Source organism: Triticum urartu, chromosome 6A, assembly GCF_056163025.1.
Source record: "Triticum urartu cultivar PI428250 chromosome 6A, HENAU_Tu73, whole genome shotgun sequence".
Taxonomy (NCBI): Eukaryota; Viridiplantae; Streptophyta; class Magnoliopsida; order Poales; family Poaceae; genus Triticum; species Triticum urartu.
In genome coordinates, this window is record NC_141878.1 from 157,363,662 (window position 1) to 157,435,750 (window position 72,089).

Genomic DNA, 72,089 nt, shown 5'->3' on the forward strand with positions numbered 1-72,089 from the left:
AGCAGGATGTCAATTTTATTGGACTCGTAAAATGGAGCTTGATCCAAGAAAAATATGAGTGGGCATGATTGCAAGAATTTAATTCAAAGTCATTTGAATTTAATTCAAATGGTTTGAGAAAAAAATACTAGGAATTAGAAGTGTCCAAAAATGTTAAGATTTTTGGTAGAGCTTCGGAAAAAGATGATAGAATTTATGGGCGAAGTTTGAGGAGCAAACTCGAAGCAGAAAAGACTTGAGAGTATAAATTGCAAGTGTGTTTGCGGTGATTCCAAAACAATGGAATATTTACTATAGCTCTCTAAATATCGAGAGGATATGCTGTAAAGATAAGTCACCCTTCCCTCGATTTAAATAGATCAGAGATCTATGCAATTTATTTAGTTGAGTTGCAAAAGATTTATGAGATGATGGCATGATGACATGATGCAATGCACATGATGCAAAGATGAAATGCAACGGACCAAACAAATCACACGACGAAACCCGGAAACCCTGGAAGGCATCTGAAGCTCCGGTCTTGGGGCGTTACAACACTCCACCACTATGAGAGGATCTCGACCCAAGATCTAGAATGGCACCGGAGGGACAACGGAAAAGAAAGAGAAGAGGTAAAACTCAGTTGCTTCTTTAACAAACAAGTGAAACCAAGGAACCTTGAGATGTTGAACAATTGAAAGAAACAAAGCAACAAAGAAGAACAAAGTTGCAAGCACTCTGGTAGGGAAGAGTAATAAGGAAGAACAAATTCGGGAGCACTCCGATTGAAAAGTGATACAAGACTTGATAAGATGAAAAGAACTTGAACAGAGGGCACAACACTCTGGTTAAATGGATAAGCTAAAAAAAGAATATGATCTTTATCCAAAGTGAGTTAATGGAACGAAGAGAGTAACATCACAGTGCCTTCGGTAGGAAGAATAGAAGATAGATAATTGAAGTAGGAGATTGGAGAAGAAAATGCCAACTTCTGCCACAAAAGAGGTTGAGAAGGCATCCTTAGGAGAAAGGTCGAACGGAGTTGTTGGAAAACCAACAACGAAAAGAACAAGGTTGATATGGTCTTATGGAATACACCTCAAATTATGAGGTGACAACCTGCCACTCACGGGAAAAGAATTGGATTGATATGAACAAATTGACGAGAAAGTATGTCACACCGGAAAGGATAAATGAAGAAATTGGATCATTTATAAGCACCATAGATAGCAATAATCCTTAGGGAAAGCTTTAGGTGAAATATAACCCAAGGTAACTCCAATGACGATATTGATGGATTTAAAATACCTCATTCTTAATAACATGTGAATCATGAAACATGAACTCAAATTATCAAGAATGACATAATACCACCTCCAATGATTCGGAAGAAAGAATTGCACTCCGGATAGCAAGATGAAGAAAGCTTGAGCTCCTTTGAAAAGAATCTCAATGAACGCTAGGAGAAGGAATTATTTCTTTGATGAACCATCATGTATAGCCTCCATGAAGAAACTCCGGTAACAAAAGAATAAAAAGAAGGAGAAATTGAAAACACAAGGTGAATCCTTGCAATGATTTAGATGGATCTTCGTGATGATATAATGCGGAAAACGTGGAACTCCGGAAAAGAAAAGATGAACACCGAAGAACCTTGAGATTATCCAACATGAACAATCTCCGAAGAAAAGAATTTCTCAACTTGATGAAAGAAGAATAAGAATTATGTTATGCTTATCCTCATCAATTTTATTGATGACAAGCAACGGATTTGGCATACTACTTATTCTCGTAGCAAGGATTAAGATAGATATAGTGCAAACTTGGGAAGGTCTTCGACAAATCCACCGGTAGGATTGAAAACAACAAATGAATTGATATGATAACAAGGTAAGAAGAATCTTGAACGAACCACCGTAAGAATTGAAAAAGAACGAATAAAAGATAACGAATCACCGGGAAGAATTTGCAAATGAACGAAGATGCTCGAGAGAATCTAGATACATGAGAACGAAGAGATCACGAGCCGATTAAAGATGACTTGAACGAAGCACCGGTAAAATTGGAGAATGATAGCTGAAAGCTGAGAATGAATAATCCCGAAATGATGGCCTTCGGAGAATCAAACTGAAAAGACTCCTGAATTACTCCGGATGGGTGAGAAAGAATTCTGACAATCGAAAACAATTATAAGAGGATGGCGACAATCTCGAATGACGAATCTTGAAGTGAATGGAGCAAGGTTCAAAGAAGAATCTTCTTCGGTCTTCCAAACTGAGAATGACGATGAGAAATACCATCATGACTTATTTAGGCACTCCGGAAGAATCAAAACGAAGAGGTTGAGCCAACGATGAAAAGAATTTGAAAGATCTTGGAGAAACCCTCTGACTGATGAAAATTCATTCTTACGTCACACTTCAAAAAGAAATTTGGATACCTCCGGGAAAATAAGAAGAGTCAGGTAAGATCCTGGGAAAAGACCTGTGGGTTAGGGCCCACTCAAAAAATACACCGTAGAACAATTTAAAAGAGAGAATGCACCGGTTGAATTAAATTGCTAGAATGAGATAACAACCTCGAAATAGGTTGAACGGATCTTGAATGACAAGACGGGCCTTCTGAGGTATCTTCAGGGCACCGGAACAATAGAATAGCAAGCGGGGAAGATTAAGAGGTGCACCGGCATAAGAACACATTTGAAACGAGGAAAAGGATGTGATCAACACAGCTTGACTTGAAACCACCCAAGAAAAAAAAGAATGAAGAATGACAAACTAGTAGAACATCTTCTTGAGAACCACCGGGTAAGAATATTGACGGAAAAGAATGGAGAGACTTCACATGAATAAAAGGATACTTGATTAAGAAATCTGAGTCCTTGAAGAAACAAGGGTGGGAGGGTGGGAAAACAAAGACAACTTGGAACGGATGAAGCAAACACCGTTGAGAAGAACTAATACTTGATCTTGCGGATGTTACAATGATCGGATCCACTTGAAGAGAAGTACACCGGTTAAAAAGGATTGACATGACAGACTCGATGATCGAGAAGGATTAGTATTCACATTGGAGTATGAGAACACCGCTTAGAAAAGGTATGGAATCAACACTTGGCTTCGAAGCAACTCGATTACCACAACTCAAAACAAAACAAAGTATTGGCTTGCAGAATAAGCTGGAACAAACATATGATAGAGATTTCGTCCAAAGTTTTCATGGTGGGGCCTACACGGGCTCGATCGTACAGCACCATCATGTACAAGGCAGTGCACATGACATACGAAGCGTCCCCGAGTCGGCATAGCCAAGGACTCTTTAAGACACAACGAGACCACTGTAAAACCAACCGTGAATAGGCGGACCACTAGACGTCGAACCCCAATTTCATATCATACATCCGTCGGAAAGATAACCTAAGAGCTACTTGAATTCCCACTTATAAACTCCCGAAATTTTCCGGTTATGCAATCAGGTGTTGGGGATACAGGGGAAGCATAATATCTCACCCAAATCTAGCAAATCCTACATCCAGCTGTATCCATCCTTCAACACATAACCAAGAAACCTTCAGAAATCATCTACCTCAACCTTCGAAAAGCATCCGTTATACAAGTTATGGCAATACTCCCGAACTCCCGCCCCAGTACTGGGTGGCGTCGAGGTTATCTCACCAACAACTACATAAAAGAGATTTTCGATGTCGGCGAAACTAAACTCAGGTATTCCAGAACTACAATGATAAAATTGTGACGACAACACCTCGGAGCTCAACTCCCTGGGACACTGCCACAACCCCTAAATGACAGGAGGCACCAAGAACAATGTTCTCGTCACAAAACCATCAGAACGATTCCAAGATATCCGCGTGATCCAAAAAAATTAGTGAAATTTGAGAAGAGAAGAGTTAAAACTCTATGTCAGGATGCCTTACCAGAGCGATGAAGGGACTGGGGAGTAAAAAGAATTCCTAAACTCTCCGATATATAATTCCTAAATGACTCAAAACATTTTTCTAGAATCAACAACGGCTGCTAAAAACGATCAAGCAGTGGGGGCTCCTAAGGTCGGGGAAGGCTCTGATTACAAACTTGTAACGCCCTCGATGCCGCTATATCTCCCACGTGTCGAAGCACGACTTAGAGGCATAACCGCATTGAAAGCAATGTCGCAAGTGAGGTAATCTTCGCAAACAACCCATGTAATACAATAGGGGAAAAGATACATAGTTGGCTTACAATCGCCACTTCACACAATTACATGAATAAAGCATTACATCAGCCAAATACAATCAAGGTCCGACAATGGAACCAAAATAAAAGAAGAACCCCAAAAGCGACAAGGTCCCCGATCGACCCCAACTGGGCTCCACTACTGATCAACTAGAACAAAACAACACAAAGGACAAGATCTTCATCGAGCTCCTCCTGAGCTTGGTTGCGTCATCTGCACGGACTCATCGGCACCTGCAAGCTGGTTTTGGAAGTATCTGTGAGCCACAGGGACTCAGCAATCTCGCACCCTCGCGATCAAGACTATTTAAGCTTATGGGTAAGGTAAAAGGTATGAGGTGGAGCTGCAGCAAGCGACTAGCATGTATGGTGGCTAACATACGCAAATGAGAGCGAGAAGAGAAGGCAAAGCACGATCCAGAAACTACGATCAAGAAGTAATCCTAGAACAACCTACGTCAAGCATAACTCCAACACCGTGTTCACTTCCCGGACTCCGCCGGAAAGAGACCATCACGGTAACACACGCGATTGGTGCATTTTAATTAAGATAAACTTTAAGTTTTCTACAACCGGACATTAACAAATTCCCATCTTCCCATAACCGCAGGCACGACTTTCGAAAGTTCAAATACCTGCAGGGGTGTCCCAACTTAGCCCATCACAAGCTCTCACGGTCAACGAAGGATATTCCTTCTAGCGGGAAGACCCGATCAGGCTCGGAATCCCGGTTACAAGACATCCTCGACAATGGTAAAACAAGTCCAACAAGACCGCCCGATGCGCCGACATCCTGATAGGAGCTGCACATATCTCGTTCTCAGGGCAACACCGGATGAACACTACATACAGCTAAAACCAGCCCTCAAGTTTCCCCGAGGTGGCACCGCAAGTGGCTCTAGTTTGGACCAACACTTAGACAAGCACTGGCCCGGGGGGGTTAACATAAAGATGACCCTCAGGATGCGCGACTCCCAAGGGAAAAAGGCTAGGTGGCGAATGGTAAAACCAAGGTTGGGCCTTGCTGGAGGAGTTTTATTCAAAGCGAACTGTCAAGGGGTTCCTATTATAGCCCAACCGCGTAAGGAACGCAAAATCCGGGAACATAACACCGATATGACGGAAACTAGGGCGGCAAGAGTGGAACAAAACACCAGGCACAAGGCCGAGCCTTCCACCCTTTACCAAGTATATAGATGCATTAATTAAATAAGAGATATTGTGATATCCCAACAAAATATATCCATGTTCCAAGACGGAACAAGCGCCAATCTTCACCTGCAACTAACAACGCTATAAGAGGGGCTGAGCGAAGCGGTAACATAGCCAAACAACGGTTTCCTAGGACAAGGTGGGTTAGAGTCTTGGCTCAACAATATGGGAGGCATGATAAGCAAGTGGTAGGTATCGCGGCATAGGCATAGCAAAAGAGCGAGCAACTAAGCAAGCAAAGATAGAAGTGATTTCGCGGGTATGGTCATCTTGCCTGAAATCCCGCAAGGAAGAAGAATGAGTCCATGAAGAAGACAAACGGACGAAGTCGAATGGATCCTCACAAACGCGACGTTACCGGAACCAACCCGAAGGAGCAAACACCGGAAAGAAGCACACCACATAGTGAACAACCAACACATGAACAAGGTATGATACGCAAACAAGTATGATGCATGTCCGGTTTAATGAAGCATGGCATGGCAAAGTGCACAAACAAAACTACAAAATAAGTGGAGCTCAATATGCAACTCGTTGCATATTGACGGAACACCACATCAATTATTTAGTTCTCTCTCGTTTAGGTACCCAACAATATTAAATGTTGTTAAACATGGCAAGAGATGAGGCATAACAAAACTACACCATCTAAACAATTTAAATGGGGCCGGATATAACAAATAACGAATCCGGTAAATCCCCATATGCATTAGTAATTTAAAAGCAAACAAAAATTTAAACATTTTAATTGTTGTTATTATGATGCGAAAGACATGGACAAGTTTATAAAATTTTTATTAAAATTTGACAAGAGCATTATGAAGCATTTGTCACCGTGATGGAAAGGAAAGGGGTGCCATGGCAACGATAACGAAAACGGTGCCACGGCAGCGTTCCGGTTCCGGTAACTCGATTGAGATACTGATGCAAAGCAGAAATGTGCGGATGCGTGCAAATGATGGTGGGGCGCTCCCGGATTCTGGGTGTCCCATGAGACGACGGTAACAAGGCAAAAGAGGGGCAACGTGCATCGACAATTCGAACACGGTTCAAACATGAGCATCTCAAACATCGCAAGCATTCGATCACGGATGTCATCTCGATGGGTATACCTTCGAAGCGTGCATTATCGGAACGGTTCGGGTCAAGCGGTGTAGTCGTTCACGATCGTCGTGGGAAGTAGTGGTACTCGGCGATGGTAGAGGAAGTAGTTGTTCACGGTTCGTTGTGGGAAGTACTCGTTCTCCTGGCGACGGTAGTCGTTCACGTTCTTAGTCTCACAAGTTTCCGTAGATGTTCAGGGGTACGGCGAGAAACTTGACGTCCACGGAGTCTTCGAGGGTGGACGGTAGTGGTACTTGGCGAAATGCACGTCGATGGTAGTTGTTCTCGTATCCTCGTGGTACTTGGCGATTTCGGAGACGGCGGAAGACGAACTTGGCGGTTCTCGTTGACCTAGTACTTGGCGTTATTTCCGGTTCGGTGATCGTTTTAGGCGTGGGCGTCGAGGTCTCCGGCCGTAGTGGTACTTGCTGTTACGGGTAGTCGAACTTGACGAAAAACGGGTCTCCTTGGGGACTTGATGCATCCAAATTCTTCGGGTTTGTAGTGGTGCTTGGCGTTCACAGGGTTGAGCGGGACGCAGACGAAGTCGGGAGGCGAAGGCAAGGCAACACGGCGAGGCTTGTGCTCACCGGTGAAGCAACAGCGGTAGCAGCAGCTTGGCATGGCGATGAGGAGGTCTGTAGGAGGCGGTACGGGCCGGATGACATGGATCCTGTCGAAGGCGCGGCTCCGGGCGGAGGCAAGCGAGGCAAGGGAGCTCGGGGCGGTTGCATGCCTTCAGGAGCAAAGCGTGGGTGCGGGCGCGCGTGGAGAGGCTCGAGGTCGAGCTCCTAATGCTCGACGAAGACGGCGCGAAGGAAGAGGAGGCCGGCAGGGGAACTGGTGAAGGAGGGGATGGAGGAGCTCGCTGAGGCGCGACATCCAGAGAAGCAGCAGGCGAAGCCGACGCTCCGGCGTTGTTGCTCCTCTCCTCGTGGAGCTCCTGGACGAGGGGGCTCAGGAGCACGGCGCGCGAGGCTGCAGGAAAGGTCCGGCGGAGGTCAAAAACGGAGCAGCAGGGCGGAGGCGCTGCGCTCTGGGTCGTTGAAGTCCAGCAGGGCCGCGGCGACGGCCCCTGGCGAGGAAGCCGGACGGAGTCGGGGCGAGGCGCAGGCAGATGGCGGCTCTGGCCAGTCGTCTGGGTCGCGGAGGACGAAGATTCAGCGGGGGGCAAGGGTACAGGAAGGAACAGGGAGATGGGGAATCGGGCGCAGGGGCTCTTGGCGGCGAGTGGAGGGAGACGAGGGAAGATGGGATCGGGCAGAGGGATTCTGTCGGGGCTAGGGTTAGGAGGATAGGTGGGTAGGCGCGGGAGTGGATGGGCCCAGCAGGCCGGCTCTTGTTGCCTCAAGATGGATGGCGCAAATGGTGGGCTGCGACTGGGCTGAGGCCCTACACTCTCTCTCTCTCTCTCTCTCTCTCTCTCTCTTTCTCCCCTAGACTAAACTCTCTGTTTAACAAATAAACAGTGAGTAAGGAAAAGTAGAGAGAGATAGGAGAAGAATTTGAGCAGGATGTCAATTTTATTGGACTCGTAAAATGGAGCTTGATCCAAGAAAAATAGGAGTGGGCATGATTGCAAGAATTTAATTCAAAGTCATTTGAATTTAATTCAAATGGTTTGAGAAAAAAAGACTAGGAATTAGAAGTGTCCAAAAATGTTAAGATTTTTGGTAGAGCTCCGGAAAAAGATGATAGAATTTATGGGCGAAGTTTGAGGAGCAAACTCGAAGAAGAAAAGACTTGAGAGTATAAATTGCAAGTGTGTTTGCGGTGATTCCAAAACAATGGAATATTTACTATAGCTCTCTAAATATCAAGAGGATATGTTGTAAAGAGAAGTCACCCTTCCCTCGATTTAAATAGATTAGAGATCTATGCAATTTATTTAGTTGAGTTGCAAAAGATTTATGAAATGATGGCATGATGACATGATGCAATGCACATGATGCAAAGATGAAATGCAATGGACCAAACAAATCACACGACGAAACCCGGAAACCCTGGAAGGCATCTGAAGCTCCAGTCTTGGGGTGTTACACAACTCATCTCCACCCCCAGGCCCCATGAGAGGGTTGTATTCCTCACCCATTTCTTCCGTGGACTGGGATTCCCTCTCCATCCCTTCGTCCGGGGGCTCATGTTCTATTACGACCTAGATTTCCACGACCTGGCCCCGAATTTCATCCTCAACATCTCGGCGTTTATCATCGTGTGCGAGGCCTTTCTCCGCATCAAGCCCCACTTCGGCCTATGGCTGAAGACCTTCAACGTCAAGCCTAAGGTGGTGGGCGGCCGCCAGGCGGAGTGCGGAGGCGCCATGGTGGGCAAGATGCCCCAACATAACATGGCTCGAGGCTCCTTTGTGGAAACCATAAAGGGGTGGAAATCAGGGTGGTTCTATATCACCGAGCCGCGCGACCCCGCATGGGTAGCGGCCCCCGAGTTCCGATCTGGCACCCCCATGCGGCTCACCTCCTGGAAGGAGAAGGGCCTGTCCTGGGGTAATTCAAAAGAGATGACCGGACTCCAGACATGTATTCAAAACATGGTGGACAAGAAGCTCAAGCTCGTCAACATAGTCTAGGTTATGCTCATCCGCCGGATACTCCCGTGCCAACAACGGGAGCACACCTTGTGGGAGTTTAATCCGGCGCAGCACCGAACTCTGAACAGGCTCTTCGACACGACTCATGAAGATGCCTAGAGGGTGCTGTTCAAGAGCGCCGAGGTCCCTCCCCCCATTACTAAGGATCGCGGATTCAGCGCGAAGCGCCAAGCCAGCGCGGTAAGTTGTTTTACCTTTCACAGGATACTTATTTTTATATAGATTGACTCTATGCTGGATCTAAACTCCCGTGCCGTTAACAGGATTGGCAGAAGATGGCCGGACAAATCGACTGTCCGGCTCCCTTGCCCGAAGGCCCTGCAGACGCCCTTCTGGCGAAGATGTTGACTCCGGCCCCTTATAAGGTGCCGGAGAAGACCAAGAAGGCCAAGGGAGCTCGAAAGAGTTCCCAACGCCAGGCGTCATCGGACTCACCGTCCGATGACTCTGCGACGCACTCTTCCCCCGAAGACGAGGAAGAGGAAGAAGAGGCTCCCCCACCGACTGGGGGAGACAAGAAAAGGAAGGCCGCCCCAACTGGGGAGGCCGGAGGGTCCAAGAAGGGAAGGACTCTCCTTCCGGACAGCTCCACCGCCGCCGACGAAAGTGAAGATGAGTGGTTGCCCAGGGCCAAGCCCCAGGGGAGATCGTAAGTATTCGGATACCAAAGTAACCCATAGGATTCCTTTGTCGCATTGCTTTCCCTAATCGCCGAACATAATTACGCAGGCTGCCACGAGCCAATATCGAGGTATCATCGGACGGCTCCCTGGGTTCATCGGACATGGATAGCGATCCAGTCCCAACTGCCACCTCCCCTCATCCTGCTGACGACGCCGAGGTGTTGTCTCAAGAGGCACCGGATCGAGGGGAGACAGCCCCGGAGGCGCCTCAAGGCGACCTTCCGGACTCCAGGAGCAGAGGGGACGGGGCCCCTGAGAGCTCCGAGTTCGGCCCTCAGCCGAACACCGCGCCGGAACTTCCAGCGGTTCTGGGCTCGGGTAGGCTGGCTCCTTCTAAGAGGGGTGAGACGCCTGTGCCGGTGACCTCTGTCCATCTAGAGACGTCGGACAATCTGTTGGAAGCGCTTCACAGCGCTTCCATCGAGGAGGAGCACCGCACCATCATGAGTGCGGTGATCCAGAAGGTTTAGTACGCCAAGAGCGGATTGACTGAAGCCTGTACTAGCCTTCTAACAGGCTTCGAGGTAAGTGTTTTAAAATGTAGTAGAAGTATTACCGCATAGACAGTAGCCCCTGATGCTTTGTTCGGTGTTCACAAAGAAAAGCCGAACAGAGGATCAAATAATATCGCAGGAGTCTAATATAAGTATGTCAATATGCATATGCAGGCTTCTCTGCTGGCGTCCGCCGCACTAACTGCGGAGGTTGCCGTACTAAAGCAGGACCTCAATGGGTCCAAGAAAGATCTCGGCCTTGTCAAGAGGCAGCTCGAGGATAACGAGGGTAAGTAATACCCCGTCTATAGATATATGTATATATAAGAAAGGACGCGGTTGCAGAATGATAGGATCATTGTATGTTTTGCCAGGGGCCACGGCCAAGGTGGCGACCCTGAAGCAAGCGCTGACCAAGGCCGAAGAGACAGCGGCCAAGGAGCGCACCGAGCGAGAGAGGCACGAGGCACGGGTGGGCGAGGTGCAGCAAGAGCTCCAGGCTCTCGTGACGAAGCACGAGGCGTTGGAGCTTGACTTGAAGATGTGAGAGTCTGAGCTTGCCGCGGCCCGTGAGAGCACGAAGAGTGCCAAGGCCGAGGCCCAGAAGGCCCTTCAAGAGATCGACGCGATGAAGAAGATAGCGGCGGGTAAGGCTTTCTATATGCAAAGCAAGCATGTAAAAGTAAATTACCGATTACTTACCCGGATCCGGAGCTCTTCAGGAGCATTCGTAGATTTGCCACGCAGTGTGTCCGATGCCACACAATTTTACCAAGCTGAGGACGGGAGCTCGACGGAGAAGCTGTTCTGGTCTCAGTATGCTAAGGCCGAACATCCGGTGCCAATGAGCGACCAGCTGAAGCAGATGGTCGAGCTACATAAGGCAGCCGATCAGGCCATGAAGGGCTTCATAGTCCGGTTGTGGCCTGGCGACGCCCTTCCGAACAGCTTCTTCGGCCTGGTGAGGCGGCTTGTGGATGCCTGCCCACGGCTGGAGGTAGTAAAGCGATCTGTCTGCATTGAAGGTGCACGCCGGGCTTTCGTCCATGTAAAAACGCAGTGGGTCAAGCTAGACGTCGTGAAGCTGATCAAGGAGGGGCCGCCGGAGGGCAAGGAGCACCGCCACCCCGAGATGTACTACGAGGGTGTTCTACCGGGCGCCCGTCTTATCGCGGATGAGTGTTCACAAAATGTAATATTTGAATGAGACTTGCTCGTTTTGTCCTGTATGTATGAAAACTTGTATCATATTCGCTATGCAACGCTTGTGTGAATTTAAAATATTACCTTTTGTTTGGCTGTTTATCCAATCTGAGAGATGGCTAGTCCTCTGCTTCTACCCCCATGCCACGAGTGCTGGGGTGTTCGGGATAAACCTGAGCACTCTTGCTCCCATGTTTGGGTCCTTCGAGGGAGGTGCTCAGCACAACGAACAAGGCAACCAGACTAATAATGCTTTATCACTCTCACTTAGCCATATAATTCTATAATTTTAAATTTTGGCGAAGCCCCTGGTATTCGGAAGGCCGAATTCGGGGCGCGATACACGCCTGTAAGCCGGACGGAGCCGGCCCCTCACCCTAAGAAGCATAAGTCTTTAAGGACTCGAAAAACCTCGCCGAACAACGACCAATCTCTCGCCTTATCATGACAGTCAGTTTTAGCTTTCTCTACTCAGGTGCTCAGCCCGGCAGAACCGGGGCACAATCGTAGTAGTTCTCCTAGCGCTACCTTAGCCAATAGAGCGGAACGTAAGGTACCAAAACATAGGAGCCGGGAAAACCCAACATTTGACCAAAGACATGATTCGGAGCTGATGCATATAATGCTATAAGTTCGGGGTGCCGCACTTGGGAAAGTGTTCAGACTTTTCACACCATATTGTGGGTACGTAAGCCCCTGGTGCATTGGCCGTACCAGATTGTACGGTTGCAAGGCGTCATTAATGAACACACACACACACACACACACACATATATATATAGATATAGGGCTGGACTATTCTGTTACTGGTAACAGAATATTATTCTGTTACCCTCGCCCCCTATAAGGCGCGACGCGTCCACAACCGACCCAGCCCCAATCCGACTCGCTTCCTACCGCCGGAGGCAGCCGTCGCGGGCGAGCGAGCGACGGCGGCAGCCGGAGAGAGGGAGCCCGCGGCGCCGTGATTGGCCGGTGACGGATCCGCCACCGCCTCCTCGTTCCTTCTGTCGCCGGATCCATCGTCGGGGTCGTCATCCCCGCCTCCTGCCTCCCTCCGTCGCCGGATCCATCGTCGGGGTCGTGATCCCCGCCTCCTATCTTGCTCCGCCGCAGGATCCATCGACAGGGCCGTGATCCCCGCAAGGTGCTTCCTCTACGAACCTCTTCGCCAGACGTCCACCACAAGCAGGTGCTGCGTCAATGGTGCCGCCTCACAAGAACATGCCAGTAAGACGCCCACGAGAGGTAGAAGAAGAAGGCAGTACACTGGAGGTAATGTCTGCTCCCCACGTTTGTGTCACTCCATAAGTTCGTCAGTCCTGCTATGAAGAAGAACCCGATGGTACATTGCAAATGCTAGCATCAGTTCATTGACACCCCTGCCACTTGATGCACGATTAGGATGTCGAAGTTACTGTCAGTGCATCTAATATGCTATTTTCAATTCAAGTTAAAAAAGTAACACATATGCGTCAGTTCAGGTATAGTGACAAGGTTCAGCTACCGCTGAGAGTTGTATGTTGTTATTCCTAAGAGTACAAGTCATGTAATCGCGTCAGTTCGAACGAGTAACAAAACTATTACCAAAAAAATATAAAATTGCTACACAATAAGTTCAGTGATACATAAGCTAGCAGTACTTGTAATGTATATGCATTGATGCACGATTAGGATGTCGAGGTTACTGTCAGTGCATCTAATATGCTATCTTCAGTTCAAGTTAAAAAAATAGCACATATGCGTCAGTCCAGGTAGATAGTGATGAGAGAGTGCCACAGTTACACAGTAAGTTCAATAATACATAAACTAGGAGTACTTCTAGTGTAGTTGCATAAGTTATAGAAGAACAAAGGAGAAGTCATGCATGAGTTCAATGTCCAGTTTACAAAACAGTACATCAGTACATCCGTGTTTGAACATGAACGTTCATCAGTTCGACTGAAAAAGAAACTAGATTAATCCCAAAAACTTTTGAATGTTGTTTGCAGAAGCATGCAAGGCGGCGCACGCAGCAAGCATTTCATGAGAAAAACAGATATGGGGCACCACCTGGTTGGGTAACACGAGAAATACCGCCTGGATATTTCAACAGTACAGGCAGATTTGAAGATACACCGCAATCATCAGAAGCACGGACAGGTCCTTCTATACAGCAAACAGCAATGTCTGGGAATGCAAGCTTTGCCGCTACTGGGTTGCAACTAGGCCAACAATATCACCAACAACAAATGTTTTCCTTCCCCAGCGCATGCAAAAAGCCAAGGACAAGAAGGCTTCCACCAGTCGCTCCGTCAACATCAATCATCCGTGCTGCAAAAGCAGTTGCGACGGGAAGACCAGGGCAAAAAGATAGAAATTTTGGCCACTCTAGCAGGTTCAAAAGTACAAGATATGAGCCATATAGACAGGAGCAACATCACAATGAATCTAAGGAGAGATGTCCGTACAACAAGAGACAAAGATCTTCGTCATCGTTGCTCCCTCCAAGAGATGCATTGCTGCATGTGCCAAGGGTGACACCACCGGCGCCCATAAACCAGGGAGAACAACAAACACCAGAGGCAGCGCAGAGCTATACAAATGTAAGTATCCATATAGAAAAAAATACAAGCACAGTCCATACCATGGTGTTGTGACCACCCCATCTAACATTTTTGTTTTGTCACTATTGTGTGCAGCCACCTGACATTGAAGCTTATGTTCTGCCAAGGCTAGAGATGAGGTTTGAAACTTTCGAAGAAACTAAGAACTTCTACAACGTATATGTGAAGCACGCCGGTTTTGCTGTCAGGGAAGGCCCCAAGTTTAAGACCAGAGCCTACCTTTATTGCACGTGCCATGGAGTTTATGAATCAAAGGTGTCTGAAGCAAATAGATAGCGTAACAAGACGACAGCCAGAACTAACTGTGGGGCTAAAATTGTTGGAAATATGCCCTAGAGGCAATAATAAATTAGTTATTATTATATTTCCTTGTTCATGATAATCGTTTATTATCCATGCTAGAATTGTATTGATAGGAAACTCAGATACATGTGTGGATACATAGAAAACACCATGTCCCTAGTAAGCCTCTAGTTGACTAGCTCGTTGATCAATAGATGGTTACGGTTTCCTGACCATGGACATTGGATGTCATTGATAACGGGATCACATCATTAGGAGAATGATGTGATGGACAAGACCCAATCCTAAGCCTAGCACAAGATCATGTAGTTCGTATGCTAAAGCTTTTCTAATGTCAAGTATCATTTCCTTAGACCATGAGATTGTGCAACTCCCGGATACCGTAGGAGTGCTTTGGGTGTGCCAAACGTCACAACGTAACTGGGTGGCTATAAAGGTACACTACAGGTATCTCCGAAAGTGTCTGTTGGGTTGGCACGAATCGAGACTGGGATTTGTCACTCCGTGTAAACGGAGAGGTATCTCTGGGCCCACTCGGTAGGACATCATCATAATGTGCACAATGTGATCAAGGAGTTGATCACGGGATGATGTGTTACGAAACGAGTAAAGAGACTTGCCGGCAACGAGATTGAACAAGGTATCGGGATACCGACGATCGAATCTCGGGCAAGTATCGTACCGCTAGACAAAGGGAATTGTATACGGGATTGACTAAGTCCTTGACATCGTGGTTCATCCGATGAGATCATCGTGGAACATGTGGGAGCCAACATGGGTATCCAGATCCCGCTGTTGGTTATTGATCGGAGAGTCATCTCGGTCATGTCTGCATGTCTCCCGAACCCGTAGGGTCTACACACTTAAGGTTCGGTGATGCTAGGGTTATAGAGATATTAGTATGCGGTAACCCGAAAGTTGTTCGGAGTCCCAGATGAGATCCCGGACGTCACGAGGAGTTCCGGAATGGTCCAGAGGTAAAGATTTATATATGGGAAGTCTTGTTTTGGTCGCTGGAAAAGTTTCGCGCATTATCGGTATTGTACCGGGAGTGCCGAAAGGGGTCCGGGGGTCCACCAAGGGGGTCCACCTGCCCCGGGGGGGCACATGGGCTGTAGGGGTGTGCGCCTTGGCCTATATGGGCCAAGCGCACCAGCCCCAAGAGGCCCATGCGCCAAGAGATAAGGGAAAGGAAGAGTCCTAAAGGGGGAAGGCACCTCTCGGGTGCCTTGGGGAGGATGGAATCCTCCCTGGCCGCACCCTTCCTTGGAGGAAGGGCCAAGGCTGCCCCCCCTCTCCCTTGGCCCTATATATAGTGGGGGAAGGGAGGGCAGCAACACCTAAGCCCTGGCGCCTCCCTCTCCCTCCCATGACACATCTCCCTCCTCCCGCAGCGCTTGGCGAAGCCCTGTTGGAATCCCGCTACTTCCACCACCACGCCGTCGTGCTGCTGGATCTCCATCAACCTCTCCTTCCCCTTGCTGGATCAAGAAGGAGGAGACGTCGCTGCTCCGTACGTGTGTTGAACGCGGAGGTGCCGTCCGTTCGGCGCTAGGATCATCGATGATTTGGATCACGACGAATATGACTCCATCAACCCCGTTCTCTTGAACGCTTCCGCGCGCGATCTACAAGGGTATGTAGATCCACTCCTCCCTCGTTGCTAGATGACTCCATAGATAGATCTTGGTGACACGTAGGAAAATTTTGAATTTATGCTACGTTCCCCAACAAAAATGAGGCTGAAGAAGGAAAAGGATGGAACATTTGTCGTAAAAGAGATAGTCTGGGAACACAACCACAGGCTACAGCTCACCGCAGAAATGCTTGTCTTCTTGCATTCCCACAAAAACTTTGACAAAACAATCTTGTAGTACGTCAAGTACCTGCAGTTCAAAGGCATTGAACACGTGCAAATCATGAGCATTCTGGGCGGTGATGACCCTGGTAGCTACTTCCTCGAAATGAATGCCAAAGACCTGATTAACCTGTAAGTACAAACTTGTTCTCCTCCCATAAACCGCCTACGTCTTTTTTCCTCTGTTAGTACAAACATATCAAGCAACGCATGACCTGACGCCAGTTCAACATGCATTTTTCAATGAACTTTTTATATGCAGGAAAGCAAAGAATTCAAGGATTGATGATGTGGACGATGTCCTAAAGACTGTCAACTTCTTTAGGGAGATGAAAGCTATAAACAGGGAATTCTTCTGTGGCATGCAACTCGATGAGTCCGACAGAGTTAAGAACATATTCTGGGCGAACGCAAGCTACCGAGGAGCGTATCAGGACTTCGGGGACTGCGTAACGTTTGACACAACATACAAGACCAACAAGTACCATATGCCACTTGGGGTGTTTGTCGGAACTAACAACCACTTACAGACTACATTCTTTGGTTTTGCCCTGATAAGAGATGAGGATGCAGATTCATTCAAGTGGTTGTTCAGGACATTTTAAGGTGCATGAGAAGGAAGGCTCCTACAAGCATTCTCACAGGTACACCCGCTAAAACCACCCCCAACCACCACCACCCTACCAAAAAACAAAAGGAAAATAACACCGTAAAAATGTTGTGTTAGTTGTATTGGTATATATGCACAACCATGCTGACCACTCCGAGTCTATTTTCTCATTACTAGACCAGTGCCAGGCAATGGCTTTGGCGATCGCAGATGTTTTCAAGAACACAGTACATAAGCTATGCCGCTGGCACATTATGAAGAAGTACAGGGAACACCTCGCATACCTGTATTTCCTGCACGAGGACCTTAAGGATGAATTCACATCAATTCTCAACTGGCCCCTCATGCCAACTGAGTTTGAGGATGCCTGGAAAAGACTCATGGATAAGTACAACCTCCACGATGATGCCACAATGGTGGGCATGTGGAACGAGCGTGAGAAATGGATATCAGCCTACTTCAAAGAAATTTTCTGCGCCAAAATGACATCCACACAGCGAAGTGAGAGCATGAACTATGTGCTCAAGAAGAACTACGTAAATGAGAGACATAACCTACACCGGTTTTTCAGCCAGGTAAACTCCTGCGTCAAAACCAGGAGGCAGGCAGAGAACCAGGAGACAATGGGTAACCGGGTATAGCTCTATCACTTGTCGTAAGACAAAAAATTACATGCTTACTAAAGTAAAAAACTTTATTAGAAGTTTTTCCTGCGAGAAAACTAACAATTTGGTAATCATTCTTGCATCTGCAGAAGGAACAAAACACGCTGACCTTCTATGGGTTTGACACCCAGATGGCAAAGCTGTACACGCGAGCTGTGTACAGCGAGATCAGAGATAGGCTAAAACTGAGCACTCTCTTCACGGCGACAGAGACGGAAGAGCCCACAAAGTACCTAGTGTGCTACAACCACCCGCAAAAACTGTCTGTGTGGGCTCAGCACGCGTTCCAGGTGGTTGCAGACCCCGTGGGAGAAACATATGAGTGCGAGTGCAGGCTATGGGACCACACAGGTGAGGACTACAAAAAAGATGTTACATACTGTACTACTTTTTTTGCAAAGTTTTTGTTCAAATGAAATGACAAAAAACATGCACCTCTTCCAAAAACAAATACAGGTCTTTTCTGCGTGCATGTCATGTGCATGATGCAGACAATTAAGGCTGAAAGCGTTCCAGAGAAATACATACTCAGGAGATACACCAAACGCCCGAACATCCAGCCAACATTTGACAGAAATGACTTGAGGACAGTAGCGTCAAACAAGGCATCCCAATACTGCATTGAAAGCTCACTGATGGCGCTGAACATGAGGGTGCACAGAAAAATCTTGAGAAGTCAAGAGCAAATGGCAAGGACGCGGGTCGTCATGGACAAACTTGAACAAGAACTCGACGCCATGCATTCTGCTAAAAATGGAGGTGTCGCGGACAATGAAGCCATTGAGCAGGATATTGCTACAATGTTGTCCGAGATGAACCATATGGGAGCTATTGACCCGTTTGAGAACGAGGAAGAGGAGCAGCAGCAACCGGAGCTTTCCCGTGTGAACACTCAAGAGCACCGACAAACTCACATGCGAGATCATGAGCTTGATGGTGCTGTAGGCGAACGACATGACAATAGCACATCCTACCAGCAGCAGCAGGAAAGGGTGATTAAACCCCCAATATTCTCAAACACAAAGGGGAGGAAGAGCAAGGAGCAAGCAGCAGCCAAAAAGCCACCACGCCCCATCAAGCGCGTGGAATTTGGCCCGGACGGCAAACCCCTCGGGGTAAGGGCATGCGGATTCTGCAACGTCGTGAGCAACCATAACTACCGCACATGCCCACTCCGCACAGATGCCACTTTCAACAAGAATAAGCAGATTGGAGCCACCCAGCTTTCTACCAATGGAGACAACACACGTAACAGCTACACTTGCCGCAAGTGTGGCGGAACTGACGGACATAATGCCCGCACGTGCAAAGTGGGCAAGGAGGTCAGTGGAGCTGAACATAAACAGGGCAAGGTACAGAGTTCCAAGCAATCAAATGAAGACCATGAAGAAGAAGAGTTTGATGAGAATGACGGCCAATCAGACGAAGACAATGAAGATGACAGTGTCGGGGGCGAGGAAGCTGAAACTGACGATGAAGCTGCCAAGGCTCAACCTGGAAAGAGCGCCGGCAAGGCACAACATTTGGGGACAGTTAGGAGAAGCTCAAGACTGAACAATACATAGTGGTTATCCTGCTGCGTCAACTAAAAAATAACCTTGTAGTCTCAGTTGAATCAGCACACAATGAGGAAGCATTTCACAAAACACTGTCGTTTACCAAAACTTATTTAGCTTTATCGTCAATTTCTCGATCAGAACTAAAGTTATTTTTTAGTTTCTGATTTGTGCCCGCTGGAGCAGTGACATTATTATGTAAACCATTTGATAATCATTTTGAATGCAGTCACAAAATACGTTTGAAAAAACTTATCTGGATATATCCGACGCAAAAGGCTACTGTGAACCAGTAACTCAGGAAAAAAATATGTCAAGCAAAATTTTAAACTCTTGTAGCATATCAGTACTGATAACTCTCAGTCGTCAGTACAAGGCAGAGTACACATCAGTACTGATATAATTTCTGATTTGTGCCCGCTGAAGCAGTGACATTATTATTTAAACCATTTGATAATCCTTTTGAATGCAGTCAAAAATAAAATTCAAAAAACTTATCTTGATATATCTGACGCAAAACGCTACTGTCAACTAGTAACTCAGCAAAAAAATGTCAAGGAAAAATTTAAACTCTTGTATTACATCAGTACTGATAACTCTCAGTCGGCAGTACAAAAGGCATAGTAATAACAAACACACCAGTGAACGACTGAAAAAAAATCATTTTGAAAAAACAAAGGTATGCCTGCTCCTACCAGTCCCAATTCAGAAAGACCATCAGTACATAAAAATAATTACCTCAAGCAAAATGCGAATATAATACATCCTGTACTGGTGAAAATCTAATTTATCTGTAAAAAATACTCACAGGTTATCTTGATATAAACAATCCTTTAAAAAATACGAAAATTGTTTTAAAAAAACATTAGCACCACACATAGTATCGCTGGTATTTGGTACGTTCAATTACACTTCAATCACCAGTCCGAGTATGACAGTAGAGGAGTTTAGACCTCCACCAACACCGACGCTGACACGTGCAAGTGGGATAAGCAGCTGATAAGTATAGCTTGACTATACGAATCGGTGCCATAGTAAAATGCCATCATCACCACCGCAGAGACGTGCAAAGTGGGGTTTTGCAGGTCATAATTACAGCTTGACAAGACTAGTCAGTTCAACGATAAAAACCATTTAACTTGGACGGTTAGTTCTTCCACGCCACCACCCACGCCACCCACTAGGCGGTTGCCATGACGAAGTGCAAACGGCGACCCCCACGACCACTACACACACGCCCCCGACGAACCGCCTCCCACACACCACCGTCGGCGCACTGCAAAAATACCCCATTGTCTTCCATCTCTCCCTCGTTCCCACAAACCACCATTACCGCTTCCATTTCCACTACACACAAACCTCCAGCGTCTCTCTCCAAAGCCCACAGTCGCCGGAGGAAGGCCATGGTGGAGGAACCGTTCGCCAAGCGTCATCATGCCGAGACGTCGGACAAGAGGAGCAACCTCGTCGACATTAACGTCCCCGGTGAGAAGCGCGAGTACACCAGAACGCTCAAAGGGGTTGAGCTCCACGGCAAGGAGACGCTGGAGATCGTCTGCACCAGCGAACCAGACAAGGCCGACGAGGTGATCTCCAAGCTCTGGAGGAAGCTTGGCTGCAGGATTCATAGGATCATCGGCGTTGGTGTGCACTACACCAACGAAGATGAACCTCCCTAGATGGCGACAGTCCTGCAGTTGTGCGTCGACGAACTTTGCTTGGTGTACCACATCGCAGCGGCCACAAAATGGTGAGCAATCCTACTCATTTGCCCTGCATATGGTTTATCTGTTTTATTAGTACTGTATCCTGAAAATTTAATCATACTTGTTTCCCAACTAGATGTACTAGTGTGGTTTGTGAAAAGTGGATGCACTACTGCATTTTCTCAAGTAGATATACTATAAATGTATTTTTGAACCTGATACACTGGATTACTATTTGGAAAATCTTGCGGAAGATTAAATTCTGAAGTTGATCGACTAGTGTAGTTTCTGGAGTTGATACAATAGAGTAGTCTATGTACTCGATGTATTAAAAAAGATATTTCTGAACTTGATGTAGTGAAGTATTTTCTGAATTTGATGTAATGTTATTTTCGTAAGAAAATAAACTAAGGACTTGGTGAAGCACTGGTTCTGTGTTATCCTATTTCAACAAAAGTAGACTAAACTAGTACCAATGCGGAACATACAACATTGACTGAAACTATGTATAATCCAAGAAGAAGAATAACATGATGTACTTAATTTAATTTCATAACTTTCTTTACTAGTTTTTGAAGTACATTCATGCATTGTTTATCCTACATAAACAACTACTTCATGGATTCATCACTTGTAAAACAAAACAAAAATGGATAATTCAAACATCAAAGTAATGCTAATATTCAAAATGTCTCTGCCCTTGCAGGCCCAAGCGCCTGACCGACATGTTGCAGCATGACAAGTTGTTCACATTTGTCGGTTTCAGCATTGAAAGCGACAAAGAGAAGCTGAAGTTGTCCAGTATGGAGATCAACCCCAACAAGTTCATCGACATTCAGCGCAAGTGGAGAGTTCCATGCACCGGAAAAGAGTATGACTCCTTGACTGATGTTGCAGCCAATGTCATCCACCCATTCTACAAAGGCATGAAGAACAAGATCAACACACAGGAAGACTACAAACTGTGGGGGACAAGCGAGCTGCCAGACAACCTCATCGAGTACGCAGGAGTAGATGCGTACGCCACGTATAAGTCATGGTTCATGATCGACTACATCACAGATGGTTCGGAATTTGCGAAAGAGCGGGAGGCTAACAACTTCTACGACCACCCCTATTGCCCCTTTACGGGATGAAGATACATCAGAGCCTGCCTTCGTTTTACTTCCACTTGTGCTTGCCTTTTATCTTGTTGTTTCAAATTAGTAGTTTGCTCTTGTTGGGTTGAACCAGTATGATTATGTTGTGCTTGTCATGTTTGAACAAGTTTAGTTATGTCATCAAGTACAATGTTTTGCTTATCTCATTATATAAGTTTGGTTCGGTAGCTTCGTATGTTGTTAATCCATCATTTCAAAATTGAAAAAGTAGCTTCTGAATGGAACGTTGTCGTTGCAACTAATCACACAATGTTGTTCCATGTCAGTACAACTCAGTACACTTGATCGGACATTACATACTTACTACAATAAAAAGTACAAAGAAGCATCAGTCCGTAAGCGCTACTATGAATGCACTATCAGTACAACTCAGTCTACACACAAGTACCATAGTTCTGAAAATGACACCAGAAGACACTTGAGAATAATCACAAAAACAAACACAAAAAAGAAGGCAAAAAACTCAAATGAAAAAGATTACACTCACACAAAACTGACAAGAACTAGAACAAAAAGTATGAGTCCAAGTTACTGGAGGAGTCAAGTACTAGATTCAAACAAAACAAAAAAAATTGACCGCCCAAGGTCAGGAGCAGGCCCTGACAATGCTAGATACTTGAACTCGAGCCCGTGGGCGAATCCCTAGTAATCCGCACAATGCAGGACCCGTCGACCAGGGCCCACAGGTCAAGAGAGAGAGCGAGCGCCATGTATAAGCACTCACGTAAGTGTTCAGAGGAGTTCGACTGGTGAGCGTCGGCTGCGCTTATAAACAGGTTTGGAGCCCCCTCGACTAGCGAGGTGGGACTAAACCCAGAGCGCACGCGCACGACGCACTGCACAGGCGTGCGGACGAGCTATCTGGGCCGGAAAACGGCCCAATAGCCTCTACATCGTCAACAAAACACCCCACCAAATAAGCCCAGCTATACAAACCAGAGGGCGGGACAAAGAAATATAAACCACAAGAAAAATGTTTGTCAATTAACCTCTACAAGAAAAAAGGAAAAAAATATGATACAAAAACAATGAACCTCTAAAAAGAACAAAACTTAATAGCCTTTCTGTTAAATGTACATAATTTAAAAACAGAATTAAATATTACTTTCAAGTTCAACTACTAAAACTAAAAAAGTTCAAAACATATAATGTTTGTCAATTATGCTAAAATTCTTATTTATATAAAAACTGACAAGTTCAACTACTAAAACTAAAAAAGTTCAAAACATATAATGTTTGTCAATTATGCTAAAAATATTATTTATATAAAAACTAACAAGTTCAACTACTAAAAATCTAAAAGTTCAAACATAATATGTTTGTCAATTATGCTAAATTTCTTATTTATATAAAAACTGACAAGTTCAACTACTAAAATTCAAAAAGTTCAAATAGAATTTATTTGTCAATTCTACTAAATTTATTATTTATATATAATCTGTCCACACCACAACGAACGATCTGCTCGTAAAATAATCTCAAACCCCCACCCCCAACCTAAGTTATAAAAAAATCAGTTCAAACATACATACAACATCAGTACTAAAACAGCAGGATCAGTCAGGCCACTCGCACCACTGTGACATCAAATTTCAAACCCATGCGCTGTTTGAAATTACAATTCAGTTCACACAGTACTAAAACATAAGTGCAGTAAAAATGAGAATACAAAAACTATAAAGGCCTAACTTAGGTTTGTACAGATGAAAATAAAATAAGTACAAGTTTTGAGCAACAACTCCCAGGGCACTGAAAAAATGTTTTGACATACACTAGTGTATAAAGGCTTCAATAGAAAAACAATACTTAAACATCCACACGGAAAAACATCACAGATCCATATGTCACCTAAACAGTGCAAAATGCCATCATCACAACCACAGAGACGTGCAAGTGGGATTTAGCAGATCGTAAGTACAGCTTGACAAGACTAATCAGTGCACCAGTAAAAAACATTTGTCTTGGACGGTTAGTTCTTCCAGGCCACCACCCGCGCCACCCACTGGGCGGTTCCCACGACGAAGTGCAAACGATGACCCCCACGACCACTACACACACGCCCCCGACGAACCGCCTCCCACACACCACCGTCGACGCACTGCAAAAAAACCCCATTGTCTTCCATCTCTCCCTCGTTCCCACATAGCACCATTGCCACTTCCATTTCCACTGCACACAAACCTCCAGCGGCTCTCTCCAAAGCCCACAGTCGCCGGAGGAAGGCCATGGCGGAGGAACCGTCCGCCAAGCGTCATCATGCCGAGACGTCGGACAAGAGGAGCAACCTCGTCGACATTAACGTCCCCGGCGAGAAGCGCGAGTACACCAGAACGCTCAAAGGGGTTGAGCTCCATGGCAAGGAGACGCTGGAGATCGTCTGCACCAGCGAACCAGACAAGGCCGACGAGATGATGAGCAGGCTCAGGATGAAGGGCGGTGGCTTGTATCCGAGCTTCATCGGAGTTGATGTGGAGTACACCGACGAGGAAAAAACTCCACAGATGGCGGCCGTCCTGCAGTTGTGCGTCGAGGAACTCTGCTTGGTGTACCACATCGCAGCAGCCACAAAATGGTAACCCATACTACTGTTCATTCATCTGTTGTACCAGTACTAGTCACTAAAAACTTAATTAAAAATTGTTTCCCAACTAGATGAAATACTATAGTATATGAAGTGGATACACGATTACATGTTTATCAAGTTAAATGCATTTCTGAAACTGTGAAGTGGATTGTTTCACCAGATTAGCATCTGAAAAAAAGTTTATAGCATTCTGAACTTTATGCACCAAATTAATTTCTGAACTTGATGAACTAGCATAGATTCTGATCTTGATGCACTAGTATAGTTTATAGAATTGATGTATTAAAAGATCTTTGGTGAAGTGGTATAGGTCCATATCTTGATGCACATGTTTCTCAAACTAATTTTTGAACTTGATATAGAATTAATGCACAAAGATGTATCAAGCACTGGTATAGGTCTTTTATTCAACAAAAAAGAAAACTAAACTTGAATCAAGCAGCGCATCTATCATTGACTCTGGTAAAATGATTCTCTAATTTGGTGAAGCATTTGGTAAAGCAAAGAAGATAGCAAAAAAGAAAAAATAACACGGTGTAGTTGAATTTAATTTCAGGACTTTGTGTACTAGTTTCTGAACTACATTCATGCATGACTCATAATATATAAGCATCTACCTCATGGATTATCACTTGTAAAACAAAAAAAGCAGAAGAATTAAATCCTCAAAAAAGAAGACTAATCTATAAATGTGTGTCTCCCCCCTTGCAGGCCCAAGCGCCTCAAAGACTTCCTGTGGGAGGAGAAATTGTACACATTTGTTGGTTTCAGCATTGGAGGTGACAAGCGGATGCTGCAGGAGTCTGGTTTGGAAATCAACCCCAACAACTTCATCGACATGCAGCGCAAGTGGAAAGATCCAAAGACCAGAAAATACTACGACTCCTTGGCCGATGTTGCAGGCGGCGTCATCCACCCATTCTATGAAGGCATGAAGAAGAAGATGAACAGGGCAGACCACAAACTGTGGGGGAACAGCCCGCTGCCAGACAACCTCATCACGTATGCAGGAATAGATGCGTACGCAACGTACAAGTCATGGAAGACAATCGACAACATCGTGACAGGTTGGGATATTTCAAAAGAGCAGGAGGCTGACCCCTACTACCACTGCAACTTCGCGGATGAAGATGCATGAAAGTCTGCATTTGTTATGTTGAACCAGCTACCTTATGTTGTGTGTGTCCTTAGTATTGTTGTTTCAGATTTGTAGTTTGCTTTCGTTATGTTGAACCAGCTACCTTATGCTATGTGTGTCAGGGTTTGAACAAGTTTGCCTATGTCTATCAAGCACATCATTTGCTTATGTCGTCCAACAAGTTTGCTAGCTTCCTATTTTGTTCATCCATCATTTGAAGTTGAAGTAGGTTGAAGTTGAAACTTGATGGCTGCCACGCAGCACTAGTCATGGAGAAAAAAAATAACACATGAATATTTTTGCAAAAACAAAAAAAAGTGGCAGACTAACTAAGGACAAAAGCAAATAGTAGCCTTCGACGCTCAGTACAGCTTAGACATGAACGGTAGTACTATCACGCTAAAAAATCAGCTTTTAGTTTCAGACGAACACTAAAAAGACTAAGTTTCAGCCGAGGACAACATTCAGTACTAAAAAGCATCATGGTAAAAAGTAGTTAGAAATTCACTAAGTACTGCATCAGGAAAAGCAAAGAAACACCAGTACGTATTTCCTAGTCACTAGCATCCTAGGACTGAAAAGTTCTGGTACAGTTGAACACACGGTACGTTCATTGTATAAATATATAAAAAGGAATGGGAAGCTTCGGTTCGCATTCCTTAAAACAGTGACATACTAAGAATTAACAGTGGCAATACAACTGAAATCTCAGTACAACTTAGTGTATACAGCAAGTGCTAGGATTATACCAAACATTGCCTGGAGAAGAACCACGGCCTAGAAAAAAAGAAGGCCAAAAACTAAATCAAAAAAATATAAGTTCGACAAAAGAGAAAAATCACAAGAAACACAACAGAAGACATACTAGCATCAAACAACACAAACAATAAATAATTAATCAAAAGTACTAGCACAATTGGAATCTCAGTACAACTAAGTTTATTCGGTAAGTGCTATGCTGATACCAATTAATTGAGAAAGAAATAGTTTTGAACTTAATAGGAATATCTCTTAAACGTAGCTAATTTAAACCAGTACTTTAACTCTTACTATGAAGTTCAACTACTAAAGTTCAAGAAGTTCAAAAAGAAATTTGGCACTAAAATTTTGAAGCCTTACGCTGAATGAGACTTCAAATCAGTACTAACAGAACTATATCATAAGTACAAGAAAACGAGAGTACAGAAACTATAAAGGTCCAAGTTAGGATGGAATCACATAAAAATAAAATAAATCTCACTTTTTGAGCAACAACTCGAAAATACACTTGGAAAAAAATTTGTTTTCAGTTCAACTACTGTATAAGTCTTCAGTACAAAAAAAACTTAACTAAAATGAATTCCCGATGAAACATTGTGCCACACTTAAAACACAACATAAAATATACTAGTTATTACATAGTACTCGACAAGACATCAAACACTAAAAAATAGAGCCTACAATGTTTTCAAGAGATATATCACACAACTATCCAATTCACTATGCAAATGATGACCATTTATCCTATGCATCAGGAACCAAAGCCTGAACCTCCTTGGGAAGCTCCGTCACCATAAGATGGTTATTACGGTTGAACACAACTCTATACAGATCCTCAGCGTTCCAATCAACAATGCGTGGCTGCAAAACAATAAAACAAATTATCAAAAATCATGACACATAAAAAAAGGATGCACAATAAGCCAAAAACAGAAAGTGAAAAGCTAAACAAGAAACCCACGTCATTATCTCGAATGTTCTCAATGATCTTTTCACCATCATAGCATCCCGCATACTTCAGAGTATAATGGCCACATTCATTCGGCCCTTGAAGTGGAACCTTGACAAACGTTGGTTTCTTTGCAAACAGCTCCCAATTGGGCTGCTTGCTCGCATTGTACTGAGCATCACCATACACAGCCTTCATTACTTTGACCAATCTAGAAATCTGTAAAAAAACAAAACAACCCGCACAGTTTTAGGTCTCAGAAACAGCAGAAACAAAGATGCAGAAATATTAATCCAGTACAGATAATAAATGTCGCTCACAATCTTCTCGCGGTCTTTGTGATAGGTGTTCTTCGAAGGACGGTGGTTCTTCGGATGTAAAGAGTCAAGGATGTCAACGCTACTTCGGTACCGATTCATGACATATAAGGAATAGTGGCTCACTTTCCTATCCTTTGATAAAACCATAGGCTTGAATAGAGGCATCATGATCTAAAAACAAATGACCAAAAAAGAGATGTTAAATATTCAAAGTAAAAACCAGCATCACAACAAACAAATAAAAACCAAAAATAAGCTAGTAGATCTCACAAGGTCGGCACTGAGCAAGTCTTCATTAGCTTTAACATAGCTCTTGAAATCTCTCGCTGCACTCTCCACATTAAACACTTTATTTTCATCCTCGTAAAACGAACAGTCAAGCACAACCTGCAAAAAAGCCAAAATAGAAAATAGACAGCGGAAAAAGAATCAACAAGCAAAGTATTATTAAAAATCGTAAAAACAATAGACAGTCTTGTTCAACATAAAGAAACCGATCTGATTGATTATCGTGATGAAATATGGACTCAGCAATATCGTTTTCCCAGATGCGAAATCAGCATTTCTATCAGGATCTTGCTTCCAATCATCAATGAGGAAGTCAATTACATCACCCTCCATCATTTTCCCAGGTGAAAAAACTTCCCAGATGCGATTCCCAGTGAAGTTAGTTACGTTTCCATCAGGCTGAGGTATCATTGAGAATGTATTCCTGCAGCACACACAAGAACAAAAAGAAAGGAGAAGCAAGATAAGGCATTCATAGCAGTTCGAGTTGTATAAAAAGGAACAGTTCAGGCCATGTTTATCTAGCAGTTACAAACAACAGAAGAAAAGGAAGAGGAAAAAATAATGAGAGATACTCACTCGCCATACTTCTCACGCCATTCATTACTAAGCAACAGATTATACAACCTGCGAGCCTTGTCCAGGTGAGGGAATTTATAAGGGTGAAGCTGCTGCACAGGGGAGCAAAACTTTATAGGAGCTCTGGGCGCACGCTTCGTGCTTACAACATTGCCAGAATCCAAAGCGGGATCTTTCCTAGCACTACCAGCTCTACGAGCCACTATTCCAACAAGGGGAGATAAACCTTTGGCAGCAGTGCTCCTCATGACTCTTCCAACGCCAGCAATCTTGTCAAACACATCATCATCACTGTCTATCAATTCCACAATGGGATTCTTGGGTGTAGTAGGGCTATCTGCACAAGCAGCTGTAAAACTTCTCAGAGCTCCCAACCGCCCCTTCATAACACCAGATCTTGTCTTTTCGGGAGAACGCCCCTGGCTAAGATCAATAGCTACGTGCTCGAGCTCCAAGAACTGGCTACCAAAGAACTTGTAGTCAGGCTCACCAAGATCCAGCCACTCACCTGAAAAAAAAGAAGACCGCACAAAGCGTAAGTTTAAATACATATTTCATGAAAGTACTAATAGAGAAGTACAAGCTGCAAAAAAATTACAAAAGTCCATGCACACGTACAGGGTTCGATGCCAAACAAACCCCGGAAGTCAACATCAAACACATCGCTAGTTGCGCAGGTATACAGCAAAGTCTTCCTAATGTCCAAAATGTCTTCATGGTTGTAATCGGCCATTTCAATTACACCATCCTCCCGGCAATAATAGGTCTTGCAGTTTTGTAGCATAAATAATCCACAATCATGCCTGTAAAACAAAGGAAAAATCAAAAAAAATGGTACAACACAAAATCCAAAAAATACAGGAACAACATCCTCCAGCAACAAAAACAACCAGCAAAAATCATTAAAAACGGATACTCACGTGTTTTCCTGCTGAGGCACCCGCACAAACTCGCAAGAGAAACCATCAATATGCGCCGGTGAGAACGGTTTGGCCCTGTCTACACTGGACTCCCTCCAAAGCTACTTTATATTATCTGTCATATTCCTTAAGAATCTAACTGCATCACCCCAGGTTTCATCATGGAGTGAATCAAGACACTCGAAACGACGGAACTTCAAATTCAGAACAACCAAGCACCAATGCCCAGATACTTCACTAGGCTTCATGGTAGCCACAAATGACGGCGGATCAAATGTAGGGAAAAGAAGCTGGAAAAAAATCACAGAAGAAAAATGAATTTACCAAACAATAAAATAAAAGAGGGAAATTGAAATTCATAAGTACAAACAAAAAATCAAATAATCATAAAGAAATTATATCCACCGCCCAAAATTGAGGAACAATCATATCAGTTCAATTCCTTTGCAACAATAAGTACATCTTTAATAAAAGAAGCATAGATCAAGTTCATTCCCCACACCTCCCAAAACTGCAAAGAAAACATGACAGTTCTAGTTAATGAGTACAAAAAGTCCAAGTTCACCTACTTGGTCAAAACCATCAGCACCTGATCTTGTGAACCAATTTAGCACATTGGAATCAATATTTCCATCACGGATCTTGGTCTGTTGTACAAAAAGAACAACAATAGTTAGAAAATTGGCAAAACAAGTTATCATCCTATTTAAAAGCAAAATACTGACCGTCACCCATCTGGGAACTATCAACTTGTCAGTGTCTCGGTACTTCTGACGTAGAGAATATAAAACAACATCAGCACTGTCTGAGTTGAGCATGCCAGTGTGGACAAACGCTTTAGCAATAGAACCAACACTGGCATCACATTCTTTATTTTGAAACATCGGCTTGTGACTAGAAAAACACAAAAGATTACATGAATTAAAACTACTGCAACAACAACAATAATCAAACTAGAGAAAGAAAAAGAGACAAAAAATGGTACGGGCAAAATCCCAAACTAACCATTTTGTACGGTTCGTGCGCAACCTTGTAACAGCAAAGAAAAACGTATCAACCTTAACAACATTACCACTTTCTGCTTGCAGAAAATGATGAAAAATAATAAGTTCAACAACTACAAGAGAACATGTCCAAAATGCCAAAATTGAGAAGTACACCCCATTTACAAGTCCTTACCTGGACTATCAGGGTTTGACGACAACGGTAGTTCCTGTGATGAGACCATTATGCCTCCAGTTTCAGGGTTTGACGATGGGACATATTGAGAGGACACCAATATTGATGCGCTTTCAGGGTCTGTAGAAAGAAAATCCTGGGACGACAAGAGCGCCTCCTGCGTCAAGGGGTCAGAAGAAATTGACAGAAGTAAATCATCATCCTCGGATGGCACCTCCTCCACGCTAGAAGCATATTGCAATGCGTCACCGTAATCAATACCTCCAGGCGGGAAATTCTCCTACGGAAAATCTTCACAACCAGAAACATTTTCATTCCCAGCAATACCAACACCAGGCGATTTGGCATCAAGTATGCTGGCAGCACCAGCATCCTCATCAGCAACTTTGGTACCAACATTGCACCCACTACTCAATGGAACATCACGAGCATCATCTCCACCACTAAGGACAACCTCATGCTCAACAATAGTAATCTGATGAAAATAAAAATTCAGAAAAAAGTGAATAATATGAACAAAACTAACAATAAAAAATAAGCTACCAATAGGTGCACAGAAAAATAAACCTTGGAAGCATTCATAGCAACATCATCGAACTTGTTGCTGCTAACATTCAAAGCGACATCACCAACAAGCAAACAAGGCTCATCGCCAACAATAGGAACCTGATTCAAATGTAATGAGACAAAAAAACAATGCTATTATGAGCAACAATAAACGTTGTGGGATAGAAAAATGAACAAGCAAGACACATCGGTGCACATGAAATTTTAAGAAAATATTAATAAACACAATGAAAATAAAAATAACCTTGCACTTATCAGTGGATAGATCATTAACTCCACCGTCAACAGCAGCCTCAACATTATGACTGGTCTCCTGCATGAAAAGAAAAATTAATAAACAGATGTAGATCAGGAATTTCAACTACAATACTGACAGCAGAACAACATAGTAAAAACATACAAACAATGAGGACTGACTCACATCAACAATAGGGTGCTGCGAGCCAACATCGTTCGTACGCTGATCAGAAACATTAGCCTCAGTACCATCATCAGCCCTGCTGTCGGTGCCAGCAGCCACATCGTGATCAATCTACATGAAAGAAAATTATTAATAAATAGATGAACATGAGGAAGTTCAACTACAACACTGACATCAGGACAACAACATAAAAATTGCAAAACACAAAGGACCGACTCACATCAACATCAGGACGCTCAAAGCCAACATCATTCATTTCGTGGTCAAAAACATTAGCCTCAGTACCATCACCAGCCCTGCTGTCGGTGGCAGCAGCCTCATCCTGCTCAAACTACTTGGTAACAACATTTGCACTTTCTTCATATGGCTTGCAGAGAGAGTTTTGCATAGTTCTGAAACGCTTCATGTTGTTCAACAGGCGAACCGAGCTCTGAACTAGATTAGCGGCACCGTCGTGCATATCACCGATTAAAATTCTCTCCATCTCAATGTAGTCAACAGATTCCTCAGCGTTAAATTGATGACCTTCAGGAAGGATACCATTGATACAGCTCAAACGCTCAACTGTCGTTGGGACCTTTTGCAGCTCAGAACACACATTACTTAAGATATGTGTAGCGACCCGACCCGAATGGATCAAGTCTCTGTGCTTAGGTGTCATCCCTGGATCAGTATGCTGACACACACAGTACTCGAAGGATTTATAACAGAGGTAAATCACATGTATAAAGCAACATAAATACTATTACCTCAATCCATATAGCGGAAGCAACAAGGTTGTGGATTCCCATCAACACCAACGGCAAAGTTGAGTGTAGAAATCGTAACCCTAACGTATCACTTACTCGTCGTAAGAAACCTGCAACATGAGACGTTGCAGCCCGAAAACGGTTCAGTACATTGAATGTACTGGCAAATTCACACCATAGAGAAAATGATGAACAATGGCTATCACTATATGCATATATGGCTGGTGGAAAAGCTCTATGGTTATAAGGTTTTTGCGTAAAGCCAATTTTTCCCTACTGCAAAGGAATAAATTTATTTAACTATGATGGTGGTTGTGAAACATTGAGAATGGTTGATAGCATTCTCAATCCCAATTAAAAGTAATTAAAACCCAACAACATTAATTAGAAGTAACATGTTGAGATTCACATGATATTCAAGTACTAGATACTCAAGTTGTCCGTAACCGGGGACACGGCTAATCATGATTAGTTTGTACACTCTGCAGAGGTTTGCGCACTTTTCCCCACATGACTCGATCGCCTCCGTTTGTTTTCTCGCACTACGTGGTGTTTGAGAAGACGGATGATCGAGACATAGTCTTTCAGAAGCACTAGCACCTTACATGTGGGGTAGACCGTACCACCTACAACCCCTACATCTGCTAGTCCACCCCGTAAGAGTTCGCACAACTTAGTCAACTATGCCAGAGCCCATAGTAGCATGTGGCTGCACACGGAAGTTTCTAGCATGAATTATCTTATGATCCCTTTGAGCCTGGGTGGCGGTCCGAAAAAAAACAGGCAAGTCCTGATAGACATCAGGTGCCTCAATCCACCCAGATGTGTGTTTAAGTTGCCACCTTAGATAAACCATTAAAATTAACAAACTCACATCTGTCATGGATATCACTCACCCAATCCACGTCTACTAGCATAGCATGGCATAATAAGCAAACGTAGAAGTAACTCCCAAGGGTTTCATAATAATACAGGTAATAGGTACTACCTCATCTACTTCCCATCCCACAATTTAATTAGATCCTAATCATGCAATGTGTGAGGATTGATCTAATGCAATAAAACTGGGTTGTAGAAAAAGTATGATCAAAGTGTGAACTTGCCTGCAATGTTGATGAAGATGATTCGCACTCAAAACTCGTGATAGATCTACTCGTCACACTCCGGTCAATCTATCGTAAGCAAGCAATAGTAACCACACAATAAGTACTCATCTAATGCACAAGTAAAACTCGAACAAGAGAACGAACCAGATAGTTCAACTTAAGAACTCCGGTTGCAAAGAAAGAACGAACCGAACAAAGAAACGGAAAACAAACGGCGGAAGAAAACAACTCGGTTCTAGCAAGTTGAATCTAGGTCAAATTTTACCGGGGCAAAAACTTGTTTAAGTTGATTAGACGGAACGGCGGTTTCGAAATGAAACTCCAGGCGCTTGAATCACCTGATTCCGATAAACGGGCGAGAAGATAAACTAGAACGAAGAATGGATCTGAGATCGCGATCGCGGAATAAATCCGACGAAAAGAAAACGAGGAACGGTTAAACGAACGGACGTTCGTTAGCCTAGAAGAATCCGGTGATCACGTTCGTTAGGACGAACGGTCCGGCGAACGGTCTAAAGGCAACTAGATCGGAAAAGAAAACGAATCCAATCTAGGGTTTCGGAGAAGAAAACCGAAAAAGAAACGGAAAACCGATCTAGGGTTTCGGAAAAGAAACCGAAACGAAGAATCGGAGAGAAAAACCGGAAAATAAAACCGGAACGGTTCTTTTAGGAAAAACCGGACCGAGGCGAGGAAAAGAAGAGAGGCGCGGCTACCTCAAAGAGGCTCCGGCAAGGGGCTCCGGCGGCGGCGGCGTAGGGCGGCGGCGGCGTGGGCAAGGTGCGGCGGCGGCGGCGCTAGGGCGGCGCGGGTGAGGGGCGCGGGGTGGGGCTGCGCGCTGCTGCTTGCTGCGGCTTTGATTTGATGAGTTTAGAGGGGGGGTGTTGAGGTATTTATATTGGGGAGGGGGGGTTCTTGGGGTAGGGGACAAGAAATAGACTAGGATTAGGAAAAGGAAAACGAAACAAGGAAAAAGGGCTAAGAAACCTACTAGGATTCGGCCTAGAAGGCAAGAGGCGGCGGCGGCTGGCCTGCGCCTGGCGCTGGCGCTGCGCACGCGCAGGGAGCTGGGGAGGCGGCTGGCTGGCTGGGCCTTAGGCCCGGCTGGCCTGGCGGGAGTTCCTCTTTTGTTTTTTTTATAAACTGGTTTCGCGCGCAGAAAAAAAACAAAAAGAGCACTAAACGAACTCCGAAAAATCTAAAGTAAATTTTTCCCAACTCCTAAAAATGAGCCGAACAAAATGAACTTTTCTCCGGACCTAAAATGCAATTTTTCTGAAAACGCGCATTTTTCCCTATCCGAATAAAAAGCAAATAAAACTCCGGCAAACAAAAATTTGATCTATTTATTAAATCTTCATTTTTCCTCAATTTTGGGAAAGTCATATTATTCCCTCTCTCATATTTTTGATATCGGAAAAATAATTGAAGTTAAATAAAATAAATCAAATGATCCTCTTTTCAAAATTCGAGAAAACTCTCAAATATGAAAATAACGAAATCTCCAACTCTCTCCGAAGGTCCTTGAGTTGCGTGAAATTTCTAGGATCGACCAAAATGCAAGAAAATAAGATATGCATGAAGATCTAATGTATAACATTCCAAATTGAAAATTTGGGATGTTACAATATGCTCAGCGCGCTCCAACGCTGAAACAGCAACATCAATACCAAAACCCTGCCTCTGTGAAGCACTAGCATTACTAGGGCCAGGGGGCATAACCAGCTCCCTCAACACCACGGCCATCCCTCAACTCATCGGGCAGAGATGAAAACTTCGGAACCTGAGACGACAGCATAGCATGGATATCACTCACCCAATCCACGTCTACTAGCATAGCATGGCATAATAAGCAAACGTAGAAGTAACTCCCAAGGGTTTCATAATAATACAGGTAATAGGTACTACCTCATCTACTTCCCATCCCACAATTTAATTAGATCCTAATCATGCAATGTGTGAGGATTGATCTAATGCAATAAAACTGGGTTGTAGAAAAGGTATGATCAAAGTGTGAACTTGCCTGCAATGTTGATGAAGATGATTCGCACTCAAAACTCATGATAGATCTACTCGTCACACTCCGGTCAATCTATCGTAAGCAAGCAATAGTAACCACACAATAAGTACTCATCTAATGCACAAGTAAAACTCGAACAAGAGAACGAACCAGATAGTTCAACTTAAGAACTCCGGTTGCAAAGAAAGAACGAACCAAACAAAGAAACGGAAAACAAATGGCGGAAGAAAACAACTCGGTTCTAGCAAGTTGAATCTAGGTCAAATTTTACCGGGGCAAAAACTTGTTTAAGTTGATTAGACGGAACGGCGGTTTCGAAACGAAACTCCAGGCGCTTGAATCACCTGATTCCGATAAACGGGCGAGAAGATAAACTAGAACGAAGATCGGATCTGAGATCGCGATCGCGGAATAAATCCGACGAAAAGAAAACGAGGAACAGTTAAATGAACGGACGTTCGTTAGCCTAGAAGAATCCGGTGATCACGTTCGTTAGGACGAACGGTCCGGCGAACGGTCTAAAGGCAACTAGATCGGAAAAGAAAACGAATCCGATCTAGGGTTTTGGAGAAGAAAACCGAAAAAGAAACGGAAAACCGATCTAGGGTTTCGGAAAAGAAACCGAAACGAAGAATCGGAGAGAAAAACCGGAAAAGAAAACCGGAACGGTTCTTTTAGGAAAAACCGGACCGAGGCGAGGAAAAGAAGAGAGGCGCGGCTACCTCGAAGAGGCTCCGGCGGCGGCGGCGTAGGGCGGCGGCGGCGCTAGGGCGGCGCGGGTGAGGGGCGCGGGGTGGGGCTGCGCGCTGCTGCTTGCTGCAGCTTTGATTTGATGAGTTTAGAGGGGGGGGTGTTGAGGTATTTATATTGGGGAGGGGGGGTTTCTTGGGGTAGGGGACAAGAAATAGACTAGGATTAGGAAAAGGAAAACGAAACAAGGAAAAAGGGCTAAGAAACCTACTAGGATTCGGCCTAGAAGGCAAGAGGCGGCGGCGGCTGGCCTGCGCCTGGCGCTGGCGCTGCGCACGCGCAGGGAGCTAGGGAGGCGGCCGGCTGGCTGGGCCTTAGGCCCGGCTGGCCTGGCGGGAGTTCCTCTTTTGTTTTTTTTATAAACTGGTTTCGCGCGCAGAAAAAAAAACAAAAAGAGCACTAAACGAACTCCGAAAAATCTAAAGTAAATTTTCCCCGACTCCTAAAAATGAGCCGAACAAAATGAACTTTTCTCCGGACCTAAAATGCAATTTTTTTGAAAACGCGCATTTTTCCCTATCCGAATAAAAAGCAAATAAAACTCCGGCAAACAAAAATTTGATCTATTTATTAAATCTTCATTTTTCCTCAATTTTGGGAAAGTCATATTATTCCCTCTCTCATATTTTTGATATCGGAAAAATAATTGAAGATAAAATAAAATAAATCAAATGATCCTCTTTTCAAAATTCGAGAAAACTCTCAAATATGAAAATAACGAAATCTCCAACTCTCTCCGAAGGTCCTTGAGTTGCGTGAAATTTCTAGGATCGACCAAAATGCAAGAAAATAAGATATGCATGATGATCTAATGTATAACATTCCAAATTGAAAATTTGGGATGTTACAATATGCTCAGCGCGCTCCAACGCTGAAACAGCAACATCAATACCAAAACCCTGCCTCTGTGAAGCACTAGCATTACTAGGGCCAGGGGGCATAACCAGCTCCCTCAACACCACGGCCATCCCTCAACTCATCGGGAAGAGATGAAAACTTCGGAACCTGAGACGACAGCATCTCCAGGACTGGCCGTTTATACACTCGGAAAAAAACAACCTCCTCTTGAGTTTTCCACTACAAACAAAAGGAAAAAATAGTTAATCAATCAACGCAACGCATAGGGAAAAATAAATCATGATATTAACAGATTTAAAATCAACACCACTAATAAAACTTTAACTGTCATTGCCAATTTGTTAGTATTTACCAACAGGCCAGTTGAACAAAGTTATTTAGTTCAACCAAACACGAAACAACAGTACTAAAAATCCATACCTAAACCATACAAAATATAAACAGACAACTCTACAGTACACATGTCCACTACAGCAAAAAATAGCTATACCTAAAAATAAAAAAAAGGTCTGCAAGAGACAAAACAAACAAAACTCACCGGAAGCTTCCCAAACACCCAAGTCTTTGGATCTGCATTGCCTTTTTTAATCAAATCTGCATCAACCAGATCAGAAAGCTTGGAAGGATCCATGTAACATATGCGGGGGACTCGCATGTTAGGCTCCACAGTTTTGCCACGAATAAGGCAGTCAAGGTACATTAGTACAGGCCCTATGGCACAACCTGTGATTGCCTTCCCCATGGTATGACCACTTTGGTACTTGGCAACAGCCCTTCTAAGCTCATCAACCATCAGCTGGCAATAATCCATATTAGCCATGTCCTCAAAGACGAGACCCTCAAACATTGCTGCCTCTCTGGAAACACATGGGGCAGATCCAGGCAACACAACCTTCATAAACACAATAATGAAGAACACTTTCAGAGCAAGGTCATCTTTGCTAGGATCCTTGACGAGCACCTTGAGCTTATTCCTCAAATCCTTTGTCTTGATATCTTTGTCCCTGCTAATGTCAAGCTCTGATCTTAACTTCATCAGAGCGTCATCATATCCGTCCTCTGACGGCCTTGGCGCAGAACGACCACCACGAGGGAAACCAAATAATTGTTGTATACCATCGCTAGTGATGCGAAGCTTCTTATTAGCCTCACCCATGTCAAGAGTCATTGTATCACAATCTATCCTCAGGTACAAAACTCCCATCAGAGGGCGGGAAATGTTAGACTTCACCCTCCACCTGAAGATAGAACCAAAACCAGATGCATGAACCCTAGCCACATGCCGACTCTCGAGCAATTTAGCACAATCTTCAACCTCTCTCAACGAACATCGCACAGTTAAGTTCAATTTCCGTTGGTCACCTTCATCCAAGGCAACTTTTCCGGCATTGCCTCCCACCGGCTTGACCGGACTCATGACGGTAACAGGCTGTAAATGAAAACAAAAAAGCCACACCTTAAAAAAATTAATATAGAAAACAACAAAAGCATATGAATGCAAGTAAAAAGAAAAAGAAAAGATTGCACAAGTTCAACTATTAAAACAACATCAGTACCACCCCTCAACTGAAGCAAACAATGATCAGCCTAACCTGGCCGCAATACCAGCTGAAACACAATTAAATCATTGCAAGTACAACTAGTAAGTCACATGCAGTACAAAACACAAACCACTGGAAACAATGAATATAGAAAACAAAACAAGCATACGAATGTAAGTAAAAAAAGATTGCACAAGTTCAACTATTAAAACAACATCAGTACCACCCTCAATTAATCAATACAATGACAAGCCTCACCTGGCCAGCATACCACCCCAAACACAAATTAAATCATTACAATTACAATTAGTAAGTCACATGCACAACAAAACACATACCACTGCAAACAATGAATATAGGAAACAAAACAAGCATATGAAGGCAAGTAAAACAAAGAAAAGTTTGCACAAGTTCAACTATTAAAACAACATAAGTACCACAATCAAAATAGATGCAAAACAATGACCAGCCTCACCTGGCCAGCATACCAGCCCAAACACAATTAAATCATTGCAAGTACAACTAGCAAGACACATGCAGTATAAAACACATACCACTGCAAATTCATCTTCTGAATCAACTTCAATATCATCTTCTTTAGATGTAGAATCTTCAGCTTCAACACGAGCACGCTTCTTCACACCTTTGTTCACTTTTGCAGGATGAACTTTACGCTTCTTATTTTCTTTCAACAAAGACCGCTCTTGAAGAGGAGACGAAGAAGGCTTCTTATTTGTCAAACCTCGTGGACTCCGACGAACAGAGGAGCCACCAAGTTTGCTTGGACCAATTTTCACAGCAAAACTATCCGCATCAGCTTTGCTATTACCAGGTTGGGAAACAGCTTTCACACGTGGGCTACGCCTCTGTGTGCCATCAGGATTTTGATCTGACATCTTCCTCTTTAAAACAGCTTTCTTCTCCTTAACTCCATCACGATCAAACACTTGCGTCAAACGAGTTTGCATCAAGTTTGTCTTCACAGGCATGTCACTTCCATGAGATCCGACATGAACAGTTGAAAAACCCGCGTCACCACCTTCGTCGCCTACACATTTAGGAGCTTGAGCAACATCAACATCACTTTCTGGCACACAGGCAGCCTTTTAACGTTGTTCCAATTCCTTTCTCTTCTGGAATTCATACTTCTTCTTTCTTATCCTTTCATCCTCGAGCTGTAACTGCATAGGAACATCCTCAGCTTGGGTAACAGGCTCAGTGCCATCAACACTTTGAGACTGAGTAACAGACAACTGCAAGCTGCCATCACCATCATCAACGTTAAGTGAATACATTCCATCATTAATATCTTTAACAACATCAGCAATGTCCTCTGGAACACCATGGCTGTCATTAACTGCATAAACCAATAACATAACCACGCACATAAAATAATTAAAACACAATTAACATTGCAGACACAAAAAGATAAATAAAGTGCATTGCATCAGACACAAAACAAAACGGAACAACTGATGTAACTAAGCATATATATGTATTAAAGGCTGATAAAAATAGAGCAAATATAAGAGAAACACCAGCAACATTCGCAAGTTCTTCTAGAGGATTTGGTGTCTCAAAAATAACATTCACAAGATCTTGAAAGTGTTCTGATTTGTCAGAATCAGGAGGCACCGGCACTCCAACATCTGCAACAACATCATAATTAGAAAAAAAAGTACAAGAACAATCAATCAGTTCAACTATGTGAACACTACAAGTTCACCGAATAAAACAAATATGAAACCACCACTTGCAGAACAAACTTCAGAAAACACAACTCTTTCAACACCATACTAGTTCTTCATTGACTACTACAACCTATTCAAATGCCAGGACAGCAGCTCAAAATACACATGGTGATAAGTACTACATCCTGTCTGCACGTTGCATCAACTGCCAAAACCATACACACCATACAATCCAAGACAAAATTAACACATATCAAAATACATACAACTTATAAAGTCGATAAGACAACAACTGTACAACATAAAAACTAGATCTATTAAAACATCATCCAAAATACAGGGAAAAACACCTGCATTCAATTTGTCCGGACTGGATGATGTACCCATTGAGATCTACAGTCCTAAAATCGGCAAAACCAGATCTACAAGACACATGAACAAAAATTAGGGATTTGAACTATTTCAGAAACGAAGCACGCCATACAAAAGCAAAACTCTTACCAGCAAACACAAAATCCGCCACGCAATCCAGTATCACTGCCGCCAAACGCTCGTTCAACAGCAAAGGAACCCTAGCGAGTGCAGCCTGGGACAGCAAAGAGAGCAAGAGATTAGAAATAGAGAGAAAATCTGAACATAAGAGGACGCAAGCAAAGTCAATGGCAGAGCAAAAAGAACAAAAAAGAGCACCCGGACCTCCACCCCTGGGGTTGAGCCCTCCGGCCGACGCTCCCGCGGCGAAACAGGAGTAACAACTCCCGCTCAGAGAAGAGAAGAAGAGGGAAACGAAGACGGAATCGATTTGGGGACGGGAGAGGAGCGGAACGGGGAAGATAGGAGGTTAAAAGGTGAGTGGGAGGGTTAAAAGATGACTGGGAGAAATTGGACGCCTAAAGCCCACAACCGTGGCGAAGCCCACTATCTCTAGCCAGTTACAAAAGATAATACCAAAAATCAAATACAAATAAAAAAATTAATATAGATGGTGAAAACAAACGGCTAAAGTATAAATAATAACTCACAACTGTACAAAAAAATTATCAAAAAAGTACAAATGATAAAACAATTCATAATGGTGATGTTTTTCCCCTAAAAAATAAAGATAAGATAATGGGGCAAGTCATGTTACGGCCCCGCCTCCGCATGCGACGCCGCGGCACGCCGCGTCGTTGCCTGCTACGGCTCATTCCTGGCTCGGCCTCGCCGGGATGGGGGAGGGGGGGTCCCGACCCCCTCCCCCCCCCGGGCTCGGCCTCGCGCTAACGCGGCAGTGCGCTCGTTTGACAGGCGCAGTGCGATTATTCTGTTTCCCCCCACCCCACCCCACGCACCCACACCCCTAAGATAGATAATGGGGCAAAGTCCATACAAGGAAGATGTGTCAGTACAACTATGCCCCCTCGGTACGGTTCGGTGCGGGGGCAAGTCATGCCACAGTACTATATTCAAACAAACAAAAAAACAAAAAAAGAAAAAATTGATAGCACAAGGACAAAAAAGTACCAGTCCAAGTTACTGGTGTAGTCAAGTACTAGATCCAAAAAAAAAGTGTCGCGTCGTCGCCTGCTACGGCTCGTTCCTGGCTCGGCCTCGCCGGGATGGGGGAGGGGGGTCCCGACCCCCCCTCCCCCCCCCCGGCTCGGCCTCGCACTAACGCGGCAGTGCGCTCGTTTGGCAGGCGCAGTGCGGTTATTCTGTTTCCCCCACCCCACCCCACACACCCACACCCCTAAGATAGATAAGGCGCAAAGTCCATACAAGGAAGATGTGTCAGTACAACTATGCCCCTCGGTACGGTTCGGTGCGGGGACAAGTCATGCCACAGTACTATATTCAAACAAACAAAAAAAAAAGAAAAAGAAAAAATTGACAGCACAAGGACAAAAAAGTACCAGTCCAAGTTACTGGTGTAGTCAAGTACTAGATCCAAAAAAACAAAAAAAATTGACCGCCCAAGGACAGGCGCAGGCCCTGACAATGCTAGATACTTGAACTCGAGCCCGTGGGCGAATCCCTAGTAATCCGCATACCCGCAGGGCCTGCCGTCCAGGGCCCACGGGTCAAGAGAGAGAGAGAGAGAGAGAGAGAGAGAGAGAGAGCGCCGTGTATAAGCGCTCAGGTAAGTGTTCAGAGGAGTTCGACTGGTGAGCATCGACTGTGCTTATAAACAAGTCTAGAGCCCCCTCGACTAGCGAGGTGGGACTAAACACATAGCTCACGCGCACGCCGTGCTGCACAGCCGCGCGAGAGAAGCTATCCGGCCCGAATACAACGACCCAGGCCGATGACCCAACAAAGTACTTCGCCCCATTACAAAAATCCAGTAGATCACGCATGACAAAAAATAAAAAATAAAAATAATTTAAAAAAAAATCACAAGAAAAAATCAGTTAATAAACAAAAATATTGTGAAAAAGTTCAAACACATCTTAATGGTAAGAAGTAAAAAAAAATATATATAAGACTGTAAATAAAAATTTCAGAAACGAATTTACAAAAAAGTTCAACTACTACAATTCATAAGGTTCAAGTACAAAAATAAAAAGAAAGTACTGTGCAGCGAAGATTAAATTTTTTTTATTTTATAAAATACCAAAACTATCATTATTCATCTATAAAAAGGAAAAAAAACGTGCTCCAAAATTCATGTAAAAAAGTAAGAAAAAATATTATACAACAAAGAAATTTGATTGGTAATTGACACCCTAAAATAGAGCAGTACTATCATTAACAGAATGTAAGTTCAGCAAACTCAATAACAAAAAAGGGGTCTAAAAAAATCATCAGCGTATAGCACCGTCTTCGAGTTATGAACATGAAAAATATACCAGCCAAAACAAAGAATGCCCATCAGTTCAACTATAGAAAATGTTCCGGTACTAATATAAAGAATGTATAAATAAAACACTTATAATTGAGCAGAACAATAGGAAAAACATTACATAACTAGTTCCATACCATTCTGATAAAACCATACAATTCAACCATCTCACATCCAATGTTTTAAAACAAAAAATACTGCAACATAATCAACCATACACAAATCTCAAAGCCGGCATCATTTGCCACATTTAAACCTACAGCACATAAATTCTGAACGTCAGAGAGTCGTCTTCTCTCAAGAACATAACCATAACCACATCACCATCCTCAAATCCAGACTCAGCCGCAAACTCCTTCCACCCAGTACTTAGGTTGATGCAGCCATCAAAGTCGATGTGGTAGGCAACATCCATCAACTGATACCCATTCTTGTCTGAAGTCTCCATCTTCAGAACACCGGAACTAGGAGCAACAATCCTGATCCTGGGTGACATTTTCTGCAAATGGACATGGGAGTACAAAACAAAATGAACACCTAACATAACTGAATTTTTACACAGATATAGGAACGATTTGCATAACAAGCTAAAATGGAAAAAATCTGAACCAAAACAATAACACAAAACTAACTAGACATGTGAACTGACTAAACTGAAAAATATACATATCAATACACCTACAGTAAAAACATCCATTCATAAACAGATCAGGGATTATACAAAAAATGGTTTAAATACTGTTAAGTAATGAACAAATACACACAGAAATCCCTACTGTTAAAATCCAACAAAACCAAATTAAAAAAATATAGACAAGCTATTCATAAGACAAAACTGCAGATCCAGTCCATGGGTTTCGAACAAAAACCAACAAGAAAGTAGAAAACAAAACGAATAGAAACACATACCCATGATTCCTTCAAGTCACCATCCGTCAGGCGACAAACATAGGGTGTACGAAACCCATGGTTGTCGTACAGCAAACAAGAAAGTTGCCCACGCCGCTAAGTCTGAGTGAGCTCCAAACCAGACTCATACACACAGCCGTTAGCTATGCGCGCCATCTTTACCAGGCATCCGCATGAACAATCCTCCATCGAACACACAGGAACAGAGAAAAAGGCAACGAAGAGAAGAGAGAGGAACCTAGATCTGATTCTGGAAGAATGAATAAAAGGGAGGGGGAAGACTTGGCCACACACCACACATAGATGGATAACGTTTATAGTCAGGGACACTCGCAGATTATAAAAATAATAAATAGGCAGATGGGCAGCCAGCTGGTAGGAAATAGTTATTACACAAGCCATCCAACATTTGACCGCAAATCAGTTCAACTTCAGAAAACCAAGCAGTTCAAAGGTGCACATGTCGAACATATGCAGACAAAACAACACATTCAGAGACAAAAACAAAGTTGAATTCATTTAGTCATTCGAACATCTGCTCCCTCACAACAAAAATCTTAAAAACATAATATTTACTACTTCAGTCATAATGATCAAAGAAACGACGCCATTTTGCCCTGGTGGATGGATGTGGAGCCGTGGCTGCTCTCGCCCTAGCCCAACTAATGATCTGAATATGGTTCCTTCCCCTGCCCTCTGGGAAAAGAAGCTCCAATTCATTGGAGTTGCAAGTATCCATCACCTCACGTGCAAGTCGTCTGTTGAACTCTGCCTCCAGTTCCTCCTCGGCAGCACGTCGCGCCATCTGCCTGCGCCTGCGCCTCCTCCTCCTCTGCTCCGCTACTACAGCCCTAACATCTATGGCGTCCCCCTCCTCCTCTGTAACCTCTCCCAGCTCAGGATCCATCTCCCTTTTCTTTGGATGCAGCTCGTAGAATGAACTGACAGAGGGCTCGGGCTTTATAATCAAAGTGCAGAGCCATCGGTGCGGCTCCCATGTCAACACACATTAACAAAACTTTGACACGGCAGCAGTCCAACTACACATACGGGCATCAATACAAAACAACACTGAAAAACACGCAACTTAATTACACAGTTTGACCAGATTACCCGAAATCGCAGCTTACAGTCAGCCGCCATACACAACCTCCGCCAACGACAAAACAACATGGGAATCCGGGGTAGAAACAACTCAAAAAAGCAAAATTGACAACGCAAATCTTTTCATACACTCCTTATATCTCTCCCTGCAACACCAATTCGAAAGTAAAACAACAGAAAAAGAAGAACAGATTTCCATGGCGGGCATGGAAAACGACCAAGAACACAAAAACTTGTAATCGTAAATTACAGATGAAAAAAATCTCAAAAAACTATAACATACCGATAATTCTCACATCAAAAACGACAAACACGACGTAAATTGAGGCCCACGAACACCACAGTAAACACTGACACCCAAAATCACGTCCGCCGCCAAAATGCCCACGCCGTCACCTCCGGTGACTACAAATCGCAAAACTCATCCACCTGAGCATGCGGACGTGCGGAACCCCTTACATGTCTCCTCTAGCAACGAATGGCCCGCAGCATCGCGTCGGGGAACGACCGGAAGCTCCATGTTGCATCCCCTGTTTCCGTCCGTCGTGCACGCAGGAAGATCAGTTCTTGTTGAAAAACACATCAGTCCAAACTATGAACCACGTCAGTTCAAAAAGGGTAACAGAATAATATTCTGTTACGCGTAACAGAATAGCCCAGATGTATATATATATAACAAAAATGCAATAATAGTCGTAATGTCATGCATTGTATATTAAAAAATTGCATTAAAGCAGAGTGATACAGATAGTGCAGTAAGCAAAAGAGTAGGACTATGTCCCTTCCAAGGGCGAGCTGAGGAATGATATGAAATCTGTAATCGACCTGGGAATTCCGTTGTATAACGTAGTTGTCTGCCTCCTTGGTTGCTGTATCATGTGTTCGGCAATAGAGCTGCTGGACAGTGTTTCCAGAGATTAAAGTCCTGAAAGAAAAAGAAAAATAACCAAACGGGAAGCCCCTAGTGTGGTTTAGGCCGCATTTTAGGGCGTGCTGCAGTTGTGCCCCCTCCCCACCTGTGCCCATGGTATTTTTAATGCATAATTATGTACGCGCGGCACGAATATCGCCATTGGGCTGGGATTGGGGTGGCCACCATATTGCTACGCGAGCTCAGATCACGCCAGGCGGTCTATTTGCCAATTGCCCCGAGCGCGCTTGAAGGTGTCCGGGCTTTGAAAAGCCGAACTGGTAGATTGCCTTGAGAGGCTGCTTTGCGCTTCTGCTGCAAGGGCCGCGGTGTGCTCCTCTATTCGGAGAGAGCGCTCTGTGTTTCCATTGAATGTAATAACTCCGCGAGGACCTGGCATCTTGAGCTTGAGGTATGCATAATGTGGTACCGCATTGAATCTAGCAAATGCAGTTCGTCCGAGCAGCGCATGATAACCACTGTGGAACGGGACTATATCGAAGATTAACTCTTCGCTTCGGAAGTTATTCGGGGATCCGAAGACCACTTCCAGTGTAATTGAGCTTGTGGAGTGGGCCTCTACGCCTGGAATGACACCCTTAAAGGTCATTTTTGTGGGTTTGATCCTTGAGGGGTGTATACCAATTTTGCGCACTGTGTCCGGATAAAGCAGGTTCAGGCTGCTGCCGCCGTCCATAAGGACTCGAGTGAGGTGAAATCCATCGATGATTGGGTCTAGGACTAGTGCGGCGAATCCACCATGATGGATACTAGTGGGGTGGTCCCTGCGATCGAAGGTGATCGGACAGGAGGACCAAGGGTTGAACTTTGGGGCGACTGGCTCCAACGCATATACGTCCCTGAGCGCACGCTTCCGCTCCCTCTTGGGGATGTGGGTTGGTATATCATGTTCACCGTCCGCATTTGCGGGTGAAACCTCTTCTGTCCTCCAGTGTGCGGCTGCCGGGGTTCTTCCTCGTCATCGCTATGCGGCCCCTTGTCCTTGTTTTTGGCAATTAACTTGCCGGCCTGCTTGAACACCCAACAATCCCTGTTGGTGTGATTGGCTGGCTTGTCTGGGGTGCCGTGTATTTGACACGAGCGATCGAGTATACGGTTCAAGCTGGACGGACCCGGCATACTTTGTTTGAATGGCTTTTTTCGCTGACCAGGTTTAGAGCCTTTGAATCCGGCATTGACTGCCGTATCCTCAGTACTTTCGCTGTTAATGCGGCGCTTATGCTTGTTGCGACATGACCTGCTATTTCCGTCCTTGGTATCTAAGGTACCATGGTTCTTTGATATGTTATTACTGTGAGCCAACCAGCTGTCTTCTCCCGTATAAAAGCGGGTCATGAGCGTCGTGAGAGCTGCCATAGATTTCGTCTTTTCCTGACCAAGGTGCCGGTCTAGCCACTCGTCTCGGATGTTGTGCTTGAAAGCCGCTAAGGCCTCCGCATCCGGACAGTCGACGATTTGATTTTTATTTGTAAGGAACCGAGTCCAGAATTGCCTGGTCGACTCTTCTCGCTGCTGAATTATGTGGCTCAAGTCATCAGCGTCTGGTGGTCGCACATAAGTGCCCTGAAAGTTATCGAGGAATGCGGCTTCCAGATCTTCCCAACAGCTAATGGAGTCCGCTGGCAAGCTATTAAGCCAATGCCGCGCTTGTCCTTTGAGTTTTAGTGGGAGGTACTTGATGGCATGTAAGTCATCACCGCGGGCCATGCGGATGTGGAGGAGTAAGTCCTCAATCCATACCGCGGGATCTCTTGTGCCGTCGTATGATTCAATGTTTACAAGTTTGAAACCTTCTGGGAATTGATGTTCCATTAATTCGTCTGTGAAGCATAAGGGGTGTGCGGCGCCTCTGTATTGAGCTATATCGCGACGCAGCTCGAATGGGTCCTACCCGCTGTGTTCGCTCCGGCCGGATTTGCTTTTACTGTATCCGGCGTGACGTTTACCGTCTCGTAGAGTGGTGCGCCCTCGTGATCTGTAGATCGATCTTGAATGCTTTGCTTTGTCCTGCAATATGTCTCACAGGTCTGGTGTATCTCCCCATGCCTTTTTATTTGGATGGCGTTGGGGTGGAGGCTGAGCTTTTGGCTGGAATGCCTCTCTATCGCGGCCACGAGGTGGCCGATCAGCCGTATCATATGCTTCTTCCTCCAGTCGGGGTAATAACCTGTGCCTTGGGTAACTCTTGGAGGGACGCTCGAGTTTATATTCCTCGGCCGCGAGGACTTCAGTCCATTTGTCAGCTAGCAGATCTTGATCAGCTTGAAGCTGCTGCTGCTTTTTCTTCAGGCTATTTGTCGTGGCCATAAGCCTATGCTTGAAGCGCTCTTGTTCGACAGGATCCTCTGGTACGGCGAATTCATCGTCGTCGAGGCTTGCCTCGTCTTCGGAGGGGGCATGTAATTGTCATCCTCCTCCTCTCCGCCAGCCGCTCTCTCAGGAGAGCTGGCGCCTTCATCCTCCTACTCTAAATCTTGCTGGAGGGAATTGTTGTTGTCTTCGGCGCTATACGGAGTGTTATTATATCATGTGCCGGTATCACCACTTTTGCTTTAGCGGGACTTAGAGTGGCGCCGCTGACGTCGGCACTTGGGTTGCTTCTTGGAGGGGTCATCCTCCGCTATCTCGTCGCCATTGCCTTCATTGGGTGTATCCACCATGTATATGTCATACGACGAGGTGGCTTTCCAGTGCCCTATAGGTGGTGGTTCATGTTCGTCTCCTACATCGTCGTCCATACCATCGATGTCTCCGGAGTCGAAGTCGAGAATGTCGGTTGAATCATCGACAGTGGCTACAAAGTGGGTGGTGGGTGGGCGTCGAATTTCTTCGTCGTCCGCATCCCAATCTTGTTGGCCATAATCTGGCCAGGGCTCTCCTAACAAAGAGAGAGATCTTACTGAATTCAGAATGTCGTTGAAGGGTGAGTGCTGAAAGATATCCGCGGCGGTGAATTCCATGATCGGCGCCCAATCGGATTCGATTGGCAGGGGCGCGGATGGTTCGGGGTCCGGAAGAGAGTCCGGCACCTTGGAGTCACGGGCTGCGCAGAGGATTATGTTGGTGTTTGGCTCGATCGACGTCGAGACTGCAGCCCCTGAGGCGGTGTCTAGCCACCCGTCCTTGATTGGCGCAGTTGGCTCCGAGCTAAGGGTCGGAGCTGATGCGGGCATGGCCTCTGGGGTACCGTCCGGTGGCAGAGCTAGGTCATACCCATCGCGATAGTGCGGCGCGCCCGGCTGTGGCTCGAATCTGTCGAAGATCAAGTCCCCATTGATGTTGGCCGTGTAATTCAAACTTCCAAATCTGACCTGATGGCCAGGGGCATAGCTTTCGATCTGCTCCAGATGGCCAAGCGAATTAGCCCGTAGTGCAAAGCCGCCGAATACAAAGATCTGTCCGGGGAGAAAAGTCTCACCCTGGACCGCATCGCTATCGATGATAGTAGGAGCCATCAAGCCTAATGGCGAAGACACAGAGGAACTCTCAATCGAAGCATCAATGTCGGTGTCAAAACCGGCGGATCTCGGGTAGGGGGTCCCGAACTGTGCGTCTAGGCCGGATGGTAACAGGAGGCAGGGGACACGATGTTTTACCCAGGTTCGGGACCTCTTGATGGAGGTAAAACCCTATGTCCTGCTTGATTAATATTGAAGATATGTGTAGTACAAGAGTAGATCTACCATGAGATCAGAGAGGCTAAACCCTAGAAGCTAGCCTATGGTATGATTGTATGTTGTGATTGTTGTCCTACGGACTAAAACCCTTCGGTTTATATAGACACCGGAGAAGGTTAGGGTTACACAAGGTCGGTTACAAAGGAGGAGATATCCATATACGTATTGCCTAGCTTGCCTTCCACGCCAAGTAGAGTCCCATCCGGACACGAGACGAAGTCTTCAATCTTGTATCTTCATAGTCTAACAGTCCGGCCAATGGAGATAGTCCGGCTGTCTGGAGACCCCCTAATCCAGGACTCCCTCTCCCGCCACGACCTTGAGCACCGTCCTCCGTGCCTCAAGCGGAAGCCCTGTCTCCTGAAGCCTCATGCGATCCAGGCCAACAGACAGGTCCCACATCAGTTGGGAATGGCGCTGGAGTGGGGAAATGCACCGTCGGAGGAACTCCTTCATCACCATGGGCGCAGTCAAGCCAAGGTCTTTCAGCCTCTGCAACCGGAGCCAGACGAAGGCAAGGCAGGGGGCTCACGAGCTTCTCGTGACCCCAGCCAGAGTTGGGGACAGCGGGCGCCGACGGAGGCAAGAGCAAAGGGCTAAGCACTTTGACATCCACGTACACCCACCACTTCCAGAACCCTCATGCAGACGGCGGGAGGTCGAACTCAATTTCTGAGCCGTCCGTCGCCGCCATGACCTGGAAGCTCAGACACCCGAGCATTGTCGGGGGTCGGACAAATGTAACGAGAAGAAATGCCGCAGAAGGGCCACGAAGGGGGCGATGCCCACCATGGCCTCACAGACAAAGGCGAAGACGACAAGAAGAGCAACGGATTGGGGATCCAGGTGCAGCATATGAATCTGGTAATGGGAAAGCACGACATTGAGAAACGTGAAGGAGGTAGGGACCAAGCCGGCCCATGGGGCGTCGATGAAGAATGGGACCTCGGTGGATGTCCCGTCAACAGAACCTCGGGACGCAGGATAGGCCACCGTCCCTCCCCATTGGTTGAAGCTGGTGGTGAGCGCAAGGCGGACCTTGTCCATGGCCACCCTATTGAGAACCCGTGAACGGCCAACGGCGGGCTCAGCGGCCGGAGGCGGGATGGCTGAGGACAGGGGCTTCTTCCCTTTCTCCGTTCGATTCAGTGCCATGGCGATGGAGATGACTGAGTTCAAGCCGGATTGGGAGAAGAATCTGAGGTTCGAAGAAGCGGAGGAGTCGGGGAGTGCGTTGCTAGCAATGGGAAATAATCGTGTAAGACGCTGCGGCCGCCTAGCCAGGCGGATATCAAGGATGTGTTGGGAAGCGGGGCCTGATACGTCTCCAACGTATCTATAATTTTTGATTGCTCCATGCTATATTATCTACTATTTTGGACTATATTGGGCTTCATTTTCCATTTTTATATTATTTTTGGGACTAACCTATTAACTGGAGGCCCAACCCAGAATTGCTGTTTTTGCCTATTTCATTGTTTCGGCGAAACAGAATATCAAACGGAGTCCAAACGGAATGAAATATTCGGAAATGTGATTTTCTCACTAGAAAAGATCCAGGAGACTTGCACCCTCCGTCAAGAAAGCCATGAGGTGGTCACGAGGGTGGAGGGCGCGCCCCCTCCCTAGGGCGCGCCCCCTGCCTCGTGGGCCCCTCGAAGCTCCACCGACGTACTCCTTCCTCCTATATATACCTACGTACCCCCAAACGATCGGGGACGGAGCCAAAAACCTAATCCACCACCGCAACTTTCTGTATCCATGAGATCCCATCTTGGGGCCTGTTCTGGAGCTCCGCCGGAGGGGGCATCGATCACGGAGGGCTTCTACATCATCATCCAAGCCCCTCCGATGAAGTGTGAGTAGTTTACTTCAGACCTACGGGTCCATAGTTAGTAGCTAGATGGCTTCTTCTCTCTTTTTGGATCTCAATACAATGTTCTCCCCCCCTCTCTCGTGGAGATCTATTTGATGTAATCTTCTTTTTGCGGTGTGTTTGTTGAGACCGATGAATTGTGGGTTTATGATCCAGTCTATCTATGAATAATATTTGAATCTTCTCTGAATTCTTTTATGTATGATTGGTTATCTTTGCAAGTCTCTTCGAATTATCAGTTTGGTTTGGCCTACTATATTGGTTTTTCTTGCCATGGGAGAAGTGCTTAGCTTTGGGTTCGATGTTGCGATGTCCTTTCCCAGTGACAGAAGGGGCGGCAAGGCATGTATTGTATTGTTGCCATCGAGGATAACAAGATGGGGTTTTTATCATATTGCATGAAACTATCCCTCTACATCATGTCATCTTGCTTAAGGCCTTACTCTATTTTTAACTTAATACTCTAGATGCATGCTGGATAGCGGTCGATGAGTGGAGTAATAGTAGTAGATGCAGGCATGAGTCGGTCTACTTGTCTCGAACGTGATGCCTATATACATGATCATACCTAGATATTCTCATAACTAAGCTCAATTCTGTCAATTGCTCAACAGTAATTTGTTCACCCACCGTAGAATACTTATGCTCTTGACAGAAGCCACTAGTGAAACCTATGGCCCCCGGGTCTCTTTCTCATTATATCAATCTCCATCACTTTATTATTGCTTTGATTTTTACTTTGCCTTTTACTTTTCACTTTGCATCTCTATACCAAAAATAACAAAAATATTATTTATCATCTCTATCAGATCTCACTTTCGTAAGTGGCCATGAGGGGATTGACAACCCCTAAGCACGTTGGTTGCGTTGAGCTATTGTTTTTGTGCAGGTATGGGGGACTCGCGCGTAGCCTCCTACTGGATTGATACCTTGGTTCTCAAAAATTGAGGGAAATACTTACGCTACTTTGCTGCATCATCCTCTCCTCTTCGGGGAAATCCAACGCAGTGCTCAAGAGGTAGTAGGGCCGCCCACGTCCAATCCATCCCCACGCGTCAAGAGGGGCCACAGGCTATTGGGGCCTGAGGCGCTCCGCACTTGCCCTTTGGCTTCGCCTCGAAGCCAAGCCCGAGCACGCCTTGGGCCCGGGGGCTACTGTTAGTGTTCTGGGAACGGGGGTCCCCAGACTTGCCAGCCTGCGGCCCGCGGCGTGGCTTCTCCGGCGGCCTGTAAGGCCCATCTTCACCAGCAAACACTCAAGACCCTCGCAAGGGGCCAAGCCTTGCGAGGCGGGCGATGCAAGACCTCCTCAGGGCCGGCCTCAGCAAGCTGGCTCGCGAGGGGCAAAGAGATCAAGGCAAGGGACACCTCACGAGGTTTCAATGACGCAAGCGATGGCGACTGGAGCCAGGCGGGCACCAGGTGGGTGCGAGCGCGCGCAACGTTCTCATTTCCTCTTTGGTGCTAAAGGGGCAAGCACACACGAGGAGTCCCGAGGCATCAGGCAAAGGTTTCCATATTGGTGCAACAAGACCAAGATTAGTAGGCCGGCAGGATGGAGGTCACCGTGGAGCCCGAGATGGCGTCACCACCAGAGCCTTTGGCACGCGAAGACTACTTTTATCAGGATAACTTGTACTACTTGTATCCCTTCGAATATGGCCGTTATGGGATCCCTTCCCGCTCAATATTTGGGAAGAGGACCAGGGCCTCTATAAATAGGGCTAGCCACCACCATAGCAGGGGGAAGGACCAACAGGAACGGACGGATCATCCAGATCATCCCCAACCACACAAGTTTGCCAAGCACAAGAACACCTCTCCTTAGGAGGTTGTTCTTCCCTTGTAACTGTTCATCCTCAGCCCAAGAGGCAATCCACCACACCACACTGGAGTACGTTATTACACCACAATGGTGGCCCGAACCAGTATAAATCTTGTGTCTCTCGTTCTTTGGATTCGTCGAGCTAGGCCGTGAGATCATACTGAGTGCGAGCTAGAGAGAGGGGGAGAGATCTTCGTGCGCACCCCAGTGTTCGAACCTCAAGGGTTTTGCCGGAACCTGAAATCCGACACTTACTACCTTACATTCGGCCCTATCGGCTAAGGTAGTAAAGGGAGAACTACTGTGATTGTGTTTCCGGTTCATCTAGTCAAGCACCTTAGTAGATAAAGCCAAAATGATTGTGGTGATGCGGCGAGAGCTGGTCAACCACTCGATGACTTATCAGAATCTTTCGTGATTCCTTCCGTATTACACGAAGGACAATTTTACTGGTCACCTATGTAACACACTGTATTCGGATAACCGCGTACATACCAGGGGCTATATCATAGACCCACCATCAAACTCCTATGGCTAAGTGAAGGTGTTAAAGCTCTATAGTCCAATTGCCTAGTTCTCCGCATTGACACCTCCTTCTGGACTAAGACGTTGGGAAAAGAGTGATCAAGTGCTTTTACGAACACCCACGTATTATATGCGAGGGGGCTGAAGCCGACGACTGGTAAACTTTCAGATTATGCAAAAAAACGGCCGCACAGGAGGAACCAAAACTTTCAGGCAAAAAGAATAGCCTATAAAATATCATAATATTGTTTTTACAATTTCGGTACAATCACTCGAATATCATATCCTTCGAGCACTGACCCTCTATCAAGCGGGCGCAATCAAGGACATCCTCAAAATAATGCTCCGGTGTGTGATGGTCCTTGCCCCCGGGTGGATTCTTTGCTGCAATATTGGTGGCCTTCATCTTCGCCCTGTACGTCTTGACGCGGGCAAGGGCCATCCGTGCACCTTCAATGCACATTGACCGCTTAACAGCATTGATACGCGGCACCGCATCAACAAGCCGTTGTACCAAAACGAAATAACTATTCGGAATTGGCTCCATCGGCCACAGCCGGACCACGACATCCTTCATGGCAGATCCAGATATTTTATGGAGCTTGGCCCACTGGGCCATCTGTTCGTTCAGCAACAGCGGATGCTTTGGCATGCTGAATTGCGACCAAAAAAGCTTCTCCGTTGCATGTCCTTCTTGTGCTTGGTAAAACTGCGTCACATCGGAGACACTCTTCGGCAAGTACAAGAATGCGTCTGGAGAACTCCAAATTTGATTAAGCGGGGCATACTTCGGATCACCGAATTTAGTCTGTAATAAGAATGGATTACCGGCTGCTATCCCCCCAGCTTGCCGGATCTCCTCCCGAGCCGCTCTGGACTCGGACCGTGCTTCTCTCGCCTCTTTTAAGGCCATGTCGAGATCAGCCATTTTGACTTTGTTATCCTTCTCGAGGAATTCACATCGGATAGTGGCATCGTTTAGCTCGCGCGCCATGGCAGATATTCTCTCCTCGCACTAGCGCCGAGCAGCCTGTTCGGCTTTTAACTCAGCAACTGCCTTCTTGGCAACCGCGTTACTCATCCTGGCTTGCTCCTTGGCCTGGACGAGCTCAACCCACATGGCCTCAACTGCGGCAGCACTATCTACAGTTATGCATATCTTAGTATATAATTCTCAACCTCGTGCTCATATTATACATATACGGACTACCCCAAAACATACCTTGTGCCTCGTCAAGCCGCCTGTTAATAAGCGTGATGTCGTCATCGGCCACATCAAGTTTCTGCTTCAGGCCCGCAACCTCTGTAGCATGGGCAGTCGCCATGGATGAAGCAGACTCTGCTCCAATTAATTAGATTATTTCCTAGGAATATCTTTTTTGATCCTCTGATCGCCTCCCTTTGGACACCAACCAAAGTCTCAGGGGCTACTACCCATACACAGGTGCATACTGTGAAGCCTCTTAGCAGGCCCATAAAGGCTTCATTCAATCTGCTTCTCGCAGACAGAATCTTCTCAACCACCGTACCCATTAAGGTATGATGTTCCTCTGAAATAGACGCATGTTGCAACATGTCCATGAATGTGTCCGGTGCCTCCCGATTCCTGGAGGCCGATGCTGGAGTACGGACTCCCTTCGAAGGGATATGTTTACACGACCCTAGAGTCGTCTCTGGCTGTAAACCAGATAGTTTGGGGGCCTTTATTGTTGGTCCCCGAAGGGGCCGCATACCCCGGACCCTAGACTACTGAAGTATCACCTTCGGGCGTGGTCTTCATTGTCCCTTGCACCCCTTGTTGATCGGGAGAGATCCTCCAGGACGCCACCTCGAAGTCGTCCGCCCTATTGGGCGAGAAGGTCTGTCGAGGCGTCTCGCTTTCCATCATCTCCGGAAGAAGATCCCCCGAGGAGGAGTACTGTTGAGGAAGACTGCGTGCCAGACTGCAAACATGTATTCTAAAAATGTTATCGTGGTGAGCGGAAAGGAACGGGATATGTTCAGGACACCCTTGTCACTTAAGATTCGGCTAAGGGTTTGTCCTTACGAAGGAAATGCGTGACGATGTCGTCTTCCGAACCCGAGCCGCCTGACAGGGAAATCTTCCCTCGCTTGGAAGCCTTTACCTCCAAATCTTCGGAGGCGGTCCTTTTCCTCCCATCAAGGGAAGGGTTGTCAGCCTCTCCCACTACAAGAAATATGTCAACTAGTGACCTTCTCTTAGTGACCCAAGCTGAAATGGTCGTAAATCCATGACTATTTCGCTTGGAATGGCTCAAACCCTGAATTGTCTTACACCAAATGGTCATAAAGCAGACAAGAGTGGTCCATGACCTTATTTCTACCTGATTAAGACCAATATAAATGGTCATGAGCTTGTGAACGTGGATGCATTAGTACTTATTGCTATGACTAGGCGCTACCTCATCAGTTTTGCCTATGTGTCATGTCCATGTGTCATTTTTTGCCCTAGGTTGTGAAGCAACCTATATTTCTGTCATTCCTAAAATTCCCAAAAAATCTCATAAATTCTTTGGGTCATATCTTCGTCAAATATGTAAAAATCCTTCCTTGCCTAGTTCAAAACTAATTCAACAATATTCATTTTCCTATTTTATTCACAACAGCACTTTATGAAGGAAGTGCTATTTATATATTGTTGATTGCCCTCGAAATTTTTGGGCACTCTTTCCTATCCAAATCATTTCCTCATGACAAAATTCAGCTCAATTTGCCTAGCAAATCTTCCTCGGCAAATTTCCAAAGTTTTTGTCCACCTAGAAGCATTATGAAGGAAGTACTTTTTATATATATCCAAATAACATGAAATTTATACAGTTCCTTCATATGCCCAAATTATCACCCTCCTCGAAATTGCAGCTCAGTCAAATTATCTATGTGAGCCCAGGTTCAATTTATATTTTATGGCCAGATTGGCACGTTGCAAAGCAAGTGTTATCTAGACCCCTCCTATTACGCTCAAACTTTTTGGGCACTCTTCCATACCCAAATCATTGCCACATGATAATATTCAGCTCCATTTTCTTGGTAAATCTCTCTCAGGAAATTACCAAAGTTTCTACCTCGAGAGAAGCTTTGTGAAGTAAGTACTAGCTAGGATTACCCAAATGATCTGAAAATTTACTAGACCATGACCATACCTGTGTAACTTACCTACACCAAATTTGAGCTCATTTCATTCATCCAATTTCTCTTTCTAATTTTCCCAAGTTTTTGTCCAGATAAGAGCATTGTGAAGGACGTACCACTTTGGCATGTCCAAATGGTGTCAATTTTCTACAGTGCTTTCCTATGCCCAAATAACCATGCTCCACCAAATTTCAGCTCAATCCATTCATTATTTTGAGCCCAGCTTCAACATTAATATTTTTGTCCAGTGTGGTACTTTGCAAAGCAAGTACCACCTAGGATCCTCTTTTTGAGCTGAAATTTTTTGAAGACATTCTTCTTAGTAGATGATCATCCTCAGCCAAAACTCACGCCCATTGGCCATGTGCATTTCCCATGCCGCTAATCAAACACTTGGCTGCTAATTCATCTTTGAGCATAGGTCGGTCTCCTCGTGAGATTCTTCTATTGAAATTCTCTTCCCATCACCTACCTGGGGAGTGCCCAACCCACTAGACATGCCTAGGCCTCCCAGAACGCATGTCAACACCAAGGTCACGGGGTGACCACGCGGCGGGCATGCGAGTTTACGTGCTCTAGAGTTGGGGCCCTGGGCCACCATCCAAACCTCGATGTATCGCCACCAAACCATGTATTTATGCTTAAATAGATACTTATGTAACTAGATATGATTATTGGGAAAAATAAAGAGCAAACAATAAGGTAGCTGCAGTTCAAATTTGACCCGCTTCCAACTGAATCGGCGGAAATTTGTCTTTTTCACCAGAGGTGGATCAAAACTTTTGAAAGCCCAACCATTTTGTCAATTGTGCATTAAATATGGCCTAATATTTTATAAGATTGATTTGTTCCAATTTTTCAACAAATATATGGTAGGTCCTTCATAAAAACACCTCATTTTGGGCACTCAAAAAATGGAAAATGATTTTTTCGTGCAAAGAAAATGAAAAATTTCTTAGGCAACATTGTTTGTCATTCCAACATGCACCCTTGTGCACAATATGAGATCATTTGAACAAACTATGCCATGAATGTGGTCATAAGATTGATCATTTGGTTTGAAAGCCATGAATCTCCACACATGATAGCTCATTTTTTAGAACACTTTTTAAAAATAATTGCCGTATTACAAGTTTATTATTTTTCCTGGAAACTTGGTCATATATAATGACACATTGCGAAGGTTTTCCAATTTTTTGATTTTTTTTGAATTTTTTATATCCGTTTCAAAATGCGGTCAAAATGGCGGGCACGACCGTTCGTAGCTAGTTGTTGAATCTTGGAATTTTTTTGGTGTTTCTCTGATTAAATAGATACTTATGTACCTAGAAATGATTTTTGGAAAAAATAAAGAGCAAACTATGAGGCAGCTGCAGTTCAAATTTGACCCGCTTCCTACTGAATCGGCACAAATTTGTCTTTTTCACAAGAGGTGGGTCAAGGCTTTTGACACCCAACCATTTGGTCAATTGTGCATTAAATATGGCCTAGTATTTTATAAAATTTATTAGGTCCTACCTCCTCCTTCCTCGGCTCCTCACCGCCGCCACCTCCTCCCCGCCCCACAGCAGCACCCACCGCGTCACCTGCCGGCCGCCCTCGCGGGTGGCTGCGTCCATGGTGACGATGGAGGCCGCGGTCGGTCATCTCCCTATCCGCCTCTCTCCCTAACGCCAGACCCAATCCGCCGCCGTCCTCTTCTCCAGTCGCATCGGCGACCTCCAACCTCATCGCCGGCAGCCCCTCCCCTTTCCTCCTAGATCGACTCGAGCTGCTCATGTCGTGGCCAGATCTGGCAGGAACTCCCTCCCTCCCACCTCGTTCCGCATCCCGATCGAGACGCACACATCGACAGAGCTTTTGGCAGCTCCTGCTCGGCTGCTCCCATGGGCCTCTGTCTGTCTGTGGCCTACGCCCACCGTCGGGCCATGCAGCATGACGACGCTGTCGACGTGATGGTGCGTGGCAATGGCTCCAACTGCTAAGGGATGGATGGATGCAGTCAGGCACATCAACCCGGCGGTGACCTTCGGGCTGTTCCTGGCGAGATCATCGGCACCTTCTTCCTCGTCTACACCGTATTCTCCGCCACCGATGCCAAGAGGAATGCCAGGGACTCCCACGTTCCCGTGAGTACCATCACTGCCGTTCTTCCCCCTGTTGATTCTCCTTACTGTGTGTGCTTAATGGTGTGTGGAACGTCGACGGATTCTTGCCCCGCTGCCAATCGGGTTCGCCGTGTTCCTGGTCCACCTGGCCACCATCCCCATCACCGGCACCGGCATCAACCTGGCGAGGAACCTCAGCACGGCCATCATCTACAACAGGGAGCACGCCTGGTCAGACCACGTGAGTGCACTAAAACTGAAAATGAATCTTAACACCCGGATTTTCCTTTGTCTGAAGTTGAAAGCATGGCACTTTTTTTTGCAGTAGTAGTCAGGCATGTGGTAACTTTAAGTTGATGCAGGCGCATAACTACTCTAGCACACCTAATTAACTAATGTGTAATTGAGAAGCTTAATCTGGTCAACCGATGTGACGGTAGCAGCAATAATTGAACTAATGCTATATGTAGGCTTAACAAACTGAGCAAGGGAAACCATTATATCCCCTTCCTTATTTTATGATGTAGCTTTTAGTTCTTCTGGCCAAACATGTGCTTTAGCCTTTTGCCTTTTATTATCAATAGTTGTTTTGCTTGTTTTTGAGCTACTGCCACTTTGAGCTGCTGTATATTATCTGGTGTACATTTTGTCGTCTGGAAACAAAATTACTAAGCAAGGTGAAGCCCTGAGCTTGACTTCATCGCTGTGCTCTATGTATATTGATTTACTGCTATAACATGGATATATATTCAGCTTTAATGTTAGTTGTAGCACTAACACATCCATATGTGAAAAAAGGGTTCAGACACAACTATGCTTGCTAGTACTATCTCTCTAAAACATGTGCAATTTGAATCCCAACAATCCAAGCTGGTAGTGGCAGATTTTGCCTTCTTAGAGTTGTATTGCGATTTAATTTAGTACTACATGGTTTTAGATTTCTTTGTTAACTTGAGCAGGAAAACTAAGTAAGATGCATATTTGACACATGGTATCGGCAAGGATAGAATGGCTTTTGATGTGTTGTGCTTATGTATTATGATTGCAGCTGCCGACCTCTTCCTGGGCTTCGCAACCAGCTTCCAGCAGGTCTACGCGCTGGCGCAGTGTGACGTTTACTGCAGCAACTGCGTCACCCAGGCTGTGCAGCGCGTTGCGGTCGAGTGCGGCGGCGCCCCCTCCGGCCAGGTCTACCTCGACAAGTGCTACATTAGCTACAGCTACAACCCCCACTATTTCATGAATGGTTCATTACAGTAGTTCTTTCTGTAGTAATTTCAGTGTTTCATAGATTAAGATTACAGATGTATGTTCATGAATGATGAGTAGTTTTAGTTATTTCCCAACTTGAAAGAAACCAGAATAGGCAGTAGTAGGACAATGAGTCATCCTGCACTAGAACAAGTAATATTATACGAGTCAGTGTTGATTTTGAAATTTGATGCTCTCTAATGATTGCTCACGTGCCCTCAGGAATCTGTTATTCCTTTTTCATTATCAGGATGACAAAATGTCTTCTTAGTGGGATCAGACGGCACATTGTTGTTGCCAAAAACACTGTGATGTCGTTTCGCTTGTATGCCATACTCTCGCACCAAGTCTTGGCATATATATATATATATATATATATATATATATATATATATATATGCTGATCCCATGTTGAACCTAAGCTCAACTATTTTGGGAAATAGTGAGACATCAGATGGCCTATCATCGTCTTTACGTAGTTGTTATGTAACGCCCTCGATGCGGCTATAGCTCCCACGTGTCGAGGCACGACTTAGAGACATAACCGCATTGAAAGCAATGTCGCAAGTCAGGCAATCATTACAACAACCCATGTAATATATAGTAAAAGGGGGAAGAACATAGTTGGCTTACACTCGCCACGTCACATCAAAGTACATAAATAACATCCATCAGACAGACACTCATGGCCCGACTACGGCGCCAAAATAGAAAAGAACCCAACATGCGACAAGGCCCTGAATCAAACCCCAACTAGGCACCACTACTGATCATCGGGAAAGGAAACATAATAACGCTAAGAGTCCTCGTCGAACTCCCACTTGAGCTCGTACTCGTCACCTGGAGCGGAATCGCCTGGACCTGCATCTGGAGTTATAGTATCTGTGAGCCACGGGGACTCAGCAATCTCGCACCCTCGCGATCAAAACTATTTAAGCTTATAGGAATGGATAAGGCAAATATATGTGGAGCTGCAGCAAGCGACTAGCATATGTGGTGGCTAACTTATCCGCAAAAGAGAGCGAGAAGAGGAGGCAAGGCGCGAGCGAGAAGCTATAAGAACAACCTGCGCAAGCATAACTCCAACACCATGTCCACTTCCCGGACTCCGCCGAGAAGGGGCCGTCACGGTAACACACACGGTTGATTCATTTTAATTAATTAAGGTTTAAGTTATCTACAACCGGACATTAACAAATTCCCATCTGCCCATAACCGCGGGCACGGCTCTCAAAAGTTCAATCCCTGCAGGGGGTCCCAACTTAGCCCATGACAAGCTCTCACGGTCAACGAAGGAATAGACCTCCTCCCAAGACGTTCTGATCAGACTCGGTATCTCGGTAACTCAAGACACTTCGACAGGTTAAAACAAGACCAGCAACACCGCCCGAATGTGCCGACAAATCCCGATAGGAGCTGCACATATCTCTTTCTCAGGGCACACTCAGATTGTCTTAGGTACGGGTAGGCCAGCCCAGAGTTGCCCCTGGTGGCCACCGGTAGCTGACAGGTGGACCAACACTCAGAGGAGCACTGGCCTGGGGGGGTAAAATAAGATGACCCTTGAGTCTGCAGAACCCAAGGGAAAGAAAAGGCTAGGTGGCAAATGGTAAAACCAAGGTTGGGCATTGCTGGACAAGCTTTAATCAAGGCGAAATATCAAGGGGTTCCCATTATAACCCAACCGCGTAAGGAATGCAAAAATCCGGGAACATAACACCGATATGACGGAAACTAGGGCGGCAAGAGTGGAACAAAACACTAGGCGAGAGGCCGAGCCTTCCACCCTTTACCAAGTATATAGATGCATTAAGATAACATAGCAATATAATGATATCCCAACAAGTAAATAAATGTTCCAACAAGGAACGGCCTCCAATCTTCACCTGCAACTATCAACGCTATAAGAGGGGCTGAGCAAAGCGGTAGCCAATCAACGGTTTGCTAGGACAAGGTGGGTTAGAAGTTGACATGGCAATTGGGAGGCTGACAAGCAAAAGTTAGGCATCGTAGCATTGGCATAGCAAGAGCGAGCAAACTAGCATAGCAAAGATAGTAGTGATTTCGTGGGTATGATCATCTTGCCTGCACAGTTGTCAGAGTTGACTGGATCCTCACAAGCAAACTCAACGGGCTCCTTGGTAGCGAACTCGTCTCCCGGCTCAACCCAAACAAGACAAACAAGCAACAAGGATACAATCAACCACATGCAAGACCAAGCAATATGATGAAATGAAGATATGCTATGCGGGATGCGATGCGGGATGCAAAATGCAAGATATGACAGGAAATGCATGAACCTGCCCTCAACTTGGAATTCCAAGGGTGCCACTGGATAGAGGGGATGAAATCGCTTGAAAACGATATAAAGATCATTGGAATCGGAGTTACGGTTTGGAAATGGCAAGCGTTTTAAGATATGACACCGGTCTGCGATTTACAGCAAGTAGGCATCTAAATGCAACGAGATGAACATGCTACAGCCACCAAACATGACAACAAAATACATGGCAGGGATTCACACAAGATGCTTAACAAAAGACTAGCACTGAGCCACGGCCAATTCATCCATTATGAGGTTCAAACAAGCATGGCAAAAACGCAAATGCAAAACAGATTCCAGACTTAGTGAAATTAACACTAGTCTGAAATTTCAGATCACGAAGCCCTCTTCGGAGCAGCAAAACAACATGATAAATGACCTGAACATGACAAGTAAGAACATGGCATGGAGCTACTCAATAATCTTAACAAAATACCCAAAGTGACCTGGGGCCAAAAGGGTTCACAAAAATATATTAACGGGCACACGAACATAGCTAAAACACAATCAGTTTTCAGACTTAGTGAAAACTGAGACATGCTGAAATATAACTCACGAAGGCATGTAAACGAGCTCGATGCACTCACCACGGTGCAAGTCATGGCAAGGCAGGCATACACCCATTAAGAAGGCACAAAATAAAAGCTAGACATGGCAAGAACAATGGCATAGCATGCACGGATCATCTACAATAATAACGGCAAAATCGCAAACGAGTTGACGATCTGCCCAGATTCACCACGAAGCAAAAGTCGAGCTCGATTGACTCAAGCTATGTTGCTCCATAATTGCAAACAAAGACATGGATGGATATAGCATAACATGAATAACAAAAGTCCCTTACTTATCATCCTCAAAAGGGGCACGGATCACTAGTAAACAAGCTGAACATATGGCATCATGAACTAAAATATCCCAGACTTAGTGAAAACAACTAAGTCCCTGAAAACAGATTTACCGGGTGCCTCACTTTGCAAGCTTGCACAAGTCACCACACACATCCTAAAAATGCATGGGTTGCACCTATGGAAAGAAGACAAAATCCTTAACAAAACATTTGAAGGACTCACAGGCATAGCATGCACACAATAATCATGGCAAAAATGACAAAAGTCTAAGATGAACTAGCAGATCTGATAATTAACTCACGAAGCCTCCTTCTAACAGCATTTTGGGCATCAACATGAACTCAAATGAAAATGATGCACTGAAATGAAATGATGTACTCGTCGAGACGAACATTTTGATACATAATATGCCCAAATCGGAGCTACGGATGCAAAGTTACGGGGCCTCGAACATAGCAACTTGGACTAAAAATCCTGGGACTTGGAAGAAAATATCACCCTAGGGTTTACTGTTCATCGCGATCCGGATCTGGATCCGACGGGACACTGTAGCGGTGCGGCCTTCGAGGATCGCCGGACGGGGAGACGAGGCCGGGGCCGGCCGACCTTGGCGGCGAGGAGGAGGGGCGCGACCTGGGACGGGCGGCGGCGGCCCGGCACCGGAGCCGAGGCGACGAGGTGGCGGCGGCTGACGGCCCGCGGCGGCGCGCCGGAGTGGCGGCGACGGCCGGAGGTAGGAGGCGGCGCGGGGAGCGCGGCGGGGTTCGGTGGCGCCGGCCACCGGCGCTGGAGAGGGCGGCGACGGACGAGGCAGGAGGCGGCAGGCGGATCGGGCCGCGCGGGGGCCCGGCGTGGGCCTGGCGGGCCGGCGGCGCTGAGGAGGCGATGTGGGGCGCGAGGCTGACGTGGCGGCGGCGGAGCGGGTCGGACACTGTCCGACCCGGCGGACTTTGTCCGGCGGCGGCGCGAGGGTTTTTTTTAGGGTTTCGAGAGGGGGAGAGAGATCCGAAAACGGAGGGGTGTATATATAGGCATAAGTGGAGCTAGGAGAGTCCAAATGAGGTGCAATTTTCGGCCACGCGATCGTGATCGAACGCTCTAGGAAATGGAGCAGAGTTTGGTGGGTTTTGGGCCAAATTAGAGGGGTGTTGGGCTGCAACACACACGAGGCCTTTTCGGTCCCTCGATTAACCGTTGGAGTATCAAACGAAGTCCAAATGATACGAAACTTGACAGGCGGTCTACCGGTAGTACAGCAAGGCCGCATGACAAGTCTCGGTCCAATCCGGAAATGTTTAATCCCCACACACGAAAGAAAGCTAGAAATGACCACTGGAGGAGAACGAAGCGCCGGAATGCAAAACGGACAACGGGGAAAATGCTCGAATGCATGAGATGAACACGTATGCAAATGCAATGCACATGATGACATGATATGAGATGCATGGAAACGAAAACACCACACGGAGACAAAACCCGAACCCGAGAAAATAAATATAACTTAACGCCGGAAACGGCAAGAGTTGGATACAAATTTGGAAAGTCGTATCTGGGGCGTTACAACACTCCACCACTACGAAAAGATCTCGTCCCGAGATCTAGGACTGAAAGAACTCCGGGTACTCAGAATGGAGGTGATCCTCGCGTTCCCAGGTAGCTTCACGGTCGGAATGGTGTGACCACTTGACTTTGAGAAATTTGATTGACTTGTTGCGAGTCTTGCGTACAGTCTCTTCAAGAATAGCAACTGGGTGCTCACGATAGGAGAGATCTTCTTGGAGCTCAATGTCCTCGAAGTTGACGGTGCGGTCAGGCGTCTTGAAGCACTTTCGAAGCTGAGAGACATGGAACACATCATGAACATTTGCAAAGTTTGAAGGAAGCTCGATTTGATAGGCGAGGTCGCCTCTCTTACTGACAATCTTGAAAGGTCCCACGTATCTAGGGGCAAGCTTCCCTTTGATACCGAAGCGACGAGTACCTTTCATGGGAGAGACGCGGAGGTAAACATGATCTCCGATCTCGAAAGCCAAATCACGGTGCTTACTATCATAGTAGCTCTTCTAGCGGAATTGGGCTGCTTTGAGGTTATCACGAATGACTTTGCACATATCTTCTGCTTCTGTGATTAAGTCATTACCCAGCAGCTGACGTTCGCCGGTTTCAGACCAGTTGAGAGGGGTACGGCACTTCCTGCCATACAGAATTTCAAAAGGGGCCTTTCCCGAACTTACTTGAAAACTGTTGTTATAGGAGAATTCAGCATAAGGAAGACAATCCTCCAACTTCATGCCGAAGGAGATCACACAAGCCCTGAGCATATCTTCAAGAATCTGGTTGACAAGCTCGACTTGACCGCTTGTTTGAGGATGGAAAGCAGTGCTGAAGCGGATGTTGGTGCCCATGGCCTTCTGAAAAGAATCCCAAAACTTCGAGGTAAAGATGCTACCACGGTCTGAAGAGATCACTTGAGGAATACCGTGCAGAGAGACAATTCGAGAGGTATAGAGTTCCGCCAATTGAGCTGCAGTGATCGACTCTTTGATAGACAGAAAGTGAGCCACTTTGGTGAGCTTGTCGATGACAACAAATATAGCATCATTGCCACGCTTGGACTTTGGAAACCCAGTCACGAAGTCCATTTCAATGTGGTCAAACTTCCATTCTGGAATGGCAAGAGGTTGGAGGAGACCAGCTAGCCTTTGGTGTTCTTCCTTCACTCTTCTGCAGACATCACATTCATTCACGAATTGAGCGATCTCGCGCTTCATTCGAGTCCACCAATAAGCTTGCTTGAGGTCCTGATACATCTTCGTGCTCCCAGGGTGGATGGAGAGGAGAGAATTGTGAGCCTCGTTCATGATCACTTTACGAAGTTCACCTTTGGGCACAACAATACGATCCTCAAAGAAGAGAGTGTCCTTGTCATCAAGGCGGTAGCACTTGTACTTGGACTGACTCTTGGCAATCCCAATCTTCACCTTTTTCACCATAGCATCAAGAAGTTGGGCTTGGCGAATCTGGTCTTATAAGGTAGGAGAGACTTGAAGGTTGGAGAGGAAACCTTGAGGAACAACTTGCAGATTAAGTTTGCGGAAAGCTTCACAAAGCTCGGGTTGATAAGGCTTGAGAATCAGACTGTTGCAGTAGGCCTTCCTGCTCAATGCGTCAACAATCACATTGGCCTTGCCTGGAGTATAATCGATACTCGGATTATACTATTGAATCATTTCGACCCATCGAGTCTGCCTGAGGTTGAGATTAGGCTGAGTGAAGATGTACTTGAGACTCTTGTGGTCAGTGAAGATGTCCACTTTTCTTCCCAATAGAAGATGTCTTCAAGTCAAAAGAGCATGCACAACTGCCGCCAACTCGAGATCATGAGTGGGGTAGTTCTTCTCATTAGGCTTCAACTGGCGAGATGTATAAGCAACCACTTTCTTCTCTTGCATCAAAACTGCGCCAAGACCTTGGAGAGAGGCATCACAAAAGACCTCGTACGGCTTGGATTCATCAGGTGGAGTCAAAACTGGAGCTGTGATCAACTTCTCTTTCAAAGTGTTGAAAGCAATATCGCACTCCGGAGACCAAACGTACTTGACGTGCTTCTGAAGAAGATTTGAGAGGGGCTTCGCAATCTTAGAAAAGTTTTCAACGAATCTTCGGCAATAGCTTGCGAGACCGAGAAAACTGCGGAGTTGCTTCACGTTCTGAGGAGGTTCCCAATTCACAATTGCGGAAACCTTCTCGGGATTCACGGAAATGCCCTTGGCAGAGATGATATGACCAAGATAAAGAACCTCATCGAGCCAAAATTCACACTTGGAGAACTTGGCGTAGAACTGATGTTCCCTGAGTTTATCAAGAACCAAACGCAAGTGCTTGGCATGATCTTCCTTGTTCTTCGAGAAAACCAGAATGTCATCGAGATAGACCAAAACGAAGTCATTGGTGTAGGCATTGAAGATGAAATTCATCATGCGAGAGAACGTCGGAGGAGCATTAGCGAGGCCAAAAGACATGACAGTGTATTCATATGAACCAAAGCTTGTTCTGAATGCTGTCTTGGGAATATCTTCTTCACGAATGCGAATATGGTGATAACCCATACGAAGATCAAGCTTGGAGAATACTTGAGCACCTTTGAGTTGTTCGAACAGCTCATTGATGTTGGGAAGTGGGTATTTGTTCTTGATGGTCTTCTTGTTCACTGGACGGTAATCAACACAAAGTCTGTCCGTTCCATCCTTCTTCTTCACAAAAAGAACACCACAACCCCACGGAGAAGTACTAGGCCGGATGAGACCCATTCTTTCTTACTCATCGAGTTGCTTCTTCAGCTCCTTCAACTCCTCAGGTCCGAGCTTGTAAGGACGTTTGCACACAGGTTCCGTGCCAGGCTCAAGTTCAATAACGAATTCAACTGGCCGGTGCGGAGGCATTCCTGGGAGCTCTTCTGGAAAGACGTCTTGATATTCGCAAACGACTGGAATTTGCAAGATGGCATCCAATTCACCCTTCTCATTGAGAGAAAACAGATGAATGGTATTATCCCGAGCGGCAAAGACAATTTCATCCTTAGACGAATGAGTCAATTGAATCTGCCTGGCTGCACAATCAAGCTGAGCCTTGTGCTTAGAAAGCCAATCCATTCCGAGAATAAGATCAATATCCGAGTCACCAAGAACCGTTGGAGAAGATAGAAACTTGTAGTCACCCAAAGTAATAGTAACATCCGGAGCAATGGAGTTAGCCTGCATGCGCTTACCGGGAGAGACAACTGCTAAAGGACTAGGCAAAATTTGCAAAGGCAACCCATGCTTAGATGAAAACGGTCTCGAGATGAAACAATGCGATGCACCCGTGTCAAAAAGAACATTTGCAGTAATATCATTAACAGGAAGGTTACCCATGATCACATCTGACGAGTCCTCTGCCTGAGCTGCATTCATCAAATTGACCTTGGCATGCTTGGGATTATGCTTGACCACAGCTGTACTTGCCGATCTGACAGGAGGAGGAGGAGGAAGATGCCTCTGGTTGAAACACTTGTTGGCATAGTGACCCTTCTGTTGGCACTTGTTACACGTGACCTCTGAAAGCGGACGGTGATACGGAGCACTCGGTCTTGGAGCTTGAGAAAAAGTCTTGTTCTGAAAGCCTGGGTTGGGTGGGTGGGAAGAACCACTGCCACCTTTGCTCTTCTGCTGAAACGGCTGACGGAACGGAGGAGGAGGAAGCCAAAACTTCTGCTGCTTGGCCACTTGAGTAGAGGAAGAAGGAGTAACATCTCTGACTCGCTTCCTGGAAGCATCACACCTCAACTGAGCAGCCTCTTGTTTCAGTGCCATGTTGTAGAACTCATCGTATCTCAAGGGCTCGAAGAGAACAAGAGCGAGCTGAATATCCTCTCTGAGACCACCCCTGAACTGATATATCATGCTCTTCTCATCAGGCACGTCCTGCTTGGCAAAGCGGGCAAGCTTCTGGAATAATTTGTTGTAGTCATAGACAGACAAAGAGCCTTGCTTCAGATTGCGGAATTCCTCACGCTTGCTTTCAACCACGCTCTGCGGAATGTGATGAGCTCGGAAATCTCGACGAAAATCATCCCAAGTGATAACACGTCCACCTCTGGAATCCTTGTACTGCTGGAACCATTCTGCAGCTTGATCTTTGAGTTGGAAGGAAGCGAACTTCACAAAGTCCTCAGGCCTGACGTTGCTGCACTCGAAATGCTTACACAGATCCACAAGCCAATCGTCAGCATCGGTTGCCTCAACACAATTACTGAAAGTCTTTGGCCCGTTAGCAAGGAACTGGTTGAGTGTAGCAAAGTGACTCTGATTGCTGCCTTGATTCCCTTGACTGCCTTGATTGCGCTCTTGGAGAATTTGCATGATCAGCTGAGTGTTTGCATTGGTTGCGGCCATCACAGCTTGCCATGCCTCTGGAGGAGGTGGAGGTGGTGGCGGATCTTGATTCTGATTCTGACTGGTGCTCTTAGCGGGAGCCATCCTGAAGAGGTTGACCACCGTTAGCACATAGACAGATAAATATTGAAGCTGAATCCAACGGAATGAAAATTGCAACATATAGTCTTCACATCCGAACAAAATGAACGAATGCATTCCTCTTCAAATGGTCACATATCCATAAATTGAGAAGCCACGTAGAATTAAGGTAGAGAAATAAATCAACAAGGTACGGATCAAGAACGAATAATCGGTAAGAAATCCCAATCTCAAACCAATATCCGTGGAAGAAGAACTAGAGCTACTAGAATTCCCACCTATGAAACTCCCGAACCTTTCCGGTTATGCAATCAGGTGTTGGGGATACAGGGGAAGCATAATATCTCACCCAAACTAGCAAATCCTACATCCAGCTGTATCCATCCTTCAACACATAACCAAGAAAACTTCGGAAACCATCTACCTCAACCTTCGAAAAGCATCCGTTATACAAGTTATAGCGATACTCCTGAACTCCCGCCCCAGTACTGGGTGGCGTCGAGGTTATCTCACCAACGAACTGCATAAAAGAGATTTTCAATGTCGGCGAACATATCTCAAGTATTCCAGAATTGCAACGATAAAATTATGATGACAACACCTCAGAGCTCAACTCCCCGGGACACTTCCACTAAACCCCTGACAGGAGGCACCAAGACAGTATTCTCATCATAAACCATCGGAACAAATCCAAGATACTCGCGTGATCCTAAAAAAAATTTAGTGAAATTTGAGAAGAGAAGAGTCAAAACTCTACGTCAGGATGCCTTACCAGAGCGATGAGGAGACTGGGAAGTAAAAAGAATTCCTAAGCTCTCCGATATATAATTCCTAAGGACTCAAAACATTTTTCTAGACACAACTCGGCTGCTAAAACGATCAAGCAATGGGGCTCCTAAGGTCGGGGAAGGCTCTGATTACCAACTTGTAACGCCCTCGATGCGGCTATAGCTCCCACGTGTCGAGGCACGACTTAGAGACATAACCGCATTGAAAGCAATGTCGCAAGTCAGGCAATCATTACAACAACCCATGTAATATATAGTAAAAGGGGGAAGAACATAGTTGGCTTACACTCGCCACGTCACATCAAAGTACATAAATAACATCCATCAGACAGACACTCATGGCCCGACTACGGCGCCAAAATAGAAAAGAACCCAACATGCGACAAGGCCCTGAATCAAACCCCAACTAGGCACCACTACTGATCATCGGGAAAGGAAACATAATAACGCTAAGAGTCCTCGTCGAACTCCCACTTGAGCTCGTACTCGTCACCTGGAGCGGAATCGCCTGGACCTGCATCTGGAGTTATAGTATCTGTGAGCCACGGGGACTCAGCAATCTCGCACCCTCGCGATCAAAACTATTTAAGCTTATAGGAATGGATAAGGCAAATATATGTGGAGCTGCAGCAAGCGACTAGCATATGTGGTGGCTAACTTATCCGCAAAAGAGAGCGAGAAGAGGAGGCAAGGCGCGAGCGAGAAGCTATAAGAACAACCTGCGCAAGCATAACTCCAACACCATGTCCACTTCCCGGACTCCGCCGAGAAGGGGCCGTCACGGTAACACACACGGTTGATTCATTTTAATTAATTAAGGTTTAAGTTATCTACAACCGGACATTAACAAATTCCCATCTGCCCATAACCGCGGGCACGGCTCTCAAAAGTTCAATCCCTGCAGGGGGTCCCAACTTAGCCCATGACAAGCTCTCACGGTCAACGAAGGAATAGACCTCCTCCCAAGACGTTCTGATCAGACTCGGTATCTCGGTAACTCAAGACACTTCGACAGGTTAAAACAAGACCAGCAACACCGCCCGAATGTGCCGACAAATCCCGATAGGAGCTGCACATATCTCTTTCTCAGGGCACACTCAGATTGTCTTAGGTACGGGTAGGCCAGCCCAGAGTTGCCCCTGGTGGCCACCGGTAGCTGACAGGTGGACCAACACTCAGAGGAGCACTGGCCTGGGGGGGTAAAATAAGATGACCCTTGAGTCTGCAGAACCCAAGGGAAAGAAAAGGCTAGGTGGCAAATGGTAAAACCAAGGTTGGGCATTGCTGGACAAGCTTTAATCAAGGCGAAATATCAAGGGGTTCCCATTATAACCCAACCGCGTAAGGAATGCAAAAATCCGGGAACATAACACCGATATGACGGAAACTAGGGCGGCAAGAGTGGAACAAAACACTAGGCGAGAGGCCGAGCCTTCCACCCTTTACCAAGTATATAGATGCATTAAGATAACATAGCAATATAATGATATCCCAACAAGTAAATAAATGTTCCAACAAGGAACGGCCTCCAATCTTCACCT

At 45.5% G+C, this 72,089-nt stretch overlaps 3 protein-coding genes and 1 pseudogene across 3 annotated transcripts; all 4 read left to right on the forward strand.

The window, feature by feature from the left end:
* Positions 1-17,083: 17,083 nt before the first annotated feature.
* LOC147964564 (protein FAR1-RELATED SEQUENCE 5-like) lies at positions 17,084-17,533 on the forward strand. The gene has a single exon (XM_087530036.1). It carries the CDS (start codon positions 17,084-17,086, stop codon positions 17,531-17,533), a length of 450 nt encoding a protein of 149 aa, XP_087386162.1.
* Positions 17,534-20,792: 3,259 nt separating this feature from the next.
* Positions 20,793-21,955, forward strand: LOC147964565 (uncharacterized). The gene is made up of 2 exons (XM_087530038.1): positions 20,793-20,863; positions 21,526-21,955. Exons 1-2 carry the CDS (start codon positions 20,793-20,795, stop codon positions 21,953-21,955), a joined length of 501 nt encoding a protein of 166 aa, XP_087386164.1.
* Positions 21,956-24,204: 2,249 nt separating this feature from the next.
* Positions 24,205-25,701, forward strand: LOC147964566 (uncharacterized). Its single transcript, XM_087530039.1, has 2 exons — positions 24,205-24,551; positions 25,275-25,701. Exons 1-2 carry the CDS (start codon positions 24,205-24,207, stop codon positions 25,699-25,701), a joined length of 774 nt encoding a protein of 257 aa, XP_087386165.1.
* A 33,401-nt stretch (positions 25,702-59,102) lies between these two features.
* Positions 59,103-72,089, forward strand: part of LOC125512932 (aquaporin PIP1-1-like) — a 16,362-nt pseudogene continuing 3,375 nt past the window's right edge.

Bases quoted from the DNA above. Each gene is read 5' to 3' on its own strand.
- LOC147964564 (XM_087530036.1), top strand. From the start codon at position 17,084: ATGGCTTTGGCGATCGCAGATGTTTTCAAGAACACAGTACATAAGCTA.
- LOC147964565 (XM_087530038.1), top strand. From the start codon at position 20,793: ATGGCGACAGTCCTGCAGTTGTGCGTCGACGAACTTTGCTTGGTGTAC. The intron at 20,864-21,525 runs GTGAGCAATCCT...CTGCCCTTGCAG, and splicing joins ATCGCAGCGGCCACAAAATG to GCCCAAGCGCCTGACCGACA.
- LOC147964566 (XM_087530039.1), top strand. From the start codon at position 24,205: ATGGCGGAGGAACCGTCCGCCAAGCGTCATCATGCCGAGACGTCGGAC. The intron at 24,552-25,274 runs GTAACCCATACT...CCCCCCTTGCAG, and splicing joins ATCGCAGCAGCCACAAAATG to GCCCAAGCGCCTCAAAGACT.